The following is a 58,818-nucleotide window of genomic DNA, read 5'->3' as shown; positions in this document are numbered from 1 at the left end:
TATGTTTTTTGGGCAGCATGATGTCCTGCACACAGGTCTCTGATCTGGGCGCACTGTCTGACCTTACACTTGTTGCCGGTCGCTGTTGGGCGGACTAAACCATTTTGCATCTCCAAGAGGGGGGCCCCAGAATGTCTAATATGTTGGGAGAACTGTGACATTAAGTTCATTCTCTCATTTGATGTTATCAATATATTTGAAATAAATTATGACACCAATTAATTGGAGGGCCCAATTCATTCGAAATAAAAACATCACAAAAAAAAAAAAAAATAAAAAAAAATCAGGATTTTCATGGGCCCCTCTCTCTACTCGGGCCCTGGGTAGTCAGGTCCACTTTTCCCCCCACTACCACGCCCATGCACACAGGTAGTTGTTTTAGCTGTTTAGTCACCTTGTCTCTGCAAGTTGATAACTTCAGGTGGTGATGTGTTTGTTGGCTCTGACCCTCTTTTGTTACATTCATTTTGTGATTTTAGTAAAGACCTTGTATTGTAAGGCCTATAACCCTGACCCTGACCCATCTGTATCGGCCTTCACCCAGTGCTTTAGGACAACCTGTCAAGAATTAAACAGCCAGCCACTCGAATTTTTGATCTTGAACACACAATATTTCAGATTTTTTTTACTGCACAGTATCGATCTGGGGCTTAACACAGGGAGCTTCAGGTAAAAAAGATGAATAAAGTCTTATGAGTCATGGACAGGAGGAATTGTTTAAGACGTAAACGTGTAATGAATCAACCTCAGAATTCCCATGATAAACTCAATGATGCATTTTCTTTCCCTGAGACTATTAGACTGAGCATTAACGCTCACATTTACAGTGATCCGCTCTCCATGGCTTAAGTAAACATTCAGGGAAGTCAGGCAGGTAAGGGGTTTTAGTGTGCTTTCATGAACAACCCTTTACGATGTGTTTACTGTCCAGAATGCACTTTAAGATCTGACTTTTACCAGACAGCCTCAATTTCCTGTTTGGGAGAAATCAGCAGCAGGTTGCCCACGCCACAGAGAGCATAGTTTGTTGTCCAGATCAATCAGTCCTGATAAGAGGAGGGGGGAAATATGTGTATTTGTGTGTGTGTGTTACGGATGAGATGGCATACCTTGAGGTTGCTATGGTGACTAGAAAGGCAGCAGACACCTGTGAATTAACATTAGTGCTGCATCCCCAGGACCTTAATTTGAGACGGAGGGAGAGAGCAGGACGGCCACATGATTCAGTGCGTTCCCCCGACCCTTTATCAACACGCTGCTTCCATAAAATCAAAGAGAATTCAAATGAACAGGTGTCAGATAGACACGCTGCGAGACGGGGATGAGGACAGTGATGGAGAGAATGAGTTAGAGGGTTTTTTTTTATTTATTTTTTTACATTTACACAAACTCTGGTTAGTTTAATGTAGCCTCGTCCTCAGGACATTTTGTACAGGGTGAAGAGCCTGCTAAATGCAGGGTCCTGGCTGCTTCCCAAGAAGGATGTTTTTTTTAAAATGTCTGCTCATTTAAGACAAACCCAATTCTTCTTTATTCATGTGCCTGGTAAGAATGATGATGGCAGTGGCACCATTAGCATATCTGTGCTTTTACCAGTTGTCCTGGAGAAATTTTAAGTAATTGAAGATTCACCAATGCTACTCTGACTTATGTTTGAAATCATTGAAAGATACAACAGTGTCAGGTGTTGTCAATTACAGCCCACAACAGATCCATGAATTTACTTCTGATGAAATATTTATTCAACAAATATGGCTGCCTCACGTTCACACAAGAATTGGATGATACAGGTTAAGATGATGCACCTATAGATGAAGACAAATTACAAGTTCCAGTAGTTAATATTATTTGCCCTCTGATGTTAGGTAAGAAAAGTGTAATGATGTAGTTGGTGAAACAGCAATAAGGCATGATTGTCATACTATGATTTATTCTGATAGTGTTTATAGTGTTTATTGTCCATGCATGCGAAAACTTGCCTTTGGCCTCAGAGGCTGCTTAAAATCACATCTTGTAACTCAGAAACAATAAATAAAAAATAAAAAATTCTCAACATGGACCATAAATCAACAGTAATGGATATCATTTGAATGTGACTGATGCTCTTTCTTTTAATTACACGTGTATTGTCTTGAACAAACAGATAAATGCTGGCCACCTTGACCTGAGCCGACAGCTCCAGTGTCTCCGGTGAGTTTCCGTGGTTTCCTACCGTTACGTTGCCATGAACGTAAAAACATGGCAACACGACATGGCAGCCAACACCAAGCTTACCCGCTCCATATATGAATGATATGAACGGAAAATTCACCGGAACACTTCAGTTTGTTGATGAGGGAGATTACTGATTAGTGATTAATGAAAAACAAACATGAAAAACACACAACTTTTGAACGAAATAATCGATTTTCGTGAATAGATAACAGGAGAAGTTACGCATTGTCCCTTTAACAAAAATCGATTATTTCATTCAAAAGTATGTGTTTCATCAATTAGTAATTACCCCCATCAACAAACTGAAGTGTTCTGGTAAGGTTTGAATAGAGCTGGCAGAAGTCATTTTAGTGGACGAGAGAAGGCTGGTAAAACGTGGGTGAGGTAAACAATACAACATCGCCATAACAACATATTGTCACATGTGTATCGCGTTGCTGCGTGCCGTTCCGACAGACAACTTGTTTGTTTATCCCGTTCCATGCAGCGACTGTCGTCCATCTGCCATCTGCCCGATTCCATGTCAATGCAGCATAAAGAATACTGTCCAACTGGAACCTCACTGCTAGATATTTTACACAGTATGTCTATAAAGCTCTGGTACAGGCATGGGCAAACTATTCCACAAAGGGCCGTGTAGCTGCAGGTTTTTGTTCCAACCTAGCAGCAGCACACCAGACTTGACTCATTTAATCATAAATCTCAGTCTTCAGACAGTTGATTGGTCAAACAAAAACAAACAAAAACTTGCAGCCACACGGCCCTTTGTGGAATAGTTTGCCCATGCCTGCTATAGTACGTAACCTCTGTCGTCCCCTAGAGGAATTCTACATAAATACAAGAACCCTACTGGTGCCTCCGGTCGTGTCTGGCAGTATAGGCTACGGTCACACAAACATACAGAAATGCAGGTGTTGTGTTTTAACGTCTACAAAAGGAAAATCAGCTGCTAACACATGTTGCTACTACAGATGTTTTACTGCAGGACCAACGGTTGCCAACAGTTGCACGTCATCAGCGTGCGCATGTAATCAACAATCAGAATGCGCTGTAGGGCACAAGGGAGGACTATAACTCCACAGCTGTCTTTTCCACCTGAACCTGGTCTTGACTCATTTTAGATTAAGGATTCATTGGAGTAGTGGCTCATTTCTCTGACTGGAGACACTTGGATTGAAATGGGAAGAGCATGGTTATTAAAACCATGAAAATGTCTCATTTGTATCCATCTCATCCAGATGACACACAGTTTCATCTCTGCTGATGCATGATTACACCGGACCATTTTGTTGAATTTCTTTCCAGTTTTTCCCCTTTCTTTTCACTGAGGACTCATGTCATGGATTGCTGATTTATTCATTTTCTTCACAGCCCTGCTGATCGTTTTATTGACCCTAGGGCTTTACAAATTTCTCTCTTTCAGCACTCTTTAAAAAGCTTTCGATTGCCCAAAGAGTGTGACTGTCACCTGTGCGTGCAGTGCATTGCAGAAGAGAAACACAACAAACACAAAGGTGTCTATTGTGTCATTTTCCCCTGATAAATGATTCATCATTATTATTGTTAGCATTCAATTATCGTCCTGATATGAAAGATGGACAGATGTTTCGAAACTGAAGTTGATGAAAATGTGAGAAGCGAGTCGCTGGATTTCTCATACAGCTAATTGTTTTATATTTCACATACATTTCATTATTGCCTCAATAACCACTCTTGTGTAGCAGAAAATGTCAGATTGGGGCTCTGTGTTCTGCCTGGCACCTATTTTAATGAGCAAGCAAAGGAGGTTTTTTAAATTGACATGAGAACTCCTGCTGAGATGGTTTCATGGAAACTCTGAGGGTGCTAATTAATAGTGTTTTCACACATGCACTGCAACTCAGAACGTATGCAGATTTACCCAGAGATGCTTCACGTGAGAATGACATTGAAGGAGGGGTGGGGGCCTAAAGCTGTCTTAAAGCTTTCTTAGCTCTCCAATAATAATACTGTTTAATTTCTTCTCTCTGTCTGTCTGTCCGTCTCTTTCTCTCTCTCTGTTTCTCACTCACACACACTAACACACTACAAACTAGTGCGAGCGCAACGTCCGACATGAGAATTTCAAAAACACAGCGGCAACAGCGTCCACAGATCTGAACTGAGACTGTTGTTATTTCTTCACCCGAGTTAAATTATGCTGTGTGGAAAACCACGCTGTGGTCCGTAATCGAGGAACAGACCAGTCCTCAGTAGCTACGTAGCAAGTACAAGAACACACACACACATACACATTTATTGTTAAAGCAGAGCTGCAGTAAAATGTGTGATTCGTAATTAATTTTTTGGTGACTTCATGTTAATGTTGATGACTGGCAGTGAGTTCTTATCAATAAAACTGTACTTTCCACATTCTTTGATGTTTTTATTTTTCTGAAAAATGCTCGGTTTTCACCCAACCTGTAGTCATATCGTATCGTATCAATATCGAGGTATCTGGCATGAATATTGATATATGAACCTATCAGTCTAATGCATTTTATTTTGTTGAGTCAACATGATTACTGTGCATGGCAAAGATTATTACCACTTTATGATTTAAAATTGGTCTGTATTTCTATGGGAGTCCTCGCCACTCAATCGCTCTGGTCGGCAGTAGTCGGGGCGGTGTGTTTCACTGTTTCCTTTCTCCCGACTGTGGCCGACGAGAGGCGACAGACTCGTCGGACAAAAGCTGTCGGCGTCGGGTCGCGTCGGGGCGGTGTGTTCCTGGCTTAACTGTACACAACCATGACTTTGCATGTATGTTCTCACCATTGTGTGTGGGTTGGGTGTGGCAATGCAGATTAGTGGTGTTTGCACAGAGTTCACACAAGGATATGGACGCAGAAAACTAAACACTGAGCACACGAGGTAATCTATTCAAACAGAGAAAGAAAGGACTCTGTGAGTGAACTATGTGGCATTTACATTGCAGCAGGATATCATTGTACTCTTTTCTCCACAACTGCTAAAACTTCCACGGGGTGTTTTTTTGTCACAAGGTTTTTTGTTGAGTGATTGGCAAGAAAGAACAAGGACAAGGTTAGAGAGAGGGTGAACAATAAAGTAATCTGAATAAATGGAAAGTCTAGTGAGACTGAGATATATGTAGAGGAGACAGAAAATACTGCAACGCATTCTGCAGAGGGAATAAGCCTCACTAGCTGAGGGAAAACTGAGAGTGAGATTGAATGAGATGATGCTCAGTGAACACCTGCAGAGGGTCAAGGGTGATGAAATGTTCTGTAAGACAATGGTTTTCCCTGAGATGCTGTTGCATTTAGGGGGAAGACTGCACGCTCAGAAAAACTATAAGGAGGCGAGAGAGCTCATAAAGTGTGAAAGGAAAAAACTGAAGAAGCAGCTTGAGAAGGAGTGCCAGTCCACAGGAAGACAGAGCACCCAGCATCATGAGGACAGACTGTGGAAATAAGAAAATAGGATCTTTCTCCTGAATTTTATTTTTTTTTATTTTAGGCATATTCAATATTTATAAAATTAGGAGTAATTTTTATGAACGTGACAGTAGTATTGCCTGACCTAAGCATGTGGTGGTCTGGAGCTACCTGTTTAAGAGCTGTGCATTGTGGCCAAACTCTCGGCCAGGCGGTATGCACTGCACAAAAGCATGAATGTGAGGGGCCATTTTGAAGCCTGAGCTCCTTTCTACTTGCACAATGGGCACCTGTCAAGAAGATGGAGAAAAAAAATCTCCATATTCAATGTGGTTTCAGTCAGTCTGAGTCATTTATGATCACTGCTTTAGCGTGGGTGTTCCTAAAGTGTACATTTCATGATAACTTCACAGGAAGCTGAGGATTTTTTCGTTCTTTGTTCAGTCCTTCAAGCCTCTTACAGCCGATAATAATCACAGAGTGAGCAGAGATTAAGGTTGACTGCACTTTATTGATCCATCTTTGCTTTCAAAGTTACAGAGGACAGTCACTCTCACTGTTTCTGCTGTGTTGCATCTATTTTAGTCCAGCAATCATGACGGACAGATGGTAGAGACAGATAGATGGATAGAAGTTGGAAGTCATCAGCCGTGTGTTAGAATGAGTGACCGGTGTTACTGGTGTATCTGTTGGCAGTGCTGCTTTGTGGAGATTAACTGGACAAACCCTAAACAAACATATTGGTTGTTGTTTTTTTTTCAACCCAATGATCATGTGACCAATACGAGCTGAAATAGCACAGCTACAGGCCAACAGGCATGTATACTACTGTGGTTATACCGTGGTTGTCATGGCATGCTATGTCATGACATAGTAGCATACTGATTGTCTCTGTGATTAATGATCATGGCTTTGTTGGGTTTACACAAAGATTGTAATTTGTCTTAAAATGGGTTTCTATATCCTCAACATTTAGCAATCTTTTTCTTTTTTTACCTCTGATGAAGATGCACACCGCATCGAAATGTTAGGTGTTGTGTACCTGCATTAAATTATCTTCATTTTATTGAGCGCTCCAGTTTTTTCATTTGGGTTCAGTCCCTTCGGGAAGTGACCCACGTGTTTGCACCTTCAATCACCTGTCCTGTCTGAGAGCACCGATTTTTTGGCTGAAGCGCAAGAGTACCCCTTCCTTTAGCAATCTTTGTTGTCAAGTTAACTATAATGACGATGTGGTTTTTGAAAGTTCCTGAATAAAACAAACAACGTAACTACTAGTTTCAAATGGGTGATCGAACACAACCCTCCACCCCAACCTCCTCCTAACGTGGCAGGGCTTGACGCTAAGCTTTTTTCCAAGTAGCACTGTGCTACCATGCTGAAAAATTTAGTAGCACACAACATTTTTTAGTAGCACAATAAAAATTTTGTAGTTTTGGTGAAAATATCATTTTCAAACAAATAAAGTAGATTTAGCCTATAATCCTAACCCTGTAGACTAATTTTTAATGTTTTAACTGGCTCTTTGCCTTAACAAAAATCAGGAAAGACAAACAAGGCAAATATGTGTGAGAAAATAGAATATTTACAACCAATATTAGTTTTTAGTTTTATGCTGTATGTGTGTGCATGTGGCCCAGGGGTGGGGGTATTGATGAGCAGTGAACCTATATTTCCCTCAGTATAAAAAGCTGAACATTACATACAGGGCTCTACACTAAGATTTTTTAGGAGCACAATGAAAAATGTTGTAGCAGGCTGTTTAAGCCTTAAATAATGCTGAGGGTCCAACATGACCCATTTTTACATTTGAGAACAGTAAAAACACCAAACATGTTTCCTCAACAACCTGTCACACAAGCAGCTCCATGTTGCCCCTGTGTGATGTTCAGGGACAGGTCAGACAGGGAGCTTTGAGGTTGAAGTTTATATGAATGTTGCACTGTGAGACTGTGACCACATGTCAGCTGTTCTCACCGCGACAAGCGTTTTTTTTTTTTTTGATAGCTCCGCGGTAGCCTCGGAGGCCACGTACCACCTGGTTCCAGGGTGCCATTCCGAAGGGCCGCCACTCCGAACGTTTACTTTAATTTGTCGGAATGCCGACCCTTAATTATTTATGGGAAAAGGGTGCCATTACGAACCTGAAAGAAAGGGTGCCATTCCGAACCTGAAAAAATCTTGAATGGTTTAAGGCACGGAGTAAACAAATGTTGTTACGGTGGTAGCGTAGTGGTCAGAGCATCTGATTTTGACGCGGTGGATCAGGGTTCGACTCCCGGGGGAGATACATATTAACTGAGATTTTATTGGCCCCTACCTAACCTTTTTACTAAACTTAACCAACTCCTTTCTACATTGCCTAAACCTAACCAAAGCACAGAGCAAGGACATTTATTTTCAGCAGGAGTGCCGCGGCTGCATCAGACCATGGATGTAATGCATCAGACTCGCACCTGGGTGAAACTTTGATCGGGATGTAACGTCCGATTCCGATCGAGTCTGAAACCACGTGATTGACCCCAATTTCCGATCACGTGATCGGATCGGGACATCCCTACTTTAGGTTATAATTGTCTGCTGCAAAAATGTTTCGTTAACTGAACAAAACCGTATCAAGCTTCTGAACAACTTCATAATGTGGTAATGTTTACACTACAACTTTTGGGAGAGTTTGCTGACTAAAATCTGTTTTTCAGGACAGGACACTCTGGAGACGAACTAAATCACTTACTTGACTAATGGTTTCAACACCACCTTTGAGACTCCTGTGAAGTGCTGGGTGCTGATACCCTGACACACACAGAGTTGCGTAACTCCACCCTGTCCACCACCCGCTGGGCCAATTTCATGACTGTCAGGAGGAAAACGAGCAGCCCTCTTGCGCTGAGTATATTCATTCATTCACACCGTGGCTGAAGGCAGAGGGACTTAAATGTATTGATTGATCACAGAGCTGTGAGAGGCAGAAAGGAATCAGCCAGCCCTCCAGCTGCATTTGAGGATCGAATGTGATGGTGTTGATGATGGTCTCAGCTCGCCTGTGTCTAATTTCTCCTTTTGATTACAATAACCCTACACTGCAGGTCATGTATTTTTATACACTGCTTTTCTGTGGTGGACTTGTTCAAGGTGCTTCAGTGCCTGTGATTGAATGCACGGTTTAATCAATGCGTCTATTTTGGGTTTGCATATATTCCAGGCCTCAGTGTTTATTCTGAGATTTTCTGATAGTCTGATACAGTTAGTGAGTCGTGAACCCTCATCACACCAGGCAGCATGAAATTAACTTGAAGGAGAAATGGAAGTACACAGATGTGAGGAATAGCTGGAGACCCAATTATTACAACACCATGTGAAGGACCCGATTTGGTGTTAAAATACAAAAGGCCACCACAACCTGTCAACGGCTGCACATTCTGTGTCAATTTTTTCTCACATCACATACAGGATGAAACAATCTTTGGTTTGTCCATGTATTTTAAAGGGAAATTGCATTTTTTTACAATCTGGACCTTATTTCATCAGTGCCTCCGTCCTTCCTCACACTACACAGTGGTGACAGTTTTAAAGGGACAACGAGGAGTTTCTATTTGGTTATAAAAAAGTCTCACGTTAATGTGGATGAATCTCCGCTACCCACACTTGTTAATGGGTCCATTTTCGATAAATATATCGTTTTGTCTCTATCCTTATTTTGTTATTATTAGTGGTGGCGGAAATGCTGGGCGAGCCGACCAGCGTTTCCTTTCGCAGCGAGTTATCAGAATAACGCCGCCGAATCGCTGTTTATGGTCAGAACTACGACGGTAACTGAACCTCTTTGAACCTCTGACTTTAATTCTTGATGAATGAAAACGTGAGTCCGTCTTGCGCCGGTCGAAGAATTCTACGGTGCGCGCGGAGGCTCATAAATGTAGTGTGAAAACGCTTAGCTTTCCCAAAACTCCTCGTTGTCCCTTTAACAGGCAGTACCTCGAAAACTTTCTCCCCGAGCCGACAGCTCCGGTGAGTTTCTGTGTCATAGACATAGCTTCTCCAACCAGGTTTTTTGTAGGTAATATTTAGCTAGCTTTTGGCCGAAGTGTTACCAAAGTGGTGCTGGTTGTTGTAGTTTGATAGCTCACTGATCCCACTGAATTCCAGTCTTCATGCTAAGCTAAACTTACACCTGTTAGCTGGATTCATATTTATTATTAAAGAAACAGATCTTCTCATCTGATAGTCTCCTCTAAAGTGGATTAGTGAAGTCCCAAGTTTCTAACTATTTCTATAAGACTTTGTTTGAGATTTGTAACTTCACAGATGAGTATTTCCATTGTGATTTTAAATTTTCACCTGTCACCTGTCTCTTCTGAGACTACCACCTTTTTCCTTTTCTTCTTTTCTTTGTCTTCTTCCACCCCCTCTCTCCTCCAGCCTCATCTGGTCATGTGGTCTCTAGCTGCAGATTCAATAGAGCGATGACAGGATTAGCCTTAGATTTTGTTTGCTTTTTCTCTGTACAGCTCAGAGCCATGTGGCCCTAAAAAGCAGACAGACGAGGGAGTGTAGATTTCCTCTGCAACCAGGCTTAGTAAATCACTTATAACACTTCTACTCTTCTTTACCCCCCACACTGTACACTTAATCGCTGGAGCTGCTTAAAATGTTTGAGGGAGATGCACAATATACAAAACTCGTGCTGTTAAAAAATGTACTGGCATCATTTACAATGATGAGCCAACAAAGATTACAGCAGCTGAATAATGCAGATAATGAGCAACATTTTACTCTAGGTTTTCATTTTTAATTTATCTATTTTTCGGAAGCAGCTCTTCAATGTGCTTCATGGTGTGCAATAACCATTCTTCAAAGGTCACATTTTGTGGCAACCTTTCATAGCTAATTAAAGTCTTAAAATGAGATGAAGAGTATATTACCAAATTGTGTCTTAGCATTTCCCTCTGGATCAACAAGCCTGCACTTTATACTGCGGGGTTACATTTTATGAAACTTAAATCGATTTATTTTTTCCAAATTATGTTATTCACCTAATGTTCTCTAGGAAAAATCTAATGTTGTGATAATATCTAAGCTCAGGGCATTACTTATATAGGCCTATGTATCAGGATAAAGCTTGAGCATTTCCTCATGTTACTTTACTATTGATCTGTATTTGGGCAACCGAGTGAGAACTTATCTCTTTTCTGGTTGCTTGACATTTCAGATACCACACATTTTTGATATTAAGGTGACTGCACAACCTTTGTTGGTTTTGCCATTTGCTAAGCCTAAAACTTTTCTGCTATTTCCTCTCCTCATTCCTCTGTTGCCCTGAGAATAATTCCCAAACTCTGAGAGAAGGTAGAAGCAGTGCAGAGGATTATTAGGGCGCACTCACACTAGGCAGTCGTACCGTGCCCAAGCACGTTTGCCCCCTAAAGTCCGGATTATATTGCTAGTGTGAGTGCAAGTGTACCATGCTTGAGTACGGGGGGAATGCGCGCGATCGTGGGGGAACTAATGCCTGCTCATTTCAATGTGATTCTCAATCATTTTCATTGTGGTAAAACATTTTTTGTTTGTGCCTCATCCATTACACAGTATTTGGTGCTTTCATTCCTGCATTGATTTATGTGAACTGTAGTGGCACTGCTTATGGCTGGGGGGAGATAAAGTGTTCCTAACTACCATGATGAATCACCACCGCGCCACTGTTTCTTTTGTCAACAAAATATATATTTTGTGAAAAAAACAAGATTAAAACAAAAATAAAAAGTAAACAAAATCTATGAAGGAATGTATCACATTTTTCATCAAAAAAGGAAAAGTCATCAACACTGATGTGATGTGTAGGAGAATAATTTTGTATAATTCAGTTACATTGTTGTTTTTAAATAATAACCACAAGCATTTGTCCGATTTCATCTGCATAGGAAGAAATTAATCAAATTAAAACTAATATTAAATTTCATCAAAGGGATAAAACCACATCAAACCTGGATTCCAGAATTAACAAAACAGGTAAACCCAAAATGATATTTGACATGAAGCTGTATCATTTCCTCCAGGGATCCTATTTCACTGCAAAGCAGCATACTTTGTATTCCAGTGCAGTTTGGTGTTAGTCCTAGCTAGTTTTCAGGGCTGCCCGGCCCAGAGGAGTTTGAAGTGCTTCAAAACAGCAACAGGTGGCTCATGTGTTAGAAACAAATGGCCTGAATATATCAACGTTTCTCGGTCACTTGTGAAATGATATGCCTGCAGATGTGATGAATACCTGCAGGCAGATTTTTCATCAGGGTCTCCAGGTCGCCGCTTGGATTTTCTCAGTTGTCCTCACCCCACCCCTCGCTCCCCCTCAGACGGAGCATTATCTCTCTGCTTTCTCAACCTTATCCCCCTGTTTTTTTGCTCTATATCCCTCCATCTCTCCTCCCAATTCCCTCTTTAATCTCAACTCCTGTCTGCCCCCCCCCCCCCACACACACACACACAGATATCTCCTATCTACTCTCTAGGTCATGGCTGGAGGGTATCCGTATTGTGTTCAAATGACGTCATTCCTCTGGGCACAATGTTGACGGTTGCCATGGTAACGCCATGTTTAAGATGACTGTATAGCTAAATATAATAACAACACAATTTTTCCAGAGGCGGACAAAAGTACTCTGTGGCCGCCAGTTGCTCGTGTTGAAACAACTCCGCTTTTTATTCTGAGTCGCTGCATTAGTGTCATGGTTTATAATTATTCTAAACAACATTATCACACTGCTACTTTTTAATAGCCATTTGGTAGGAAAAACGAGGAACATGTAGCCTCCTAAGTTTTATTTTAATCATATCCACACTGCTGGTTGACCCAGAAACATTATCCAGCAGATTCCCTGGATAATTATCAGTCCTATGGTTTTATGTTTTTTAAGAATGAACCTTGTGCTGACAGTTGCCAAAGTCTCTAAATACAGTACCATGATATTTTCAGTCAAAATTACAGTAAGTAAACTGATTTATTGACCACTCACTTAACTTTGCCTATTCAGAAAATAAACAGGACCGTTACCTGGGAGCAGGTGCCTCACATCAGGACTTTGAAAGACTTTAGGTCTACACGTTGAATTGCACGATTATGGGAAATGTTTGTAGACCTCTGATAAAAGCTCAGATTGACTGAACTCAAAAAAATATAAGTTATGTTTTTCTGTACCGCCACATATTTGGGGGTACAGTCCCGAGGATCATTATTGAACCTTTTTTTGAGCCTATTTTTAAGAGTGTTGTGATCCCTCCTTCCTGTGTACACGTAGTCTCTCATCCAACTGGATAGCCCCAAATTGCCACGGTTTATGAACTGCATTGATTGCTCGTTTGCACTGATTGTAAAGGTTTAATTAATGTCTTCTAGATGTGTTCTTGCACACAAACAGGTTGTTGTTTAATTATGCAACTGCAAGTGCTCCATCTCAACTCCTTTCGCCCACCAGCAGTGGTGATCATGTTTAAACACAATATCACCATTAAAATGACATGGAATTATTCCAATTGAACATGACTGGCTTTAAAAACCACTGGCTTTAAAATAGCTTGTTTTTATTTCATCACTAGCTTTTGAAATTGAGCTTTTATTACCTGTGAGTGCAAACGGGGAGCTTTACCGTCTCTTCTATAGCACTCTCAGCTTGTAATGACCATCCATATACCTGTAAGTATAAATATTCTCTTTTATTACAGTCTAAGGCCCTTAATTCAGTCACTCAGCCTCAGCTCTTCGGTCTCTTAAGTCTCGGTTCCCTGCATTTCATGGCCCTGCACTCCCCTGCTGTTACCTTCACTGCAGACAGCTTCCCCATGCTTCACTGCTTGTCTGATAAGAGGGAGAAAGAGTGAGACTGACAGAGACAGGTGGGGGGAGGGAGGAGCAGAGAGGTAGAAAGAGATGATGGAAGACGGGGGTGGGGGGGGGGGGGGGTGAAAAGTGAGGAAGATGAAGAAGTTGAGACACTGGACTCAAAGAAATGTAGACAGTCTGTGCCATTTCACAAGAGAGAATAAAAAGGAGTAGGTGGATTGGGCTTTGAAGGAGGTGGGTGGAGGGGAGGGAGTCCAAAAGCTTCATCACTCCCTCATTCCAAATTTTATTATCCATTTTATTCATCCAGGGCGGATCATAACTTTCCCCCTCCTGTGAATTAAAAAGTGTGTATCATCGTCTGCATTCACTGCCTGTGCTGGGCTCTGGTGTCTCTCTCTCTCCAGCTTTAAAAGTCAAAATGATATCAGTCTTTTTCGGCATCCGAGTCAACAATGGGTCAGTATTTGCATTGTTATGACTCTTTTGATTAAGAAGGATGAGCCCGGAGCTGCTCTTCTCTCTATTACCTGTCTAATTACACCTCAGATGATGAAGGAGAGCAGGGGAAACCTTGTTACAGCTAAAAGCCTAATGTCGTTCTGGTTTGGAGCGGCAGCAGCGGACTGTGAGGATTAAACCAGGAAAGTGTCAGTTTGCAGTGATATTATTTTAAAAGAGAATAATGACAGAACAGTAACAGTTCATGGTGAAATATTAATCATTACAACCTGAGCCATTACAGTAAAGAGACACTTTTTTCAAATGCTAAATATTTAACTTAAGATCAACCATGGTAATTGCCCACTGAAATTAAGATTTCATACACGTACCACAAATAACAAGCATTCATTTTGCATACAGAAACTATAGAAATGCCCTAATACATGACGCACTTCTCGAAATGCATGCACCTTTTCTGCTGCAGTTTGTGTGCTTTGTGTAGCAAACAACTTGTTGGTTCAGAGAGGACTGAGCATTCTAAGTTATCTTAACGCATGTATGTAGCGCTGTCAAAGTTAACACCGAAACAACACAACCGAAACAGGATGTTGTGATGACGCAAGCAAAAACCGCGACCTACACGCGCCTGCATATTTCAGTATATCAGAGAATGACCCACGAAGTAATGCTGAAACCTCAGGAGAGGACGTGCATCTGCGAAGCATTTCTCAACGTTGGGTGTAATTTACCATTTGAACATCCCAACACCATGCAGATTATGAGAAGAACACGGCATAGAAAAGGAAAGTCCCTCTCAGCACACCCACTCTGTGACGGTTTCCAGTGATGGTGCCGAGGCTAAGGCCATTACACAAAAGATAATGGGATTCATTGCCTTATTAGAGATGATCATCCGATCTCTGTCGTAGAGGACGTTAGATTTCATCTTATCGAGCACATTGAACCCCATTATGCCTAGTTGACGGCATTTCTCAGACGTGCGTTTACCTGAACTGTATGATGTCGTTGCAAATCATGTCTGTGAGCTTATAGTGGTACAGTAGATATTTCAGCCATCAGCTTTACGACAAACATATGGAGCTCAGAAGTCAGACTCACCAGTATGCTCAATCTAACCGCACAATGGATTGACACGGATTTTTAAAGCCACAAAAGATTCTGATTCATTTACAATACAGTTGTTCAGGGGGTCAGGGGGATGCATTCGCCAATATATTCGACATCTGGCATATCGACCGATCTAAAGTGCATGCCTTAGTCAGTGACTGACAGCACAAGAAATATGGCAAAAGCAATAGGAGAAAGCCAGCTGCAAGGACCCATACGCTACATTTGGCTGTCAACGAGGGACTGTTGGCTATTAGGGCTGTCACTTTTTTAGAAAAATTAGGTTCGAACTAGGGATGCACATGATTAACCGTTTAACCGTTAACCGATAACAAGAACTTTGACCGATTAATACTATCGGTTATTTATTTATTTTATTAGCTCCTATGTCGTCAACTCATGGGGGCGTGTCGAGACGTGCAGAGTTCACGTGCCTTCAGTCATATTTCCCAGCAAAAAGTTATACAGGAGGACTGACAGTATGTGCAACAGCAGCCCCAGTGAAGGAAGGTCAGACAATAAATGTAGCCTACATGGACATAGACGTGAATCACCTGTAACTACGGCGCTGAAAAAAAAAAAAAAAAGAGGACGAGGACGTCGCTGCTCTCCAGCCTGTTCACCTGCAGCTCTCCTGCAGCTCCACAGAGGAGCTGTCAGAGGAGCTCTGCTGCTCCTTCAGCCTGGTGTTTGGCTGCACTTTATAAAAACAGTTCTACATTGGACGATCTGACTTCCATAAGAGCGCGATCAGCTGAGACAGAGCGCACTGATCAGCTGTCGCGGCGCACGTGTGTATTTAACGGCAAAAAAAAAAAAAAAATTGGAGCGATACATTTTTTTTTTTTTTTGGCCGTGCGCCGCAAGTGTCTTAATCTTATCGATTAACGGTTAATAATCGGTTAACGAGCGTCGGTTATCGGTCAGAAAAAAAATTCAAAATGTGCATCCCTAGTTCGAACGAATATCAAATTACCCGTAATTCGTTCTGATGAATTCGGCTTGGTTGATTAGAACGCAGATCATGGACTCCTCGCGACATTTACTTCACATCAGTGGGTTTTTGCTGTTTTCTGATTCACTAGCAGTCTGTTCTTTACCAAACCTCAAAATCAGCAATTCAGCTGCAGTGATTCAGAGATGTGAACCAGGCTTCACCAATAGAAATTTCATCACTGCATCTATTTTGCCACAAAATGAAATTGGCCATTACCACTGGTCGTCACTGAATGGACCTGCAAGTACGCCACCAAGCTTTCAGCACCTCGTTTCTGATGAAGACAAAAGAATGACTGAATGTGCAGGCATTTAAACTAAACACAGGATCTTCATGTGAAACATAGAAACAATATTTTTATGATGAAACAGGACAAGTTTTAACAAAACAATTTCCTATGTAGCCTTCAATTGGAAAAAAATAATTGTGTAGGAAGTGAAAGGTGAGGTGACTCTTTTAAATGTATGATGTAACGTGTGTAAAATAATGAAAACCTCACTTGTGTCTGGGAATTTCTCTGTGTGGATTTCATTGATCCTCAACATCCCAGACCCCGACAGATGCACTGATTGCAGTGGTTTGACTCTGGAAGAGCTCATCAAGTGATGATCATCTGTTCTGCTGAAATCGCAAACTCCCCAGTATCATCAACAGAGAGAGGCTCCCTGTAAAGCTCAGCCCGAGGCAGAGGGGGGTAATTGTTTCTTAAAAGAACAACATAAGGAACAAAACACCAAATAGCTGCAGTTTCAGCTGAACAAAACAGATTCTAACTCAATAAGTTATGGTAAACACAGTAATACAGTATTTGAAAATGTGTTTCCCCACAATGTGTTATCTTGATGTGCTCACTCTTGTCACATCAGAGCTCAGTGATCCTATCACAGCCATGATAGCTGCCTTAATTGGCCCACAGAGGTTTGTTACAACGTTGATACAGAGCAGGGCAGGAGACAGGGGAGCTATTTGATGCTCTGCTGCAAGGTAAACCCGGTAAGACATCTGCCTCTGGCAACGTGAGAGAGAGAGAATTATGTCTGGTTGTATTGACTGAATATGATCTGCCATTGATGACACTGATGAAAACAATGACCAAAAAAAGAACTGAAACACGTCCATCACTTTGATGGATTAGGACAGAGAAAGAAGGGTTGCCAACTTTGGGTTCCTGGCTGAAGTGAAGTTTTGCTAGTCTGGGGGATGGGGGCGCTCGCAACTTCACTAAAGCCCCGTTTCCACTATGCGGTACGGTACGGGTCGGTACGGAACGGTACGCTTCTGGTTGGGGTACCTAGCACACGCTCGATGGCGTTGTGCGGAATGAGAAGGTTTTCCAGCTGGTTGCCGTAAAAATGGCAGAGAATGGGTTCAACCGGATCGCTACGTAAGTTGGCGTAGTGATGCTTCGACACGCACTCCGCCTACCCCTGAAGGTCCCCTTTATACAATGGAAACGCAAAGCTGACCATATCCGACCCGATCCGTACTGTACTGTACTGACAGTGGAAACAAGGCTTAAAAGCCCCAAACAGATTTCTTTGCTTTTTCACAAGGATAATAGTAATAATGTTGGTTCTCTCTCTCTCTCTCTCTCTGTTCCCCTCCTCTACTCTCAAGGAGTGGGCTGCCTGGCTGTTCTTCTGAGCTGTGCATGTGCATGGACCTCTGACCTCTGTCGGGCCGGGTTGGGTTTTAAAGCAGAAGTAAGCGATCCGGTCGTTTTGGCTAACTTCTTGTCAGCTGATGGAGTTAGCAGTCCCCGCCCTCGTCCCTACGTCACCACAAATATTCCGCTTACTTCTGCTTTAATTTTCGGGCCGTGTCACTGCTGTGTTCTTGACACTATGCACTGTGCCACTGTAGTGGGGTTGCGGGACGTCAACTCCCGCCCTACTGTGCTGTGATTGGCTTGTACTCACAGGCTTTTGGACTGTGTGCTTCAGCAGCCGTCTAATCAACACTGGGATAAGCATTGCACACCAATCAGAGAGTAATTTAAGAGTCTGAGTGTGAGAGAGAGTGTGAGACGTGAAAAACGTGACAGCATATGTTACACACCAGAAGCGTGAGAGTTGGCAACCCTGGAGATAGTTGCCTCTTCCAGTTTGTACACAGAAATGTTTTTTGCATGAGGCTGTGGTGAGACGTTGGAGGCAATTGTGAGCTGAACGATAGAGCAGGTGTGTGTTAATGACGACAGAGAAGAAGAAACATAATACTGCCTTTATATTCAGTGATGATGCCGGAGTCTGCAGACAAAGAGCAGGACAACACTGAGATTCCCACATGACTTGATTTATTTTATCTTGCTGGTTGAAGTTTCTTGTGGGGTTTTTTTTCAGTCATGTTTTCTGATTTTTTTGAGTAACACTGCAAGTGAAAAAAAAACAGACTATTATTTTATTACAATTTTTTCATTTCTCTGGAATCGTTTGACAGGCAGGGTGTCATTCATAACATCTTGCTCCGTCTTCATGGACAGCATACCATAGTTTTGTCGAAGATGATTGAAGCGCTGCAAGAAAAAAGGAACATGAACGCAAAGAGAGAGAGAGAGAGAATGAGAGGTCTGAGAGACAGACGAATAGGGCAGCGTCAGTCAATGTAAGTGCCAGGAGTGGTGGATGGAGATGGTTCAAAGGGCTGGAAGTCTATCATCAGGTCGCTCTGACTCCACATTGCGAGGCTTCAAACACATGATGAACCGAGACAGGCGAACTGACTGCTCGACACATTCAACTTCGCTTAAGTTGCCATCGGCTCCACTTCCACTCATTTCCTCCCTCTTTTTCAACTTTCACTTTATCCTGCTTCCCTTTAGCTGTAGTTGCTGCAGCTCAAACAAACTAAAAAAACAAACTAAAAACAAACTAACAGGAGGCGGTGGATCAGACGGGAGAGTGACAGGCTGCCGTCGCGCTTATTATTGCCATGTGATATCGAGGAAATATGACCATAGCCAATAATTGAAATCAGTCAAAAATTTATCGTGATCTCAAATTGAGATGGCTTTATCGCCCAGCCCTAGTGCAGATGATAATTAGACAGCAAAAAAGTATTTTCTGAAATGAGACTATGCTACAGTATAAGCTTGTCAAGAAGGCTGGCTCTGTGATCGGAGTAAGGATGAACTCTCTGGGGGAAGTGGTATTCATATTCGTATGCTTATAGGTTAACCCTCTGAGTGGCTCATAATGTGAAGCTAAGCTAATATACTGTATCTATCACACATTAGCTAGCCAGCTTAACCAGCAAGATGTCTTATATAAGCAGGCAGATGCTGGAGCCGTGACGCAGCGGAGCCGCACCCGGTGGAAGCACACACATTGGGTCTCATTCATGAAACGTGAGCAGCACGGATTTGTGTGTAAACCCTGAGCAGCGCAAATTTACGTGGATTTCCGCATTCATCAATCTTTTAGTAGTGCTGATTTTTTCGTAGCTACTCACAAAATCTACACCTGCTCCGGACTGTGTGTAGCGCTTGTGTAAATGTAGGAATGCAAATAAATACTGCTTGTCACTGTTGAAAATTACAATTTTAATCCGTATTACTCTCTCTCATGTTCAAAATACGCCGACGCCTTTGAAACACGTAATTTAAACATGACAAACAATTAAAAATATTTGGAGAGAGAGACGTTTTAGGGATCGGACACGCACAAACACGTCAAGGCTCCATCTAATGATGATAACAATCTGATATAAAACCGGAAAAAACTTTTTTGTGTTGCTACAGTACACGCTCGGTGGGCGCACACTTGACCCTGCGCAGCAGCGCAGTCAGCACCGGTTTGGATGGAGCTGTGACAGACGGCTGGTGCTTCTGTAACAATATAACCTGCCTATATAACTTCATGTGTTGATACAACCATGCTCCTCTACAGCTGAGGCTGTGAAGAGCCTCCTCCTCCCGTCGCTGCTGTAGCTCTGTAGTTGTGTGTAGCTTACGTATATATATTTTTTCATGTTTCATATCGAACTATTCTGGCTTTACTTCTTAAACGGTTCTTTAATAAACCAAGGATAGGCCTACTTAATTCACTAAATCTGTTTCTTCCCTCCAGCCTTTGACCTGTCCCAGTCACACCACTACTAACAGAAGAGAATTAAATATTTTTTCTGAACTCCACTTCACCCAAAATGACTTCGATCCGCAATCTCTCTCTTTTTCTCTCTCTCCCTCTTTCCTTGTTGGCGTCACGGCCGCAGGTGAACAGGATGCACCTATCCCCTAATATGGTGGTCAGGATCTCCTTATATGGCTATTCATGTATGGAGATCTGTGCTAATTGCTGATCACCGGGGGCGTGTTGTTAGTTTACGATGGGTTGGCATTCATGAAGTTACACACGTGTTTACGATCAAATCTGAGTTTCCCGCACCGTTCATGAATCCGGAGTAGAGTTTTAGTAACGTGAGCTTTTATGTGCAAATCTACACACAGATTTACTAACGTTTCATGAATGAGACCCATTGACCGGAATAGAAACGCATCAGCTCCGTGGAATTTGCCCGTTACTCTGCCTCTTTTGTTTTTTAGTCTCCTCAGACAAAACTTTTAATTTCTTTGGTTTTCTTGCTGCTTCTGCCATGATAGTGGTAATCCCACATAGGCGTTCGCATCAACTTTAGTCTTTTTAAGACGGTGTGGAGGGGTTCCTACCATCCACCTTGAAGCTTCTTATGGCGCATTTCCACTAGCACGGCTCGGCTCGGTACGGCTCGGCTCGGCGCGCTATTTGCGTGTTTCCACTAGCACGTAGTACCTGCAACCAGGTACACTTTTGGTATCACCTCCGCCCTGGTTCCAAGCGAGCCGAAGCGTTACTAAAACGTGACGTCAGCCGACTGCCTTCCACTGATTGGCCGATGAGTGTCGTCACTGGAAGCGACGACCGACAACAGAAATGTTCCTGCTGAAGCCTGAAGCCTGTTATTACCCTATGGTTATTACCAGAGAATTTCTAATATTTAGACTGGCTCTGTTATTACGTGACTTTATTAAGTTTTAATATTTTTTCATGCGAGAAAGTAACTGTTTAGATCCCCATGTGCGGTTAGTTTATCCAAACGACGGCTGTTTAGAAGTTTGCCCCGATGTTTTTCGGAGAAGTGAAGCTCCAGGTCCGAGCAGCGACCGCGACATCACAGAGGCAGCAGCCCGGCTCCTGACGTGCTCCGCCGGCCAGCCTACCACCGTCACCCCGAGGAGAACAGACCGCTAATTAACTTCCCCGATGGCTTTTTAGAGGTTTACCACCGGCTGGTTAAACTCTTAAATGTTGGTCTCATTGATGAAATCTAACAATTGTGGCTGTAGCAGAAGTTTGTTTGTGGTTAGACAGAAGAGCAGCACTGCCTTGGGGTCTGTACGCACAGAAAACACCACATTTACATCAATAAATAAATGTTTTACAATGAACCAGGCCGATCTCAGAGCTGGCAAGACTCTCCGGTAAGGCATATTGAACGGTTAAATGCCGTTAAGGGGACAAGAGCAGTCAAAACGGCGGTTTAAAGCTAGCTACAGCGAGGGTAGGTTCACTTCCTGTTTCCAAAGTAAAAGCACCAATTCTATCGTAATGGCTTTCCTTATGATAAAAGGCAACGGGTATTTTATTTTGTGAAAATAACCGGAAGTGCGTTGCTCACTACGGCTAGCTTTAGTAACGCCGACTTCGTCGAAACAAAATTGTAAACAGCTAGTATTTAGTCAGATTTTCAACACGTTGGGGATCTAAACGACTACTTTCTCGCCTGAAAATGTTTCAAATGTTGCTAAAGTTATATATTTACAGAGTTTAGAGCGTTGCTCGGCGCCGTGTAAATGACGTCACGGCGGCACTAGTGATACTCCGTTGTAATGGAAACACAACCAAACCGAGCCGTACCGTGCCGTGCCGAGCCGTATCGAGCCGAGCCGTGCTAGTGGAAATGCGCCATTAGTGCCAGTGGAGGTGATACAGACCCCCTCAGGCCATGACAGAGGTGTCATTCAACCTGTTGTAAGTCGATGTACCATCACAAAAGTTCTGAAAATATTATGTGAAGGTTAAAAAGTTACTTAGTGTTGGTTTAATTATATGAAGTGTGACAAAACATGAAGCTATGTGCTCAAACAGTCTGCAAAGTGCAGAAATCTTGGTTTTGCCTTACGCTCAAGTTCACTCACAGATACACAATGAGGCAATGGGCATGTCCCTGCAGGTCACCCAGAGCTGCACACAAAATGTTATTACAATGTTGTTTGGCATGGGTAAGTGCTCCATAATGTCTTGATTTGAAAGGCTGAAAGTGCATTTAAATGCCCCCCACTAACTCGCCTCTTACTCCGCACTCATCTGAAATCTCACAGTGTTATTCCCCCTCTCGCTTTTCCTCCCATCTTTTTTTATCACCGTGTCTCTTAATGCCTCTCTCCGGCTGGTTTTTAGCAGGAAATTACATGTCCATCAAGTAGAGTAGCACTTGTTTTAACTGAGTTCTACTTTACTATGTTTACTATACGTGTGGGGACTTCTAATTGGGAACTTAATGAACCTAATTATGACCATCACAACGAACTGCCCACCCCTAGCAGGGTCTTAATCCTCAAACAGACATTTAAACTTGTGAGGTCCAGTATTTCGGTCCCCACGTAGTTGTTGGACCCCATAAGTGTTGTAAATCAAGGACACACACGGACACAAAATACCAGTTATGCTGTTGGCTGGTAAAAAAAAAACACCTTAGAGAGACCATGTGGAAATTCTTCCCCGTGTTTTATAAAAGGCTGTGATCTTTCATCTTGGGAGCATTATTTCTTCATTTCACTTTCAGGTTTTGTGACGCTTTCCCTCATCACTCTGCCTTCTCCATCAAATAGCCTTTGCTCAAAGCCCATTCGCTCTGCTCCTGCTCTGAACTGTTCGATTAGACTGTAGCTGCAGACATCCTCTGCCTCTCCTCACTTCTCCAAAACATCTACAAGATTTATTATATTATTTAAGATTTATTTTCCTCTCAAAGTCTCCCACCCAGTGGAGTACCAGAACATGATGTTGACCAATAAAATGTTACTACCTCATTGCGTGCATATGTACTTTACTTCCTAAAACATCCTGTCTGGATCATTACTGTTCAGCCAGGTTCAACAGATCAGTCACTGGCAAGTCGAGGGCCTCAAGTAAGTATCTTACTGCAAATGAAGAAATTATCCTCTCAAAAATCATGCTCTTGAATAAAGATGGGAAATAAACACCATAAACCAGCTGAGGCCAGGAGCTGTAGCAGCATCAGCGATATCACTCAGCCTGAGCTTAATCTGCTAGCTCCACCAGCTGCAGAGGATGTTACCCCAGGGGCAAGAACAGAGTGGGCCCACCCCCGTCAGCTCTTCTTCTCCATCTCTCTGCAAGAAATCTAATGAGTGAATGGCCCTGTTGCTTCAACTGAGACTTGAAATTAGCTTTTCTTCCACCATGTGCTTGTGCCCCTCTGATGTAAACGTGTCTACGTCTGAGACTATTTATGTGTCACAGCCTCTCTCCACAGTATGGCAGCAACACTCAATCAAACAGGAAAAGGTCAGGCCCATCCCCTTCTTCTAATCAAACATCCATTAGTGAACAATGTGTAAATAGGGGACATTGATATACACACTTTGTGGGGCTCATTTGCAGTGAACTTTCTCTAAAGGTAATTATTATGCCCTTAAATTCATCCATCTCTGAAATTATACCCTCAGCTGACACCCTGCACCGCACCGCCGAGCAGAGAGACACTGAATGGGTGAAGCAAATGTTTTCAGTTCAGATGTGGATCAAGGTTCATGAATTTGTTTTCCTTTTTTTGTGTTAAACAGGAAGTCCCTCCCTCAAAAAAAATATAGAGGAGTTTTGTCATTGCAAGTATTGCGTGACTCTGTAATGGTATATTTGAATCTTCCTGTGTTTTAATCACTTGAGATGTCCCCACACCCTGTTTCCCCCTCAAGATATCAGATCTCCTTTTGTTTGTTATCCATTTGTGTATTTTAATGTCTAGACCTCTTCACCCTGCAGGATGCCCCAGGTGTGAAACACACCCTCGGGGGTCGGTGCCGATACCTGCAGCAGACAAAAGAGTGTGAAAACACTGTCTGAATATACGTAGGATCGACCCCTGCAGCAGACAAAGGGGTGTGGAACATACCTGAGGGGGCGTTCCTCGGGTATAAATGTTTAGGTCTTCCCATTCTCTGAGTCTTTTTCTTTACCGTCACCACTCGGGTGAGAACTGACCTTTCCTTGCAAGGAAATAAAAGCTTGTCGGCCGGCAGAAGTATCTATTTCATTATTCAGCAACAGCAAACAGCTAAAAATGTCCACGACAACTCTTTCTCGTGGCTGACTCCAAGAGGCTCCAAGAAATGGCAAGACTGGATAGGCGAAAAATCTGGTCCAGGTACATTGGTTGATTGTGATATGATGGTGATCGGGCCAAATGCTCTGGGAAAGTAGAAGGGGTGAAAAGATACCACCAGAATTTCATAATCGCAGTTGCAGACTTTCTCCCGAACAGTGTAGGCCTACTGTGTGGCCCATCGGTTATCAACAAAAACACACATGGCACTGTAGCCGATGTCATCTGGCCGTCTGCGTTGTGTTTTCGATACGGACTGCCCCAGTTGGGGCTCGAACCCTGGTCTCCCACACGGCGGGTGACGATGCAAACCGTTTCGCCAAGAGATCAATGATCGCTTGGCAGTTAGGTTTGCGCATCCTTTATGGGTGAGTGAGTGCACCTGGACCCTCCGTACACCACCACCAATTGATTTCCGTGTTGTCTCTGTCCACCCCTATCAATGTATAACTGGGCAGATTTGGATTCATCATCCTCTCTTTTAGCCAGGTCTCTGTGAGACAGATGAGATTACTTTGTCTAAAGTCACTGTCATACTGGACTTTCGCCGTCGGTTCATTCATTTTATTACTCAAAGAGCGGACATTAGAGAGAGTTATTACCAGCGGGGGATGTTTGCAGCCGTGTTTACTTTGTCTTTGTTTCACTCCACCTCTTGAACATCTTCTTTGCTTTAGACCTCCCTTGTGTCCGGATCCTTTTTAATTCAGGATAGCTGTCCAGCATATCCAAGTTAAGAGTTCCCCCAGAGTTTGCTGGGGGTTTGAGCGACAGCAGGCATTCACGTGTGTAAGTGAGGATGCCGGGATTTCCTCCGGAGAAATCTCGTCCTTTGGCAAACAGCCATCCAAGAAGGCACACAGCCAGCCACAGAATCATTCCAAGCATAATCTTCATTTTCCCACTCAGACATCCACATCCACTCAATTAAAAACTGTCAGAGCAGGTTAAACACAGGGTCAGCAGCAGCGCCGCGCCCCCTGCAGCGCCAACGTGCTTGAGTGAAGACAAATCACTTTGCGTCTGCTAAATTAATATATGTACATTTTACATTTTCTCCTCCCAGCACACGCACAATTGCATGTAAACGCCCTATATTGCATATTCATTGCGGCAACTGGATGCAGACGCGCTATTTTGCACCTTTGAAAGACGCAACCCTTAGTGCGCACTGTTAGTAAATCAGTTTGTACTTTTTTTTGTGTGTGCAATGAGTTTGCTCTCTTCATGACAAAATCACTGCACTGGAGCCTGGTTGATGCTGCTTGTAATAATTGTTCTTACATGTGTCTACTCTGTGACACTCAAATCAGCCTGATCTCCTCAAACCATCATGACGTCCCTGTCACATCATGCCTCAGCATGTGTAACCACACTGTGTTTGAAAAGAAGAGGCTGCAGTGAGGATGCCAGTCACAGAACTAATTTCTTTTACTGTATTGTTTTAGCTTCGTGATTGGACCTGAAAATGATGAAATGCTATAATGTACACATTTCTGTTAAGAAAGTGGTCTGAAGTTCTCATATCTTATCATCTTATTAAATGTCACTACTACTTGAGCTACTACAGTACATCGAGTAGTTAGAATTTACATATGACATTTACTTCACATTAATATAAACTTGTATAAGAACGTCCAACAGTGAAATCCACCATCATTGAGCAGCCAACAAAAGAGTTGGAGTAAGTTTGCTAAAAACTAAATGGCACCAAAACAAAAATCTAGTTGAATTGTTTGGAGGGAGATTCGCACAAAGCCGCAGTGTCTGAACATCTGTGGAGTTTTCAACATCACTTTCACTTTCAGAGATCCAGTAGGACTGAAGACTGATGCAGATCTGTCTTTGTCTGCTAAAAGTGATATTTTTCTGTCTTTATTGTGATTTAGCCAAAGAACATCAGTGAGCAAACAAAACAAAGTGGTGGAAAGACACAAATCAAGACTGTGCTTTCCCCCACCCTGACATAGCTGTGAATACACTTGTACAAGAAAATGTACCCAAAATGCTATGTTTCTGTGTAAGTGTTTGGGGATAACCCTGGGTTATAAAATCAGGATTTTTTGCAGTGCAAAGCAGCAGCTTGTAAATTGCTGGAAAGTGACTGGGGGGTTAACGTGGTCTCACATTTCAGTCCCTATCACAATCCATTTTCTAAAATACTGTCAACACCGAGTAGGAGAGAAACAGACAGGCATTACACCACACTGGGTGAAGAAAACCAATAGGATTCTAGCTTTTTGACCCTTGCCTGCTTTAGTTAACGACGTCTCTCGGTCAGTCGGTCTAGCCTTGAAAGCTTCATACAAAACACAAGACTTCTCTAAACCGGGTTTTCAGTTACACATTTGTGGCACCGCCTATCATTTGACAAAGGGATAACCAATACTTATCAAGCCCCGCCCTTTACAAATATATTTTGGTCGACGGCGGCCATATATTTAGACCAATCTGGCTCATTTATGCAAAGAATATGTAATTTAGTCCCCACAGCGAGTCAAAATCTCAAAAGTTTTCACAATATAAACAATTTATATTTTTAATATTGTAATAGTAGTCCGTTTTTTATGTTGCCTCATCTGCTCATTTTACCTTTGTTCGTTGATATTAGCTAGCCTCGTAAACCAGCCTCTCGCGGAAGTGCATTTCATTTCATTCCGAGGGAGAGTCTGGCCTCATCCCCATTCTAAGCGTTTGGACTGAAACCCTCAGAAGGCCGAGCCAATCAGCGTCGCCCGCTGTGATTGACACAGCACGTTGGCCAATCAGGGACTGACTGGTGCAAAGCCCCCGTCACTACACCAACTTGCTGATTGGCTGAATGGGGTTGTCTGTCAACGCTACTACCAAAGATATTAAACCGTCTTTGCTACTACTCCCGCCCTGCTGCCGCCCACCCCAGACGGTTAGAGGGGGGATGAGGCCAGACTCTCCCGAGAAATGAAATGAAATGCATTTCCGCGAGAGGCTGGTTTACGAGGCTAGATATTAGCACTTCCCAACTCCCAAAATAAAAATCATTTATTTAAAGGGACAACAAGGAGTTTCTATTTGGTTATAAAAAAGTCTCACGTTAATGTGGATGAATCTACGCTACCCACACTTGTTAATGGGCCCATTTTCAATAAATATATGGTTTTGTCTCTATCGTTATTTTGGTATTAGTGGTGGCGGAAATGCTGGTCGAGCCGACCAGCTTTCTTTACTTTCGGTTTCGTGACGAGTTATGAGAATAACACAGCCGAATCGCCGTTTATGGTCGGAACTACGACGGTATGTGATCGTCTTCGAACCTCTGACTTTAATTCTTGATGAATGAAAACATGAGTCTGTCTTGCGCCGGTCAAAGAATTTCACGGTGCACGCGGAGGCTCGCTTTTCCAAAACTCCTCGTTGTCCCTTTAAATAATTCATATATCTTAAAATCTTCATGATCTTTGTTCTTTTTTTTTCTTACAATACCAGACAAGCTTTCCTCTTCGCGCAGGGCTTGACTCAGTGTTAAGAGGTCTTTATGTAACCCAGCGCTGCTTTCTTGCCTTTGACTCACCTGTATACGCACCACATTGTGTAGGTGGCCGGTCTGAATGAGACTTTGTAATTGTGAGCCTCCCACTAACCCATTCTCTACTCTGCCAGGAGCCATGTTCATTGTTCCCCATTGTATCTCTCTCATCTATCAGTTCCACTTTTGTGAAGACAGAACGGTTTAGAAAAGTAGAAGCCGACAAAATGAAAGAGGTAGAGCGAAAAAAAAGGGAGGCAGAAATAGAGATGAAGACAGACAGAACGATGAAAGAGTGAAAACTTAGGGAGGGAGATAAACAAGTGCAGAAAGAGCAAAAAAATTGGACGAGGTCAAAAGAAAGCCCAGAAAGACAGAGAACTGACATGAAATGCTGCTGTTGTGCTGCCTGGGCCTAATTAGGACGCCATTATTGAATCGCTATAATGACACATCATTTAGCGCGCTGCACTCCTGCTCTGACTGGTGAAGTCGCACCAGTCCAGAGCGCTATTATTCCGTTAACGCCTTTCCCACTTCCTGCTGCGGCTGTGGACCCAGACAAGGACAAGAACAAAAGCTACGTGTGGGTGCGACTTATTATTCTGAAGGCCGCCGTGCGCCTAAGATTAGGAGTCTGCCCTCAGGGCTGGAAAGAGCAGCTGACACCTGGCTGATAATTTCACTTCTTAGCTCTCAAGAAGAGAGGGATTTTTTTTCACAGCTAAAATGTCTTCTCTTTCCAGTTTGACTCAGTAACTGACTCTGTAAGACGTGTGGATAAACTGGGCTTTATATGCATGTACATGCAAACCACAAATATAACCATTATGTTATTTTCAGTGAATTACGGTTTGGGTACAATGGAAGAACACTGATTCTTCACGTGGAGCTGTACAGCTCGTTGTAGATATTTGGCTCTGCAAATGGTTGAACTACCTCCAACTGATGCGGATACCTATAGGCTCACGAATACACAGCCAGCTAAATTATAAACTGCTACTCACTCACCACCTTATGTCATGTTCAGGGCATGAATCCAGTCTGCTCCTTTACACTGAGACATTTTTTTAACTATTTAGGAGGTCAGAGGCCAGAGAGTTTACCTCTTTGTTTTTGTGCAATGATGAGTAGTCTGACTTTTTGGGGAGGGTATGAGAGGATTGTTAGATTTTCGCTCACATCATATGTATATTGTAGTTCTCTGTGAGATTAATTTATAACAGGAGATAATTATGGTTTTAGTGTGCACTGTGCAGTTTGCCACTCAACGACACCTGTCTTTGTTTCAGGACTTAAAGGGATAGTTCAACATTTTGGGAGTTGTTTTCGAGGCAAATTCAGAGACTGCTTTCCGAAAAACTGCCCCCGATGGGAACACGCATCAGTGGTTTTGCATGAATTTACCTCGAACATAAGACTATAGGGATTATGGCAATGGGCCAATTTGCCAAAATGTTGAACTATACCTTTAATTTGTCAAATGTGTCAAAATACATACAGCTCCTAACTTGAAATGATGGTAAGATGTTATGTCTTCCTTCACTTTAGACTCCATCATAACTTTAAAATGCTCAATATTTCATGATAATGTTTAACCAGCTATTTGGTGGCTTATTCTCAAGTAGAAAGTGGTTCATAATAATAATATTCATAATTTTGTTATGCCATGCAATAAATTGGTAAATTTTTAATTAAGAAATGCACGCATTAGTGAATATTGAAAATTACTATCCCACTTTCGGGTTGAATTGTGCCAACATTGTACTTTAATTTGAAATACTAAAGGGAGGAAAACCTCACCAAGTGATTCAGAATCTAAGATTATCCTAACATATCAACAGCTACCATTTTATTAGATTTAGTAGCCTAGTTTTTGAGATAACACATATTTTCAGTTAAAAGAGAAGTGATAGGCTACATCACATGAATTTTTATGGTTAAGATGACTAAATAAAGTTTCGACAGTGGGAGTAGAAAGAAGCCAAAATCAAAAGTGAATTGAGTTGTTTAGACTTTCTAGCCAGCTCATACTCATGAAATATTAAAATCCCCAAAAGCATCAGCTCTGCCTATGTTACCATAGAAGTGTACATTTAGAGGGCTTGAGTCCTTTACTTTCATTTCTGCTGCATGAGTATTGCACCGTGGCACAGTGCAATTATGTGATGCTCACGAAGATTGTTACCCTGGGAACCAAAGTTTGTGGCACTCTGGCTCTTTCTGGCTCCCAGGTGGTAGGATACACTGTTAGCGATATCGGCCGCTGCACTCACACCATCTGTCTCTGTAATTCTCATTTCTCCCCTCTGGAAGGAAACGCACAACTCCTGTAAACTCCCAGCAGCATCCAGGCTAAATACGCCGACTCACAATGGGGGCAGAATCACACAAACAACACGCAGTGGATGAGTAAGTGACTCACTCCCTATATGTGCAGAGTTTGTGCCTTGTTGTCTTTGCCTTGTTTCAACTCTTTGTCCTCTCACAAGGCCCTGCACTGACATCTAGCCAGTGTGGCCTATTTGTCACGTTGTCAGATTCCTGAGGGTGAGTCTCGCTCGTAACTGGCTGAAGCTGTTATTAATCCTGTGAAATCAATCTGAGAATCCGCCCAGCATGTTTTATTTATACTAACATAACGTAATTATCATGTAGCGTCAAGGTGAGAAACCCAGTTGAAAGTGCTGATGGGGCTTTCACACAGTGGCTAATTTATGTCAGCAGACCATATAACATTTTTCAAACTAGTTATATACAATTATTGCAGTCATTTATAAAAATTCAATGAAAAAGGCACACAACCGTAGACATATTAGATTTTTAAAATGAATTTTCTCCTTTTTATCTGTACAATAGTTATGCAGTTATTAGTTATTGATACGTGAGATTAAAGATATGTAAATTTCATAGGTGCCTGTGTCATTTTGATGTATTTTGCGAGGTTCATACCGACTAAACAAAGTCACACGTCTGACCACTTGAAAATACACTTACGTCATGTTAAAAAGTCACACTAATTTCAATTTACTTACTGAAATGTGGCGCTACAGATACACAACAGGTAGCATAGCACACTTAGCACAGAGACTTGAGACAGGGACGCAGCTAGCCTTCCTCTGGGCAAAGAAAACAAAATCAGCACCTCTGAAACTCATCCACCATGTTTTGTTTAAGTGGTTATGTGCCAGACTACAGTATTTCTTTGCCTAGTGAGCTACAACATGATCCTGTTGGGTTTGCTCTGGTAAAACCAAAAACAGTGCTGCTACTTTCAGCAGCAGAAGATCTCCTTTGGTGTAATGAATGTTAGTCCACCAGTAGGATCTACAGTAGTTAAATGCAGGAGATGTAGCACGTGGGAACTTGGGTTTGTTGGAAAGAAGCATCAGTGGTTTGGAATATTTACTTTATGTGTATAATATATTTTCTTACTTCGTTATTATACTGCACATAGAATAATAGGCAGCATAAGCTCCAGGCTGCTGCAGGTGTGAAGCCCAGCTCACATCAGGGCCACACTCACAAAGCATGAAAAAATAATCAGCTGAAGGAAATGAAAATCAGCTAAAAGCCCGATGGCTGAGGCTTAATTATTCTAATTACTCCAAATGTGTATGATGCCATGTGTTTACAAAGAGGATGCAAACTTTCTGTCTGAGTGCAGAATTATGAGTAATTACAGACTCGTAGAGGTTTGACAAGTAATTTGGTTATTAAAATACATAACAGTGCCGTGGAAGTAAAAATGTCTCATTACTGGCTTTTCAAAAACCTAATGATCTGTTCTTTTTTGGAAACTGAAGTCTTGAGAGCTTAGGTACGAGTAGTTATTTACATTAAAGTGGTTCACTCAAGAAGTGTCGCAGTCTCCTCAGGCTGTAATTGTCCAGGACAGACAGTCAAAGCCGTTGTTGAGACGTTCTTTCAGAGAGTAGGGGTTATATGCATTTTTCTCCATGCTCTGCTGAATGCCATAATTACTTCTATCACATTTCAGGAGCCTGTGCAGCACTCACACATGAAGAGGTTTCACTTCTTCTCCTTTACGGCTCTGCCTGTCAACTACACACACTCATGTACTGTAAGTGATTATGTGAATTCATACACATTCGCACACATGCACATACTAAAAGATCAATGCACATTCTTATTGTGAAAGTAAGTCCACTGTCTTGTATCATTTCCTCGCTATTATCTCAACCTGTCTATCTGCATCTTTTGGTTAGCTCTCTCTCTCACTCGAGTTGACTCAAACGTCCCTGCTGATCATGTTCCAGGCGGTGGCTGACTCCATGGCACTGTGCTGTGATAGTTAATTAGCAGAAGCTGCTTGACGCTGGTAATCCAAGTATCCTCCAGCATCTGAAATCAGAGCTCCCTGCAGAGGGACATGGGAAAAGATCGCAAAAACAAGTTATTACATTTGACTTTTGCCTCTACTCCTTCTCAAATAGCAATCGTCCAATAGTACAGTAGCATAGCAACTGCAGCTATGCACTGCAGGGTGAACATTAAACACATTAAAGGTAGGGTCTGTACACAACACAACATTTAATTTGGCCCCTATACATTTGCCACTACCACTAAGATAGTGGATACATACTTAGCAATAAAGAAAAGGAAATACAGTCCGAGTCAGGACCCGGTCGTCGTTGGCGATGGGGGGGGTCATTGTGCCAACAATCTGCACATTTTATGGACCAGCAACAGGTTAGAGGAGCTAACTAACTAATTCACCAGCCAACAATTACTCATTACATCTGCTTTTCTGAATTAACTGACGCCTGGGTAGAAAGACGAACAATTGTTTATTTGTAGAAGGATGTTGTTGTTGTTGTTGTTGTTGTTGTTGTGCGCAGTATAACGCTGCTGCTTCAAGGAGATGAGCGGAGTTTCTTTTCTTTTTTTAAAATTGCCCCCTTGCTTGGGCAGTGAGCAACAACGCCAAGGCACCAAAGTCTTTTAATTTTAAAGTAACCCTGTATGCTTTTGCATCTCGTGTTCCCACACTACAGAACTTGTTCTACCTTTCTTGTCGTCTGCCATCTTCACTCGTGCTGACATCATGCAATAAAATACAGAACATGTAGGCAGGGCCGGCCCGGATTTATTCTGCATAAGACCCTAGTAATGCTGCATTAGCATTAAACAAAGTAGGCTAAATAAAAAATGATAATACATACGTAGTCTAAGAATAAAAAGTGGAAAAGTCAGGGGGTGGGGGCCCACTTTAGTATTCTTTCAGGGGGCCCAGGATTCCTAGCAACGGCCCTGCATGTATGTGTTCATTTCATATAGTGAGGAAACTGTCTTTAGTTTAGAAAAGGTACCCTCAGCCTCGGCCTTTAAGCACAAGGTAAGCAGTCATCTATTGTAGAGTTAAGACCTCTCAGTCATGGAGCAGTTGTTAGCTTAATTAGCTACGAGCTGTGGCTGATGAAATGGCAGCTTCTGTCTGCCTCTGTGTGGGAACAGGGACCTGTTGTTTCAGAAATAACTAGAATTTCGGTGGTTAATTTGCCACCGGTGTCACTGTCTAGGTCATGTTGCAGTGTGAGACAGTGAAAAGCTTGAGGCTTAGCAAAAGTGAAGCAGAGGAGGGATTATATGAACGGTTAACTGTGTGAGCAAAGGAGATCTCTGAGTCCATGAAAACCAAACACGAAGCTTTCATTTTTATTTCATCTCGAAGCTATAACAAATTTACACACTAAACACTCGGAACAAAATGGTTATAATCTTCTGTGCCCTGTAAATCAAAACACACACACAGTGTCCTCCACCATCGCTCCAGATAAACCAGGTTACTCCCCTCGGATTACTCCAACTGGGAGCTTTAAAGACATTTTACAGAGTGAACTGCTGCTCCAAACCAGACCAGACCAGACAGTGTATTCCCTCAGGGAGAGGAGTGGGCCACAGAGACAAAACCTCTCCAGTTTAGAAAAGCGCCAAGCTGCCGACCTAATGTTGATCTCATATCTCGCCAGCATCTCCCCCCGGCTATAAAAACGTATGTGTGTGTTTGTGTGTGCTTTTTCATTTGATTTGGTGTCAGTGGTCAGGGACGATAATGGGGTAAACAGCGTATAGTTAATTGACAGTCTGGCTTGACTGAAAAGACAGAACTTTTTGGAAACTTTGTTGTTACATATTTACGTGGGAGGAGGAAGAGAAGGTGAGGGGCGACTTCAGATAGTGTGTGTCTTTGTGTGTGTGTGCGTGTGTGTGTGTTTGCGTGTGAAAGAGAGAGAGTGAGTGATGGGACAACACTAAGCCCTGAGGGAGATGAGAGAGGATGATTGTCAGTGTTTCTCGTCCTTTTGATTTGTGCTCCATTAGATGAAGTGATCAGACTGGCACCACACTGAGTGACAAAGAACAGAGGAAGAAAAAGACACGAAACACTCTAGTGATGCACAACGATTTCACAGCAGCACATGGACAAGGCATTTGTATTTGTATAGCACATTTTTACAAACAGTTTGTCTCAAAGGGCTTTACATAGCATCACAACAACATCCTCCGTCCTTAGACCCTCACATCGACTGAGGAAAAACTCCATAGAAAACTCTTTTAACAGGGAAACATTTGGAGAAACCTCAGGGTGAGCAACAGAAGAGGTGCAATAGATGTTGTATACAGACAACAAAGCAGTTTATAATAATATGCAAAAAACATGGAAATTATTAACAAGAATGAAGCCAACTTCTAAAATATACTCTTATGGATAAACTCCCACACTTTGAAAAAATGTCACCTCTCATTCACTATCTCACACCTGGTAGTGGAAATTAATGTTTTCCCCTTACTATAATAAAGTAGTATTTAGACGGAAGGGTAAGGCTGGGTAGGGTGGGAGGGAGGGATCTATTTAGGCTTTGTTTTTGTTCGTTTATTTTTCTGTACTCTGTATACATGTTTATCGGTTCTTCATTTGCCATTGTTATATGTTCTAAAAACAAAAAGAGGACCGTATGTCCTAACTGCACACATTTCTATATGGATATAGGCCTACATTATACTCTTGGATGTGTATGATGTAGATAATATAACAATGTTACAATGTGCTCTAATAAAAATATTTGAAAGTAAGAATGAAGCCAACTTCTGGTGGGAGGGGGGCAGGGGGAGCAGGCCAGTTTAATGAGGGTAGTGGATGGCAGACTGGTTCATGTGAAGGGAGCGCAGGCCGGTTTAACAGCAGGAAGGTGGCGATGCAGAGGGATGGAGCACCGGTGGATCTGTGGAAACACAGAGACAGTGAGATAAACCAAGGCCAAACTACAAGGTGCAACAGATAATGATAATTGCAGTTCAAAATGGATTATGACAGTTCAAAATGAGGAACTTTATTGTTCACTGTATGACAATACTTTGAGCTGTTAGGAGCAACTTGGTGACAACCAATAAAATCAGTTCAGCACCAGCCAGATTGTGCTTTAATATTCCATCATTTGACCTCTTTTCCAAGGGTGAAAGCAGCTGATATGCATCCAGCGATAGATAGATAGATAGAGAGTAGTCGTTGCTTCATTTTCATGGGTCACAAGCCAAAAATCAATTAGACCAAGATTTAACACCAATTAGACTCTGAAACTCTTGAGGCATCTGTTTTGGTTTAGAATAAATTCTGCTCGACTGCTCCTTCACATCCAGCATCTGACTCCAAGTCTTTTTTCTTCACTTAGTCTGAGATGATGCAAAAACCAAACAAATAAACAAACAAACAAAATTTGCCAGAAAAAATAAATAACACACTTAATTTGTCCAATTTGGCTTTCAAAAACAACTAAACCTGTAGCTTTTCTGCTTCAGGTTGTGTTTTTGTGCCTCACACCTCTGATTAATTTGAGTGAATGGAGCCTTTCTCTTTGTGTCTGTCTTATGTATGTGTAACACTCTGTAGTACTATGCAAATAGAGGTTGTTGTTGCTGTTGTTACTCTTTCAATAGTGTATTTTTCAGTGTCATGCTGAATAGTCTGTTTTCTCTCGTGCCTCATGTATTTTACCTTTGTTAGTCTAATTGTGAAGCACTTTGTGATGTCAGATCTGTACGGGGTTCCATAAATAAAATCCTCTTCACTTCCTCCCAGACAGCTTTTTAAGATGCGGATCCTGTTGTCATGAGAGGTGTGCTGTAATCCTTACACCTCTCACGCCCTTAATCTTTATTCCTGGACAGAACGAGTAGTTGCCACTAATTATAGAGCAAATAAGAGTTTCCTTAAAAATAATTGCTAAATTAAATTTTAGTTAAATAATATAAAAATCAGTATTTTTTTATTAATTTATGTTGGAAACCTCCATCAACATATTTTTTAAATTGCATGCTTGCATGTTGACCAGGAATATCACAAAAAAACGTTGTGCCTCTGAGTTGATATTGCTTTGTTGATAAAACAAACAGGAGCGCTTCAGACTACCTGTAAGCATATTGAGCGTGTCAACAGGAGCAAATCTTCAGATTCATTCTTTTAGACCTAAAATATCAGGAAACTATTGTCCAAGGTTGAATTCACCTGGAATTGTCCTTTAACAATTCAGAAAACCTTTTCTTTGGGGATTTCACTTTCTTCCCTTTCAGTCTAATTCAATAGTGTGATTATAAAATCCTCCTCTTTTAGTCCTGTGAAAAGAAAAAATGAAAAGGAAGCAGTTCCTGAAAACCTCAGGGGATCCAAGATTTCACAGTGAAGCTCTTCTTTAAGACACACCATCGCTTGAATTATGCATGCGCAGTAATTCTAGTGCATCAAAACCTCCTGATGAGTTTAGTCTACGTGAGCGCCCTCCTCCCTGCGCAGCTTTTTGTGGCGTAGTGTGGTGTACAGTACACAGAGCTCTCACAGAGGGATGTGATGTGTTGAGGCTGGGCCGCCTTCAGTGCTTAATGACCCGTCTGTACGGCAGAGATTTAGAGGCACGTACAAAAGTAGAGCCACAATAGGGGACCCGCTGCTGCAATTCATCTTCATTTTAATTGGGAACATTTTGTGTTGCTCCCTCCTCCACATTAATAAACCAAGGCCCTACAGCAGTTTCTCAAAAAATTCATTAATGCACAAGACACAGTCCAAGCCAGGTGTTGCTGAGCAGAGGACACCCCACAAAAGAGATTTCTTTTTCACTCGTTATCTTCCTGTTTATCGTCTATTTGTACTTTGCCATTATTATCATATCATTATTGCCATCATTTTTCTTATCCTCACATCGTTTTCCGCCGCTTTCTCCTTAGAAGCAATGATATCTCAGACAAGCGATATCAAACAGTGACAACAGATATGAACAGCGGCACTAATTAAGATTTTATTACTGAGCCAAAAAGACGTGTTAATAAGTGTTTTTTTTTTTTTTGTTCAGGTCTGACCATCGCACAATTCCCTGTTAGACCAGGTCAAGATCTGGTGTGATTTATCGATGCACAGCGTCCAGACAGGCTCTTGCCCCCTCTCAGTTGAGCCGTGTGTGGGAAACAGCACACAGCGAGGGAGAGGCGGGCTACAAAGGGCCATCTGCCGCTACAAATGCTGGAGCTGTTTTGGGGAACTGAGTGGTGATTCACGCTGGCAAATTGATTCATTTCTTGTGCTGATAACCACCTTTTTTTCCCTCCTTGTGCCCATATGCTGCAATGGCTTTGAAAAGACCCGTTGGAAAAACACGTCTCCCTCACTCACACACACACACACACGCACACACACACTTTGAAAAGGTGTAAGGTGGGTGCACAACAACAGCGGCTAACATCTTACAATGTGCAGTGATGCAGTCCAATTCAACATCACAAACCACAGCTTCAGCAATCACAGCAGAGTTAAAGCCACACCTTTCTGAATATTATGAGCTTCGCCGTGCTGCAGGGCTTTGTGCCGAGGTCCATTGTGTTTCTATTTTTACCCACTAATCCCAGCAGGTTATTGTTGTGATTGCAGCTGCACGACAATCTGCGCGTGTATCTGCACATATGGAGCGCATGTTTGATAAGTGCGCTGCAGGTGTGTATCGCTTTGAGGGGACATTGGTGGAAATTGAAAAGCTTTGACCGGCTCTTATCAGCAACAGTCCATGGCAACAAAACCAGCCAGCAAGATGGTAAGGAGGGTGGGGGTGGGGGTGGGGGTTGCGAGGGTTAAAAAGCCCACCGGCTAACCTGCCTCTGCTCTGGAGATCACACAAGCTGCTGGACTTTCCACCCTGTTGCTCAGCATCCAAGGGAACCGAGCAGAGAAAAGAGAAATGTGCGATAGGTGTGGAGGAGGGGTTGGTTTGTTTGAAATTGACATAAACAAATCCCTCATTATTAGAAAAAGGGTACCCAAGCCCGTCTTCCCACCTGTTAACTGCACCCCCCGCCCCTCATCTTCTTCTTCGGCTCGGCCAAGTTTTTGGGAGACTCGCTCGCAAACGACCGTCTCGGAGGGATCAGTCATTTTAAATGTCAGCCATGCAAAATTGGTTCTGACCCAAACTGAAGCTCGTTCTGTCACAGTCACAGTTACTTCCTCTCGGTAGAAACTAGAAGGAGTGAAATTGAAAAAGGGATAAAAAAAATAAGTCCACACAACAACATCATGTTGCAGAGTTTCTCTCAGTGTTGCGTGTTGTACGCAGAGGGTAGAAAGACAGTTGTGACTGTCCCATGAACATTCAATATCCTTTCATACTTGCTTTCATTTTGTGTTCTACTGTCCTTTTTATGGCTCTATAAGACAAAAATTGTTTAGTAAGGTAGATCCAGATATCGAATTTGTGTGGTTAGCTAAAACATCTTTTTCATTTGAATATATTTGCATTTTCTTTGTTTCTTGAGAAGGCTTGGGCAATGAGACGAAGAGCGATATATAGTTGATTTATGTCACACCTGTGTGGCAAGTAACACCAACAGGAAGGACTGTCTAGTCTTTTTTTGTATTTGTCATTAAACGTGTCTTGTAATCTCATATGGGATGAGCCACAGTGGTGGCATGACATGAAAATAAAAAATTCATTCATTCATTCATTCATTCATTCTAGCCACTTGCTGCACAGAAATCCTTTATTTCACCAGACACCAAGCAGTCGGATGTAGAACAATCGTTCACATCAAACTCAGAGTTGCAGCTGCATCTAAATAAACTCATTTCTTCCTGGTATCTGGACACTAAAATGTGGCGTGTTTATCTGGTGTGCCTGCTAACCCAGCAGTAGAGGTAACATGCACAGAGATTTCTTTTTTTTTTTTAAATTCTGTGTCAGAGGTAGATGGCGGCCTTCTGCTTTAATCAGTGATCATGTAATGAGTTTTTTAATGGTAAATTGACAGCGCTGATGTTGGCTGAAGGTGGCATGGGGGGCCACGGGAGTTTGAGTGATGAGGCTGCAGTAACAAGTGCAGTAACTGACAGAGCTGCTGACAGACTGTGAGAATGAGAGAAGGACCGCCGTGCCGTGCTGCTGTCACACACACACAGAAACAGGCTCATGCAGACAGGCACAGATGTACACACAGCTGCAGACATACTCACTTGCTTTCATACTATGCACAGATGCACAAACACATGTACACACACACACACACACACACACACACACACACACATGAGCGTGTCACCTCGTCTGGATGAGTCTGACAGTTACCAGGGCCACAGGATCACACTCTAATGCTCTGACAGCCACAGTGTGTGTGTGTGTGTGCGTGTTCATTTGTGTGTATTACAGTGAAATACCTCAGTAAATTGCTAGACTGTCTCTTTATAATATCTGTTGAATATTTGTTATGTAAATACACGTCACGTTCAGAGTGTTGTTGTCAGTGCTTGGATTCCCGCTCAAAGGAAACTGTGACTGTGGGTTTTGTTTGGAGAAGCAGTTTATAGCTCACTGATGAGAAACTGTGTTTGTGTCAGCAGAAGGAAGGAAGAGGACGACACTGATCTGACTGTGCGGCTTGAACCGCGCTCTCCGTCCTGTCAAATATTAATTTCCATACTCCGAGCATGGTGAAAGTTTCCTCTGTCGTGGAAGTGACACCTTTGTTTACAGCCGAATTCTCGCCGCCTGCGCCACATCCTGGTTTATGGAAAATGAGTGCAGTGCGGGGAAAAAAAAATCCCAAGTGTCAGTCTGATGCAAAGCCGGCAGCGTTTTTTTATTTGCAAACTGTAGGTCACAGCAAGTGTGTGATCGCAGCCTGCGTGAGAATGTATTTGTCTATGTGACGGAGCCTCACAGAGAAAACACATCACGCAGACAGACTGGAGACTCTGTCTGGACATATCTGCTCCCGGGGAAGACAAAGGGACCCCCTTGAAAATGAGATGCTACATCTCAAGGGGCTATCCTTTAATAAATTCAAATTCAAATTCAAATAAAATTGAAGCTTTAGCAAGAATTGTATGGTATATGTTTACACTACTGTTTACAGTCAAACGTTTTCATGCTCAATTTTTTTATTGATAAATCAAAAATAGGACAGTCTGAAGATGCTCTCTAGCAAGTTTGGTGTCAATTGAGCAAAAATTGTGGGAGGAGATAGGTTTGATAGGTTTTACAGTTTTTGAAAAAAACAAACAAAATGAGCAGCTGGACAAAGTTCAGCTTCCACAGGCTTCCTCTCCGCAGCCTGGATTCACTAAAGCTCCGGCTAGTTGAGATAAAAATGGACCTGAATGCCAAAGCGGAATGATTATTTTCAGAATGAGCCGGGCAGCGGTCGGAGATGACATCATCCAGGTCAGAGGTTAGTAGGTCAACCTACAGACCCCGGATGTTGATGACAGGTCACCCCGGACTCAGAGGGGAATAGCACTATAGTTTATCATAACAAAATATTGGTGAAATCAACAAGTTTTGTGGCAGATAATGTGTTATTTAGAGGCTATTTAGAGGCTGCATTCCGGTGCCCTATAGACTCGCATTACATGGATATACGCGGCTCTCGGCTGGATCTAATTTAATCGGAACGACTTGTAATGACACCAAAGTTGTCTGGGTGAGTAAATTATCGTATTTTATGCTATAAATAAGGTCCAGATTGTAAAAAAAACGGAATTCCCCTTTAAGTGGACAAAAGTTTCTGCAGTATAGGGGCTACATCTTAGTGAAAGTTGCAAAACTGTAGCATGTACTACCGTTGGTTTGGTAGGAATTGTCAAAGTTTTTAAATGTAAATTTTAAAAAAATGCCTTTGGAGTTGAGTGAATCTGGCATGGGACTGGACATTTGTACAAAATTTGGTAATTTTTTGAGGATTGAGGAAAACAAGAGGGTCCAGGCAGCCTAATAAAAGCAAGCAGAGGAGCGTGTGTTCAGAAGTTTGTTTTTAATATTACCTAGAAAAAAAACAAACATATTTGCCCACTTCCTTCACCTGAGTCTACACAAAAGTAATTCACTGTCACCAAGTGGGGAAAAAGGTGTCCCGATGCAGAAAAGTAGTTACAAGTAGTCACAGTATGTGCTGTTAGTAAACAATATTTAAAAAATACAGCTCTTACAAATCAATATAAAGTATAGTAGTCATTAGTGATTGTACAGTACAATTATACATTTGTGTTTGAAGGCATCATAACGTGACATAGCTACTGCAGCTGGATACATCAAAATAGCAGTGGAGAGATCAAAACACATTATATACAATTAACAAAACAGCAGCCGAAGCCACACAACAGACACAGTGTGAGCCGCTGTTGGCTTCCCATCAAGGTCAGTTCATTTACTGAATTTCAATGTCATTTTCCACTCGACACACACTCAGCTCTCAATGACGTAAACAAGGGCAGAGCTCACACTTCTGATCAATATCATAAAACACCCCTCTCCACACACTGATAAACAGGACACACAAAGAGAGCACACTGCCACCTCATATTAACAGTCTTTATTTACCCTTTACCCGGCAGAGCAGGTTTCCTGCCGGATTTTTTTTAATCCACCCTTGTTGATTGTACTTGCATTGTGAATCAAGCTTTTTTTCTCACAGTCTCAGTTTCTTTATCCGTGACCTTTTTAAACTTGCCAGCTGCCGAGTGTCACTTGTGCTTGAATTTATGTTACCGATTTAACAAAGTGTATCACCATCTTATCATAAGCCGGCAATTGTTAGAAGATGCTGTTGGCTTTATTGCTGTACGGAAACTGGACATACCAAACACGCAAACTTCAGAGGTGCTGAGTCTGACAAACTGAAAAATGGATATTAAAGCACTTCAACTATCTTGAAGAGATTGTTTGGGGTCTTGAAGGCAGCAGAAGCAAGTGATAGACACAACATTGATATACTATGTCCTTTTTTAGTTTGCATATCCAGCAGATGCAGAGCAACATTATCATTCATTTTGAGTTGTGGTTTTTGCCACTTGATGGATGGACGTGTAGTATTGACCCTGTTTTTAGCTCTATTTTTTGGTCTCTGGCCAGCTTGTGAGGGAAATGTCTGTCACTTTCTCCTGTCCTGCTCGATTGGTTTTCATGTTGACAGTTTTTTTTTCATTCCTGTGTCAAATATCCTTGGTCAAACTTGTCCTGCTTTATTTGACCAGGTACTGGACTTTTTAGTTTCATCCCAGTCAAATAAAAACGTAACTCTATGAGTCCAGTTTTAGGCAAGTCAATGAAACTAGTAACATTTCAGTCATTTAGTCATCAGAAAAAAAATCCATCACTTTGTTTCTTTGTGCTCATTGTGTGCTGCCATATGGCACAACTTCATCTATGAAAGAAAATTGAGTTTTTAGTTTTTTTTAAACTACATTCTAGTCTCATCTTTTTCCATCAGTGATATTGCATGTTCATAATTGATAGTGAACACAGTTAGTGTTGCTGCTTGTAATGTGTGAAAATGACACTGATGAGAGTTGACTGCCAGAAAACCAAAACAATGAGCTGAAATAGTTTTTGAAGCTACACAGAGCTGAGCGGAACCTGCGGAGCTGGATAATAATCCTCTGTGGTTTTGTCATTTTGAGCTCATTTGTTAGAGATGTAAACTTTTTTTTTTTTTTTGCTTCAGTGTTTTAGACCTTCTCTACCAGTAAGACAACAATGATGAACATGTGGGGGACTTTAAACAGATCTGATGCTCAGGGCTTTTCCTTTTTTTAAATTTTTTTTTACTGTGATCCATTCGTGTTTGTGGAGGACCAGCAAAAACCAGTGCAGCAGGTGGCAAATGCACAACAGATGCATGCCAACAACAGATGGATCCCCAAATCTCCAACCTACCAAAAAAAACGTATCAGCCTCCTCGGTGCTCAGCTGCTTCACTGTACGGTTTAATTGGTTTTTGGCTATGGAAATGCTAATTCATTAGTCAAAGGGGGGATTCAGTAAAAAAAAACGGAAACAGTGCCATGCAAAACACTTAAAAAAAAAAGCATACATCCACATCCACTTTGATCAACATCATATCCACTGTGATTCTGTCCTCGCCTCGCTGCTTGCACCCACTTTCCACTCTGCTGTCACGTTCCTCTCTGTTCGATGACAAAAGCCGCTCGTCTGGCCACATGTAACACAGAGAGTTGTGAGAGTAATGAACCATTTAACACAGAGAGAGCGAGCGTGTGAGCGCGAGTGTGAACTTTCGCAGTCCTGGTGGAAAACAAAGGCTGGAGGTGAACTCGACAGGTAGTAGCCGCGGCGTGCAGCCTATCTATATGATAATTGATGGAGACGGGGCAGAGCAGATGTGTTGAGCAGCACAGATAATATGATAAGACATATTGCCAGTGTGAGATAACGGTAATCAATAGGGATTTTCATACGCTGACAGGAGGGCGGTGTTTGCAAAACAATCAAAGACTCTGTGGTTACATTAATCACAGAGAAAATTACACAAAATCAAGAGCGCCATGGTTTTAAACTCATGTTTTTGCCTTTTACGGGTCATTATGGACACTATTCTTTGTTTGTAAAAGTTGTGTTGATGTAAGCATGAGCTATACACCTGTGTTTGACTGTCTGGGAGACTCAAATAAAGCACTTTAACATGTGTGTGTGTCTGTCCACATTACTCTGTTAATGGCAGCACAGCACTTCCACGCATCCTCGCTCCTGCTTCAATTATGGATCAGTTCCAACACTGCATGACCGAAACCCTTCTTCATCTTTAAAAGAAAAAAAAAATGAAGACAAAGATGCTGGCTGAGAGGAATGAGGGTGATTACTGCTTCCTCGCTGTCTGATCAAAAGTCACGTAGTCTTGTTGTGTCTCCCCGTAGAGTCTCTCTCTCTAAACGCTTTGATGTTTTCGACTTGAGAGGGAGACAAAAGAGCCCGGTATTGACGGTGATAGGTGAGAGAAGGGCGCAGCGCTCGTCCCTTCTTTCTCCACCTGCTTCTTCATTAAGACCTGATGGGTGAGGGAGAGGAGGAGGAAGAGGATGTGCATGATGATTGTTCAGGCTTTAGAAAGAATCCAAAGGAGCAACAGTCTGTCCTCCACTCGTGCGGTGCCAAGTGAACAGTGCAGACGGAGACAAGAGCACGGAGTAAAAGTTCAGATGACTCCGTAGTCCCTGAGAGACTTGAGCAGCACCGTGTCCTTGACGTCGCTGAAAACCCTGCGGATGTTGCTGGTGTCGGTGGCGCAGGTGAAGTGTGGGTAAAGAGTCTTCCTCTCGTCCCTCCTGTCGTGGTTGATGGCCTGCTGCTCATACATCTTGCGGATGTAGTTCTTGGCGTCTTCGGGGTCTTGTCTCTTGCCTGTTACAGAGGCAAGAGATGGAAAGAGAAGGTCAACAAAAAGGCAGAATAGGAGTTTGGGGTCAGGAACTGTTTACGTAATATTTCAAGCAAAAAATCTGAGATGATTCCTCACTCCAGTTAAAAACAGCATTTTTCTTCTGCATATCTAACTATGATAATTTACATTTACACTAATCATTTGGCAGATGCTTTTATCCAAAGTGACTAGTTGGAAGTGAGGGACGGACATCCCTGATCCTTCAGTGCAGGAGGATACCTTTGTGTAACTCTTAACTCATTGAGTGCCAACCACGTAATTTCTCGTTTTTCGTTCCCATGCGTTGAGTGCCAAAAACGAAATTTTTCGTTTTTTGCTTTTTTTTTAAATTATGAAAATAGACACTTTAATACACATTATATGTAAATTTGGGGACTCTACGACGAGGAGAACTGAAATAGATGACGATCAAAGTCACATGACAGCTCATGATCTGGAAGTTTTTATCATAACTCAGCTTCTGCAAACGGAGTTCTGCATGCAGATGCAGCGCAGCTGCTCCGCTGCTGCTCCGCTCTCACCCGCGAGGCTGCAGCAGCTGGGAGCTGAACCAGGAAGCTCTCAGCCCACTGTCGGTCTTCATCTGGAGCAACTACCACAGACGGACCGCGACCACCGGCGGGACCGGTGTTCGCGAGCCGCTGTGGCCGGCAGAGCCTCACGTTCCGCGGCGAGAGGCTGTGACACGGCACGGTGCGTCTGTGTTATTGCTGTTTAGTGGCGCCCCCCCCGCCCCCGATGGTGGAGGCCACTTTAGCACATGTTTTGGAGCGCGGCACTCAATGAGTTAAGTGCTATATATGTAAATACTGTGAGGAGATCGGGTAAAGAAGTGCAGTGTCATTTCAGTGCACTTGTGCTTTTTAAGAAGATGCAACAGTTGCATCAGTTAAAATCATAAACAGAATAAGCTTGCATAAGAAAAAAGTATGCCCTCTTCTCTTTCTGTGTGAACTGTGAAGTCTTGTCATCAGAGAAAAAAATTCTGCTTTATCGTTTCCTTTGCTGATGTCGTTTGGTTGGATGATCAGAGAATCACAAGCACTAATTGAATGAAAATAAGATTAAAGTCCGTTCTCATGAGGCTGGGGCTGGTGGTCATTTTAGTGAGATTTCCTGTCAATTAATGCTGTCCACTTATTACTTAATAACTACCTCTGTCATGTCATTAGGGTGCTGTGATGTTGTTATAGCCAAAACATTAAAACAACAGCCTGCTTGACAGGGACAATAAAAACTCTGGCTCACACCAGAAACAAAGGTCAAAAGATGCAGAATAGCATGTCCAATATATTAGAGTTGCAACTAATAATGATTTGCAACACTCTTTATTTTAATTGCCCATTTTTTCCAATGAGATGCCCATGTGATGTCAAAAAAAAGTGATGTGTGGAGTTTTGCAGACAAAATAATCCCCAGTGGGGCGCCATATGGCTTACTGGACTGAGCAGGCGCCCCATATACAAAGGCTACAGCCCTCGCTGCAGCCGGCCCCGGTTCGATTCCCCCGGTGGCCCTTTGATGAATGTCATTCCCCTTCTCTCTGCCTCCCCATTTCCTGTCTCTCTCAACTGTCTTATTGATTAAAGTAAATAAAATAAAATAATAATCAGCAGTAAATTGAAGTTAATAAGTAAATTAAACTAAATCAATCTGGAAAGGCAACAAACCCTTCATTTTAAACACTGGAAGTAGTGATCTCTTTGCTCAGACAATTTTGTTTTCTGTCAAAACGTTAATCATTTAATTGACTAATCCCTTCAGCACCAGTCCAGTTCAACAAGTTTATCACTAACTATCATTAACATCAGGAGACCTTAAGCAGCTCCAGCAGCAGTGAGGAGCGCCACACGGCCTCCTCACAGGAACACGGCAACATCAGCAGCAAATAGCAGCCGGTGGTCGGGGCTGCTCAGAGTCGGCATTAAGGTTAAATTGACATCAAAGAGCCTGACCCTGTGTGAGTCATTATTTTACCCCGCTAATGCTGATGGTAAAACACAGTGGGTACAATGCAGATGCAGGTACACACACACAAATAATCATTTGCAGTCACTAATTCCCGCCCTGCACGCGCACACACACTTCACACGAGTACGCCGGTGGGTTTGTGGGGGTTGCAGCAGGGCTTGCGGGAAGCACAGTATCCGTCTGTGGTTGCCATGGGCAACAGAGGGAGCGAGAGTGGAGGTGAAGGTGGAGGTGGAGGTGGAGGATGGTGGGGACTGTTAGGGCGACGCTCAACAGCCTTTCACACCAGAGAAGCTACAGGCTGCAGCCACATCATTAAGCACACCAAGTACCTGGAAGTGACTCATTTGCAAGTGTGTGTGTGTGTGTGAGGGAGTAAGAGTATGGCAAAGTAGAAACAAATAACACTAAAAAAATCGACAATAATTGCAGGCTTTGCAGCGGTGGGGGAACGTGTCCAATCCAGGAGAGGAGTCAGGAGATACTTCGAGCCAAATTTTTTATTTTTTTTAAATGGTACATTATTCCCAGCAGGTGTCCATGCTCAAAGCAAATTAGCCAGAGGAAAACAACAACACAACCACTTTTTGGTCTCTGGAATAATTCTGCACACATTGTGATGAGAAAACACAACGTTGTGAAATCTGCTGCTCACCAGGCTCCGCCCCTCTTGTTTTAGATGTCCGAATCCTCACTTTGAGCTTCACCCAAGACAGTAACATGAACCTGTGCGTTGGATTTCATGGTGCCCAATCCAATACCATGTCTCAGGATTTATAATTAAGATGTCCAACTCATGGTGGCGCCAGAATCAAAGTCAAGGAAAAGTCATACAATCCAAAAACCAAATGTTTTTTCAATTCATAACAAAAGCAACAAATCTCCATAATTGGAGGATGAATTTTTGACATTTTATTTTGAATCAGATTTTTTGCTCATTCTCTCTTTAAAAAAAAAAAAAAATCATCTAAGCCTTTAATTGGTTCATAGCTACTCTGGTTCATCCAACAAATAGTGTCACATCAGTAAAACTTCACTATAAATGATAATAAGTACCAGCACTTGTATTCACAGCTTACCTGAGAAGCTGGGGAAGTATCGCTGCAGGTCCGAGGTTTGGACTTTGTCGGCCAGGATGTCAGTCTTGTTGAGGAAGAGGATGATGGAGGTGTTGAGGAACCAAGGGGAGTGGATGGTTGTGTAGAACAGAGCTAGACTCTCATGCATCCGGTTCTGAGGAAAAGAGAAAGAGAGAGGGAGACGGGTAAGTTACTGGAGGCAGCAGCTGGTTGATTTTAGGTTTTGCATTTAGTTTAATATCAACTAGATAGATTTTGTGGTAGATAAAAGAAAATACACCAGCAAGTTTTTAAGAAGTTGACTTCAACTTGAAGAGAGAAAAATATTAGTTTTCTCTGGGATGGCTTGAGTAGATTCAGGCGGCTGAGGATGACGTAGAGAGGGGAGTCGGTGTTTTCGAAGAGGAGGGTGCAGTTTATGGGGTGTCTGGAGCATGAGGGCCGCTGCGGAGGTTAATGAATGTGGCAGGCGAAAGAAGTGGCCGCGAGAGATAAACGGCTTAGTGACAAGATGGGAGGGAGGAAGTGGACAGAAGGACACAGACAGACAGAGAGGAGAGAGGGGGAGAGAGGTTTTCTTGTGCAAGAGTGAGGCCTGCTGGTGGACGGATTAAATGACTGCAGTTAAGATGATATGGACGGATGGATGGATGGATAGATAAATAGGTTGATTGATTGTTTGATTGATAACGCTGTGGAGATTCTGATTCTGAATGACGGACTGCTGCTGATGAGTATCTGTATCCCCCAAGCTTTGGTAGATAAGTTAAAGGTCGGATAGAAACTAAATCCTCTTATCTTTTAGAAAAACCTTTTTTTCTGAGGTTTGCGGGAGGCTGGAGCCAATCCCAGCTGGCACTGGGGCGAGGGCCGGGGACAGATCTGGACAGGTCGCCTGTCCATCACAGGGCAGACACGCAGAGACAAACAACCGTTCATGCTCACATTCACACCTACAGGCAATTTGCAGCAATTTTAGAGTCATTTGACTGTGGGAGGAAGCTGGAGCCAGACAGGAAGCCCACGCAGGCACATAGACAAACACACACACACACACACACACACACACACACACACAAGACTCTTACTATTGTCTCTCTTTCCTCCAGGACCTGGTCGTACTCGCTGAGGGAGGCCAGGAAGATGAGGGAGGTGACATTTTCAAAGCAGTGAATCCACTTCCGTCGCTCTGACTTCTGACCACCTACGTCCACAATCCTGAGGAGCACGGGAAAAAAATATTTGAAGTTGTATTCATCAAGGTAAGGGTCCTTTTTTTTCTTTTGCAACACACTGACTTGGAGCAATTAAAGAGGACTGTGGCAGGACTGGATGAGGAGAGAAAACACACCCTCATCCCACAAAGGGGTGGCAGCCAGTCAGTGAGTATGGTGTATTTAGACCAACACATTTTGTATTGCATTGGTTAGCCAGAACACAATACAACACCTTTCCCTGGACAGAACCCAGTAACAATCAAACTGAAGGTCTGAAGAGGTGTAACGTCAAAGTTGATAACTTTGTCCCAAAAGCCAGATGGTGCACAGTTGACTACTGAAAGTGTGTATCTTATAACTTACAAATCATTCAACACAAGTTTTGCTCACTTTTTTCGAGGTAGTGTTTTCAAAAAAACAAACACGCAGCTTGTACATGTGTTGATGACCCAGCAACAAAAACTTGTTGGGTCATTCATTCATTTGTCACATCCAGTCCAGGTGGTTACACACTCCCTCCTGTGGCTCTCATACAGCTGCTAATAAGCCTGTTTGTGAAGTGGACGTGTACTCTACACTAATAGCGTGTCTCTTTTGTGCGACATGCTTTCACACAGGGAGAAAACTCTCAGTGTTTTTTGAACATTTTCCACAGCTCATTGTGAATCCGGCTTGCTCATGACAGGACTGAAATAAAAACGTAATGTTTCATACATTTGGAGGAGGTACTCTTGACCAGGGAATACTTATTCAGTATTTTATCTTGTGATCAAAACAACCGAACTGAATCCTTCCCTGAGTTTAGGTTGTTGCAGTCTGGGCTTTCTCTCCATTTTTAGTGAGGTGTCATTTCCTTCTGAGATACAGTGTCCCTTAAAGGTGAACTCTGGTCTTTGTCTTCATAGCTCTGTCAGACTCAGAAACAACAGCAACACGTTCAAAATCAGGCCCTGTTTACACGACAACGCTCGCGGATGAAAACGGCAAAATATTTCATCGGATGTGCCTTTCGTTTAGATGGCGACAAAAAAGTGAAACCACCCTCCGGAGTGGAAATCTCTTAAAAACGCTCCGCCGTTGCGTCTCCGTGTAATGGGTGAAAACGCAAAACCTCTGCTCCGATTGCAATGACCTGAGGGCACGGAGGGCAGCATTGCGACGGCCGACGTACAGCCTGCCGCAAATCAAGAGGAAGAAGAAGAATACACAGGCGTGCGGACTTGGTGGTGTTGTGTGTTGTGCGGCACGCTGCCACCTAGGCTCCTGGCGTGCATACAACATTGAATTACACAGATGCACGCGGATTTCCACCCCAAAAACACTCTAAACGCGGTCCGCGGAATAAAAAGTGAAGACGCGACGCCACTTTTGCGTTTTCTGTTCGGATCATTTATATGCAAAAGCTATAGTCTCTGCATAGGTGGCCCTTTGCTGCATGTTACCCCACCCCTCTTCCCCCATTTCCTGTCTTTCTACAGCTATCTTATCAATGCATGGCCTAAAAGCCCAAAAATATACTTTAAAACAAAACAAACAAACAAATAAAGTGACACCTCACTCCTGGCAGGACCTTGGTTCAGAGGTCATGGGTAATCAGAAATGTGATCCCACTACAGACAAAGCCTCTGCAAGAGTCAACGGTACTTTTTCCCCACAGCACAGTATCACATTAGAGGTTACTGCACCTGAGTGTGATGGTCCTGATGGTGAAGGAATAGTCATGAATGCCCGTGGTGGGGAATCGAACTCGCAGCACGTCCTGTTCTGTGGGGATGTAGTCTTGGCTGGCGATGCGGTCCAGATTATTCATGTAGCTGAAAGAGAGAAGGAGAGGGAGAAGGGAGAGAAAGAAAATATTTAGGACACTCAATGAGACTTCTGGTAAAACATATTGCCTCTGTTGACATCACACCCAGCCTTGATCATGTAAAACAAACTGAAGTGACAGAAGAAGCATGATGTATTGAATAAAAAAAAAACAGTGATTAAAATATAAGAGGGGGGTGGGGTGAGTTCATATCGGCCTGTGTACAGATGACTGCTTTATAGCTTGTGTTGATACAAGCTGTCATTAGCTCATGTTGACTGTCCATCCTCTTATCATGCACACACGGTGATGACTGAGCTGCTCGGTAAACACAGAGCAGCAATAGAGAGGAGAGAAAACAAAAAAAGGCTGAGGCTTTGTTCCCTGACACATCTGATACTCACACCCACTCTGCGTTCAGTCTTTTCATTATGGTTGATGGCAACTCTGTGACACTTGCTGAGGTTTTTCCATTATTGGTTAAAAAGACAAGACTTGTCTCTCAGGTCAACTGGTGGTTTCAGCAAAGGCTTAGAAATGAACGATTACTGTGAAGAACTAGCCCCCTCCAGTGGTCAGAGGAAAGAACACCAAGTGTAAGAAACAAGTATGGGGAGTTACTGTAGATAAGACAACGACAATGAAATAACACAAAAAAAATGTATCTGAAAATCTGCACAGGGTCTATAAAATTGTTGCATGGTCTGTAAAATGTCAGAAAATTGTGGAAATGACAAAGGTAGTGTGTTGGAAATCCTCATTTAAGTTAAGTCAACGGTCTTAGATCCAAAGATTTACACTTTAAAGTTCTAAGAAAACCAGCAAATACTCACGTTGGAAAAGCTGAATATCTCTTAATTTTTACTTCAATAAGAGATTATTCTGCTATCAAAATAACCGACATGAGTTGATTTCTTTGCCAAAAAACTGATCAGTGAATCAACTAGTTGTTTCATCTTGAAGCTGATTTTTAATGAGCCCCAGCACAAGCTTAACACAACTTGTCTAAACAGACTGTCTTTGCTGAGTTTCCACTCATGAGTTTTAGTACAAAGGTCAGTTGTGGTATAAGTAAACACTACAACAATATGTTGCCGACATGTTTCCATAATGTGATACATTACCTGTTAACAAAACCACGACGTTGTGAATACATCAAGTTTATGCTTTAGCAAATGTCAAGTTTACAGATTTAATTATATTCGATTAAACTTATATATATTTAACCTTCGGGCCTGTTGTGCTCTGTTGCAGTTCAGCTTGGTCTGACTTCTTTTTTGATAGTACAGTAGAATGATGACACATGTTGTTATCACTTATGTTATCTAGGTTTTAAGTAAAGTGGCAGACTACAGTATCTGTTTTGAGATTATTGAAACCCCCTTCCAGTGCAATAATGATCAAGAGGACTTTGTCTGTGGTTGACTAAGGGTTTAGAAATCAATCAACCAGAATCAGCACACTGGTCCTGATACTGTCTCTCTGGATAAATCAAACGCCTCCACAGAGAACAGAGGGACTACTTTTTTACCAGTGAAGCAGTTCCTATAGAAACAGCTCACAGTGCGGCCTGATTGATTATCCATGAGGGATAGGGACACAGTCAGTGGAAAGAGATGCTGTTAAATTTCAACTAATTTGTCATGATACATTTTTTGACTATCTTGATTTGAGATTAAATTATTACCTGATTGATTTGCTTGAAAATTTTAACAAATTTAGTTGAATACGGTAGTTCAAGTCATTGTTGAAGGAAAACTTATAGATAGCCTATTGCCTGGTTTCAGATTCCCAAATGTGAAGATCTGTTATCATTGTAAATTGAATATCTTTGGGTTTTTACCTTTTGGTTGAAATAAACAACTTTTGAAGACACCACTTTAGGATTTGGGAAATAATCTTTCATCATTTTCTGGTATTTCATAAACTGAGACATACATTTATGATTTGAAAAACTAAGAGAGAGACTGATTGATCGTAGAAATGACTGCAGAAATAAAAGTGGTGCACTCATACTGTAGATAGACATTAAATTAACACACAGTATTTATGGGTGTGTTTTTTCTTTGTCTCACATGCATAATGATGTCACGCCTTGAAGGACATTTTTACCTCCTATCACAGATTCCTGTATTGTGATATCATCTTCGGTAACTTGCTCTGACAGGGTTCAATCACAAGATAATCTCAGATATCCTACCGCAACTCAGACGCAGGGTGTGGTACAGTGTAGACAGCTTGTAGAGAGTCTACTACAATACAACTACTACTCACTATTCTGCGGAGTCCAGGAGCTGATACTCGCAGCGGCGGCTGTAACAGACCCGGATACCCGGATCTGCCCAGAGCCGGCGGATGGCATCAACATAGCCCCGCTCCAGCTGGGTGATATGCACCGTGTTTACATCCTGCAGCCACTGAGCAAATATCTGAAAAAGGAGAGAGACCAAGCACATTAGAAGATTTTGTGATGGACAGATGCTCAAGAGTTTGTGGCGTTTAACAACATCTTCTGATACTCCCATCATGTTCTATTTATAGACTATGACAGGATGTTGATGTGTGTTTCTCTGCCATTGTTATTCACTCCTTTTCTTTGATGTCCGTAAGGTCAATTTACCCCACCCACATAGCTGTGCTGCTGACACATCTGCATTTGTGAATGACGGTTCATGTGCAACTGGGTGTGGGCCTGTGTGTTAGTGCTGGTGAGGAGCTGTGTGCTGGCCGTGCGAGTTTACCTCATTCTCAGGGTTGGAGTAGGGGATCCTGAGCATGGTCATGGCTGCGGTCATAGCCTTGATGGCTGTGAGGATGTTCTGGAAGATACATTTGGCAAATCCTCTCCTCTCCTCCTCTGAGAAGCCTCGCCCATGGATGATCCTCATCTGTCGGATGAAGGTGGTTTTTCCACTTTCCCCGGTTCCTGCACCGACAAGAGATTCTGTCAGTTGAGGCAGCTTGGAGGTGAGCAGCAGAGTTGAGGTGCTCAGTTTCAGTTGAACCCATATGCTAACTGGGGTCTGCTTACTATTCATGTACTATCTGCAAATGCCTCCCCATGTTCCTCCCTCACATAGGTGAAGCTTAAACTAAAGCTCCTGTAGGTGCACGGTTGTTGTTCTTACCATCAGAGATAGTAAATGGATAAATGATGTGTAAAACAGATAACTCCTGATTGAACTGTTATCAACTTTGAAAACTGATTAATGAAAAATCGAATCGATAAATAATGGATAAAACCTTAAATCTGCACTAAACAATATTATTGTGATGAATTAAACAACCAACAACCACTAATGAACCACTGAATATCCACTCAGCAGTTCAATTGCCCTCAGCTCTGAAAAGTAATTAAGCAGCTTTCAGGTCATTGTTTTGGCCTTAAAGGAGAGTTAGCGTTCGACTTAAGCCTGGTGGCCAAATGAATGCTGATGTTGCTTTGTGTTTGCTGGGTGTGTCAATAAGCAACTGTAAAAAACTCACTCTAACAACTTTGATGTTTATATTAACAAACAAAATCCAATAGTAACCTTGAATGGTGGGATATGCTCTGAGAACAGGATTACATTTGTCTGTAGTCCAAACAAAATAATGTAGGACTGATGTTTAATAAAATGGGTCTAAATCACTGTCCAGAATTATTGATTTATACATTGAGTTGATCGCTCTTAAGCAAAAAAAAGAGTAGCCAGAACCTGAACGTGGATGTGAATCTGTAGTTAAGGGATGAAAAACTGGTGAAGAAAACAAATTACAGAAGAACAAGAGAGCAGACCGAGACTACTCTATCAGATTGTTTGCTGATCATTTTCAGATTCACAGATAAACATCAAAGTTAAAGGAAGTGCTTGGTTTAGGGATGAAATAGAAGACCATAACTTGGCTGAAATTTTTGATAGCCTCATTTAAACGTTTTACAACCGGCTTTATAAGCTGCAGAACTTCCTCCACTTTGAGTAGTGATTTGGTTGTTGGCTGCTGGAAGCGAATCATTTACTCTGATTAGGAGATTAAATCCTTTTTTTGTTATCCTGCCAAACACTACCATGTAATTTATCAGCACTGTTTTCGAGGAATAGCATCCAACACTCATACCAATCTCCATTGAAAGAAAATGCTGCAGATATTTCCTTGATAGCCCTTTTCCTGCCCACAGACATGGTTTTCAGTAATCCTGTACTGTGAATATGAATCTCTAATTTCAAAAAGTTGCCCACCTTGATAATAAAAATCTTAACACAAAACCGGTCATATTAAGATGTGGTTCATAGTGATGTTGAAAAAAGTGTCAATTGAAATTAATCAAAAGCAAATAAATCAAATTCTGTGAACATTCACTCTGCATTTATCACCTACATCAAGATCAATCCTCAACTACTTTACTGGCTTATTGTAATACAAAAAGAATAAAGAACTTAAAAATAAAAAATATTAACAATTTGATCAAACTGTAATGAAATTTCTTGGCAGCTTGACTTCATAGTTGTAATCAAAGATAACAATGGAATTTGTTATAATCGTGAAGCAACTATTCAGTAAACATTAGTTCAACTCTAAACTAGTTTGAACATGTTTATATTGAGAAACTGAACGTATAATAAGCATTAAGTAACACAATGTGTCCATAATACAGTATATCCTGTACAACGCCAGCAAATGAATTTCTGTGAAAAATGCAACTTCTGAGTTAATAACGTAAAGTAAGTCACAAAAAAGAAAACTTTTCATTTTTACTTCAATAAAAAAAATGCAGCTCCAGTTAGGCTATTTGGATACTGAAATTATGTTATTATATTTTAATTGTGTAGCCCTGTGTGGCTCATACAGTTCAGGAGGAAGCTTCTGTGTGAAATGTGAAATCAGAGCAAAGTGTCTTTTGAAGACCCTAAATGAATCAGGTACAATGTATATCCACAGCAAAACAAGTCCCACATCAACATAACCTGAAAAGCTGCTTAGCAAAGAAGGTACCATAAGAAAGCCTACAACTACTGCACACAGGGACACCTTTACAGAGGAGTGGCCCATTGTCTGATGAAACTAAAATGATGGCCATAATTACCGCTGTATGTTTAGCGAAAAAAGGACAAGGCTTGCAAGCCAAAGAACGCCATCCCAACCGTGAATCATCATTGCTTTATTGCATTTACTTAACCAAACAGTTGGCATTATATCAGAATGGAAAATCATGTGGATACATCAAACCAACATCTCAGGACATCAACCAGGAAGTAAAGGCTCAATCGCAAATGGATCTTCCCAGTGGACAATGACTGTGAGAATGACTGTGAGCACTGTATCTCCAAAGCTCTGCCAAATAGCTCAAGGACCAGAAATAAATGTTTTGGAGTTGCTAAGACAAATCGCTGACTTCAGCTCAATTACATATTTGAATGCGGAACAACTGAAAAGGCGTGTGTGAGCAAGGAGTCCTACAACTCGACTGTTCTCTCAAGACTTCAGCAAAGTTTGAACAATATAAAGGCACACTGTTTACCATATTCAGTATGTGCAAACTTCTTAAAATGAAGTGTTAACCCTTACGTGACTGGGTGCTGCCTGCCAGTCAAGACTGCATGGGTCAGTAAAGCTGCTGTGAAGTGAAGTGTCCCTCTGTTTCTGGGCTGAGCATCTCCACATTGAGTCACTGTGGTTTCAGGTAAAACCTCCCAATACAGCCCATTCTTTACATACTCACATGGTGACACATTCTCAACATAGTTTTCTAATTTGGCTGCAGGCCACCAAACAGGCCAAGCAGTTTTCATTTCTACGCAGTGTGTTTCTTTTAATTTCTCATCTCCTCAGGTTTGTGAGTCAGTTTGATGTAGGCTATTTCCTTTCCTTCCTTTCCTTTTCTTAATGTGTCACTGGGTCTCATGCTGCCACAAACAGCTGTGTCAGCTGCTCAGTGTGTGTGTAGTATGTGTGTGTGTGTAGTCACTGACCTAGCAGGAGGATCTTTATTTCCCTCCTCTCTTTCTTCTTCTGCTGCTTAAGGATCTTCTTGATCTCTTTGTCCACAGCGATAGTCGTTTTCTCCTCCTCGGACAGACAGCACATACAGGTGCGGTAGCACCATCGCCAGCAGCCGGCCATGGCCCAGCAGCACTGAATAAAAGTGTTAATGAATAATCAGCAGTAATAACACGATAAGGACTGAACAGTTGTCAAGCTGCCTATTTGATGTCCATTTCTTTTTAGTTGTCAATTATTCTGACACACCCCTGATCACCTGGACACTTCTCTCTGTCGCTTAAAACCTAATCACAGTTTATTCAGTAGGCTAAAGTAGGAATCAGTGCGAACTGAAGCCTCCATCCCTCACTGTTAAGTATCACCTGGTTGAGTAATTTTAATCAGCTCAGGCTGTTGTGTCAATAGAAGTTAGTTGGAGAGGAGTTATTATAACGAGAGGGCAGAGCACCTTACCTCCGGTCAGCCGTCCTCACTCAGTGAAATGGAGCAGGTACACACTCTGAGTGCCTCTCGCGGTCCATGTCTCACCGTGTCCCCTGTCCACGACCACTATGGCTGAAGCGCTGAGACAGCGTCATTAGTCCACGCAGAGTTAAAACACGTTTTATATAAAGGTTTTTTCCCCCCCAGTTGAGAACGAAACAACCAGCGCCGCTTGCCGCGCCTACAGAGGAATGTGCAGCCTCTGTGGTCCACTGAAAACACTGCGAGAGGAATGCGCTGTGCGGCAAGACAGCGGCGAACTGACGCTGCAGCGCCGGAAGTCAGGCGACTGTGCTTAGAAAATAAGAGCACGATATTGCTGTTTGATAGGACTTTTTCTATCTTCAAATAAAGCAATATTTAGTTGGATGACAAAGTGAAATAAATTGGAAAATGTAGTCGAAAACATTGAATGAAATGTATGAAATAGCCTACAGTGCTCCAAGTGCAGTCAAAACTGAAGCGTTCTGAATGTTGACAGCAAACTTACAATAGCTTTTGCTGACACTTGTCATGTTCAGTATTGTATATGAATCGCACTGACTAATAGGCTATTATAATAATGTTTTAGATTTGTAAAGTTGGGTAAATGCTGCTGATATGTTGACAGGATTATTCAGATTTGCAGATTGCATTTTTTTAAAATGTCTTTATTAGACAGGACATCCGTGTAATGTCTAAATCTCAATGCTTTTAGCCTACAATCATAAATTGAGCAGCTGCAATGAACTAAAACATTTTATTAACCATTAGCCTATTGCCGTTTCGTGCACGTATCAGTTTGTATCTGTGTAATCTCTATAAAGTCAAATATAATCAAGAGGAAAAAAGCAATAGCCTAGCTAAAGAAACCCCTTTAATCAAGTCACTGAATGGAGAGGGTAACAACTCATTAAAAGATCTGTAGCCTAATTGGTCCACTATTTCACAAAATATTTGTATTCACATCTCGTTTAAAATAGAGACTCTCAAAAATAACGTAGCCTAGGCTACATGTTTGGTTTACACATTTCGTACTAGATTTGGAACAAAACTTTGGCAAAACATGGTGAGAAAATAGTCTTATTTTGAAAGGCAAATACCGGAAAGTGATATTATATGATTCAGTTTCACTTGACAAGTGTTAATGAGCGCTGTGCGGTGTGGATAAAGTTTCGGGTGCTGTGGAGGTTGCCTGCTTCACGTTTCAGCTGAGCTCGAGTGAAATCACGGACACACACAAGTTCAGTTGAATTACTATTAGGCCTACAACTAGCTACTCTATAGTGAATAGTGACTCTTATGTTTGTAATCTATGTTTTACACATTTAGTATAATAATGTATAAAACATTTATAATAATTAAAAATCTAAAACCTATGAAAAATACAATAGGTCAATATAGGTCATACAATAGGACGTTTTCCAGTGAAAATGCCAGCTAAACTAGTGTACATTCCTGGTGATTGATTAAAATGGGATAATTGAAATAGCACAGATTTTTCAGAGCAACAAGTTATCCAGTTCTGTACAACAGGTAGCCTATTTTGTCACTCCTCCTCGACTGCTATTGGGATGTCAGTCTTTTGTCCGAGCCAGCAGAACCGGTTTGTTCAGACTCTCATGGTCTCAGATATTGAGATTACCTGA

At 42.1% G+C, this 58,818-nt stretch overlaps 1 protein-coding gene across 1 annotated transcript; it reads right to left on the bottom strand.

Annotated features, from left to right (window-relative positions):
- Positions 1–42,652: 42,652 nt before the first annotated feature.
- Positions 42,653–57,431, bottom strand: LOC146988651 (guanine nucleotide-binding protein subunit alpha-14-like). Its single transcript, XM_085774201.1, has 8 exons — positions 57,161–57,431; positions 56,677–56,839; positions 53,467–53,651; positions 53,000–53,154; positions 50,604–50,732; positions 48,790–48,919; positions 47,702–47,855; positions 42,653–44,611 (listed from the first exon to the last, which is right to left on the bottom strand). Exons 2-8 carry the CDS (start codon positions 56,825–56,827, stop codon positions 44,406–44,408), a joined length of 1,110 nt encoding a protein of 369 aa, XP_085630327.1. The 5' UTR covers positions 56,828–56,839; positions 57,161–57,431; the 3' UTR covers positions 42,653–44,405.
- Between the last annotated feature and the right edge of the window lie 1,387 nt (positions 57,432–58,818).

This window comes from Trachurus japonicus, chromosome 4 (assembly GCF_045865225.1).
Source record: "Trachurus japonicus isolate A0001 chromosome 4, Traja_1.0".
In the NCBI taxonomy this organism is placed as follows: domain Eukaryota; kingdom Metazoa; phylum Chordata; class Actinopteri; order Carangiformes; family Carangidae; genus Trachurus; species Trachurus japonicus.
Note: the sequence above shows the minus strand (reverse complement) of the source record. Positions and strands in the feature narration are given on the sequence as shown.

Coding starts and splice junctions, on each gene's coding strand:
- LOC146988651 (XM_085774201.1), bottom strand. CDS start 56,827: ATGGCCGGCTGCTGGCGATGGTGCTACCGCACCTGTATGTGCTGTCTG. Junction 48,920..50,603: donor ATCAGGACCATCACACTCAG/GTGCAGTAACCT, acceptor CGTGCTCCTCAG/GATTGTGGACGTAGGTGGTC. Junction 47,856..48,789: donor TGGAGGAAAGAGAGACAATA/GTAAGAGTCTTG, acceptor TCTTTTCCTCAG/AACCGGATGCATGAGAGTCT.